Source organism: Poecilia formosa, unplaced genomic scaffold (assembly GCF_000485575.1).
Source record: "Poecilia formosa unplaced genomic scaffold, Poecilia_formosa-5.1.2 Scaffold240, whole genome shotgun sequence".
Classification (NCBI taxonomy): Eukaryota; Metazoa; Chordata; class Actinopteri; order Cyprinodontiformes; family Poeciliidae; genus Poecilia; species Poecilia formosa.
The window spans coordinates 518,437-585,622 of NW_006800179.1; the positions used below are offsets into that span (position 1 = coordinate 518,437).

General features: G+C 38.6%; 9 protein-coding genes across 30 annotated transcripts in view; all 9 read right to left on the minus strand.

The window, feature by feature from the left end:
- Positions 1-789: 789 nt before the first annotated feature.
- Positions 790-31,937, minus strand: LOC103150023 (zinc finger protein 62 homolog). 3 transcript variants are annotated; one of them, XM_016680352.1, is made up of 4 exons: positions 9,476-9,728; positions 6,472-7,175; positions 3,110-3,221; positions 790-2,186 (listed from the first exon to the last, which is right to left on the minus strand). In XM_016680352.1, the coding sequence occupies exons 2-4, from the start codon at positions 7,158-7,160 to the stop codon at positions 1,083-1,085; spliced, it is 1,905 nt and encodes a 634-aa protein (XP_016535838.1). In that variant the 5' UTR covers positions 7,161-7,175; positions 9,476-9,728; the 3' UTR covers positions 790-1,082. The 3 variants fall into 3 exon arrangements, with proteins under 3 accessions (XP_016535838.1, XP_016535839.1, XP_016535840.1); XM_016680353.1 differs by lacking the exon at positions 6,472-7,175 and having other exon boundaries at positions 9,476-9,720; XM_016680354.1 differs by lacking the exons at positions 3,110-3,221; positions 6,472-7,175; positions 9,476-9,728 and adding an exon at positions 31,609-31,937.
- LOC103149987 (zinc finger protein OZF-like) lies at positions 11,937-25,224 on the minus strand. Of its 4 annotated transcripts, none has more exons than XM_016680367.1 (3): positions 13,751-13,830; positions 13,536-13,639; positions 11,937-13,175 (listed from the first exon to the last, which is right to left on the minus strand). In XM_016680367.1, exon 3 carries the CDS (start codon positions 13,083-13,085, stop codon positions 12,273-12,275), a length of 813 nt encoding a protein of 270 aa, XP_016535853.1. In that variant the 5' UTR covers positions 13,086-13,175; positions 13,536-13,639; positions 13,751-13,830; the 3' UTR covers positions 11,937-12,272. The 4 variants fall into 4 exon arrangements, with proteins under 4 accessions (XP_016535853.1, XP_016535855.1, XP_016535854.1 ...); XM_016680369.1 differs by having other exon boundaries at positions 11,937-13,004; positions 13,041-13,175; positions 13,536-13,807; XM_016680368.1 differs by lacking the exons at positions 13,536-13,639; positions 13,751-13,830 and adding an exon at positions 24,951-25,213.
- LOC103149988 (zinc finger protein 883-like) lies at positions 15,025-19,687 on the minus strand. 2 transcript variants are annotated; one of them, XM_016680360.1, is made up of 3 exons: positions 19,584-19,685; positions 19,324-19,447; positions 15,025-18,030 (listed from the first exon to the last, which is right to left on the minus strand). In XM_016680360.1, exon 3 carries the CDS (start codon positions 17,967-17,969, stop codon positions 16,227-16,229), a length of 1,743 nt encoding a protein of 580 aa, XP_016535846.1. In that variant the 5' UTR covers positions 17,970-18,030; positions 19,324-19,447; positions 19,584-19,685; the 3' UTR covers positions 15,025-16,226. The 2 variants fall into 2 exon arrangements, with proteins under 2 accessions (XP_016535846.1, XP_007569460.1); XM_007569398.2 differs by having other exon boundaries at positions 19,324-19,687.
- LOC103149984 (zinc finger protein OZF-like) lies at positions 26,801-42,204 on the minus strand. 5 transcript variants are annotated; one of them, XM_016680349.1, is made up of 8 exons: positions 41,410-42,204; positions 40,985-41,136; positions 40,551-40,618; positions 39,654-39,918; positions 38,481-38,673; positions 36,473-37,361; positions 32,905-33,064; positions 29,012-29,096 (listed from the first exon to the last, which is right to left on the minus strand). In XM_016680349.1, exons 1-7 carry the CDS (start codon positions 41,614-41,616, stop codon positions 33,042-33,044), a joined length of 1,797 nt encoding a protein of 598 aa, XP_016535835.1. In that variant the 5' UTR covers positions 41,617-42,204; the 3' UTR covers positions 29,012-29,096; positions 32,905-33,041. The 5 variants fall into 5 exon arrangements, with proteins under 5 accessions (XP_016535837.1, XP_016535835.1, XP_007569453.2 ...); XM_007569391.2 differs by lacking the exons at positions 29,012-29,096; positions 32,905-33,064 and having other exon boundaries at positions 35,934-37,361; positions 41,410-41,820; positions 41,910-42,002; XM_007569393.2 differs by lacking the exons at positions 29,012-29,096; positions 32,905-33,064 and having other exon boundaries at positions 35,934-37,361; positions 41,410-41,757; positions 41,910-42,001.
- A 2,942-nt stretch (positions 42,205-45,146) lies between these two features.
- LOC103149983 (zinc finger protein 391-like) lies at positions 45,147-50,132 on the minus strand. Its single transcript, XM_007569389.2, has 2 exons — positions 49,863-50,132; positions 45,147-48,112 (listed from the first exon to the last, which is right to left on the minus strand). Exon 2 carries the CDS (start codon positions 48,095-48,097, stop codon positions 46,658-46,660), a length of 1,440 nt encoding a protein of 479 aa, XP_007569451.1. The 5' UTR covers positions 48,098-48,112; positions 49,863-50,132; the 3' UTR covers positions 45,147-46,657.
- Positions 50,133-50,570: 438 nt separating this feature from the next.
- Positions 50,571-56,753, minus strand: LOC103149981 (zinc finger protein OZF-like). 8 transcript variants are annotated; one of them, XM_016680373.1, is made up of 5 exons: positions 56,660-56,753; positions 55,728-55,908; positions 55,353-55,416; positions 53,734-55,241; positions 50,571-52,806 (listed from the first exon to the last, which is right to left on the minus strand). In XM_016680373.1, the coding sequence occupies exon 5, from the start codon at positions 52,789-52,791 to the stop codon at positions 51,475-51,477; it is 1,317 nt and encodes a 438-aa protein (XP_016535859.1). In that variant the 5' UTR covers positions 52,792-52,806; positions 53,734-55,241; positions 55,353-55,416; positions 55,728-55,908; positions 56,660-56,753; the 3' UTR covers positions 50,571-51,474. The 8 variants fall into 8 exon arrangements, with proteins under 8 accessions (XP_016535859.1, XP_016535860.1, XP_016535865.1 ...); XM_016680374.1 differs by having other exon boundaries at positions 55,728-56,388; XM_016680379.1 differs by lacking the exon at positions 56,660-56,753 and adding an exon at positions 55,585-55,655 and having other exon boundaries at positions 55,728-56,651.
- Positions 56,754-57,434: 681 nt separating this feature from the next.
- Positions 57,435-61,380, minus strand: LOC103149991 (zinc finger protein 391-like). Its single transcript, XM_007569400.2, has 2 exons — positions 61,108-61,380; positions 57,435-59,357 (listed from the first exon to the last, which is right to left on the minus strand). Exon 2 carries the CDS (start codon positions 59,340-59,342, stop codon positions 57,903-57,905), a length of 1,440 nt encoding a protein of 479 aa, XP_007569462.1. The 5' UTR covers positions 59,343-59,357; positions 61,108-61,380; the 3' UTR covers positions 57,435-57,902.
- Positions 61,381-61,815: 435 nt separating this feature from the next.
- On the minus strand, positions 61,816-66,906 carry LOC107838319 (zinc finger protein OZF-like). 5 transcript variants are annotated; one of them, XM_016680386.1, is made up of 4 exons: positions 66,830-66,906; positions 66,598-66,661; positions 65,054-66,486; positions 61,816-64,051 (listed from the first exon to the last, which is right to left on the minus strand). In XM_016680386.1, exon 4 carries the CDS (start codon positions 64,034-64,036, stop codon positions 62,720-62,722), a length of 1,317 nt encoding a protein of 438 aa, XP_016535872.1. In that variant the 5' UTR covers positions 64,037-64,051; positions 65,054-66,486; positions 66,598-66,661; positions 66,830-66,906; the 3' UTR covers positions 61,816-62,719. The 5 variants fall into 5 exon arrangements, with proteins under 5 accessions (XP_016535872.1, XP_016535868.1, XP_016535870.1 ...); XM_016680382.1 differs by having other exon boundaries at positions 64,979-66,486; XM_016680384.1 differs by having other exon boundaries at positions 64,979-66,508.
- Positions 66,907-67,031: 125 nt separating this feature from the next.
- Positions 67,032-67,186, minus strand: part of LOC103150026 (THAP domain-containing protein 10-like) — a 3,460-nt gene continuing 3,305 nt past the window's right edge. The window contains exon 3 of the mRNA XM_016680396.1: positions 67,032-67,153. Coding sequence (XP_016535882.1) covers positions 67,129-67,153 — 25 coding nt within the window. The 3' untranslated portion in view covers positions 67,032-67,128. The remainder of the gene's footprint in view (positions 67,154-67,186) is intronic.

The following is a 67,186-nucleotide window of genomic DNA, read 5'->3' on the forward strand; positions in this document are numbered from 1 at the left end:
TGTACCGTCAATGTGGCCCGTTGAGGGGGGCCAATATGCTGAAGTGGCCCTCGGTGAAATTGAGTTTGACACCCCTGATCTAAAGCAAAACTAAACAGGTGGGATTTTAGTCTTTAAAGGATTTCAGTGTTTCAGCTGTTTTCCAGTTTTTTCTCAAAGCTTGTTCCAGATTTGAGAAGCTGAATGCTGCTTCTCCATGTTTGGTTCTGGGGATGCAGAGCAGAACCAGAACCTGAGAGGTCTGGAAGGCTGATACAACACCGGGGCCTGTAGAACTGGGTGATGTCTCCATCTTCCTGGTTTTAGTCAGAACGCCAGCAGCAGCGTTCTGGATCAGCTGCAGCTGGTTGATTTGTTGGTCAGACCTGTGAAGACCTGCTGCAGTAATCAATGCAACTGAAGATAAACGCATTAATGAGTTTCTCTAGATCGTGCTGAGACATCAGTTCTTTAATCCTGGAGATGTTCTTCAGGTGATAGAAGGTCGACTTTGTAACCGTCTTTATGTGGCTCTGAAGGTTCTGGTCAGAGTTCAGCCTGATCTCTAGTTTTCAGCTGTAATCACCGGAGCGGTGTGCCGACTCTACATCGCTCCTCTTTGGTTCAAAGGTAACTTCAGTTTTATTTCTGTTCAGCTGCATAAAGTTATGACTTTCGTTCTAAGTATCTTTTCAGTTTTCTTTCTATTTCACTTTTTACTTAAAATATAAATTCCAATACAAAGGTCACGGCCTACTCACATAAAACTTATTTTCTATAAAATGCTGAATTTAAAACATAATGAACAGATTTTTTTCCTCAATGTGTTTATTTCTGGCTGCAATACATCATTTTATACTTCCTGTTATCAATTTGTTACCTGTTGGCTTCATATGAATGTGTATTTGAAGACAAAACTTTAAAATAAAAAAAATAAAAACATCTAATCAGAAATTACAAAACCCCAATTCAGAACCTCTGTGATGCTCAGATTGCTCATTTATCAGCCAATTCAGTTGCATGAAGGTGTTTTCAGCCATGTGTGACAGAGACAAGCTCCACTGCTGACATCTCTAAAACGATTAATCGCTCAAACCAAGAATTTATTTGAAATGTTTACCACACACTTCACAAGGAAGTGGTTTCTCACCAGTATGAGTCCTTATATGTAAAGCTGAAGAGTTCCAGGTGAAACTTTTTCCACAAGTCTGACTTGAGAAAGGCTTCTCTCCTCTGCGTTTTTGAAGGTGATGAGGCAAACGGTCACATGCTTTAAACACTTTGCCACACACTTCACAAGGATGCAGCTTCTCTTGTGTGTTTTCCACTTTACTAGCTTGGTCGCTAGACGTTTTCCCAAGTAGTTTATAGGTTTTGGGAGTTTCACTTGTGCAGATTCTTTTGTTTTTATTTGACTGACCTCTGCGTCTAAAAGCTTTACCACACACTTCACAAGGATGCAGCTTCTCACCCGTGTGGATTTTTGTGTTGTCAGGCAGGTGCTGACGCATTCTGAAGAGTTTACCACATATTTCACAAGAAGCCATATCCGTTTTCTGTCTTTTTAGTTCTGAACTGTTCACATCGACCCCGTTACTTTTGGTGTCCTGATGTCTCTTCTCTGGCCTCAGACTTGGATCTCCTCTTCCTGAGTCTTCCTGGTTGCTTCCCTGCTGATGTTGGTTCTCTGGTTCTGGGCGGTTTGCAGGAAGGAGCTGGGTCTTGTGTAGTTCTGGATCTCTGCTGTTATTTTGCTCATCAGTAGAAGTCACCGTGATGCTGTCAGTATCCAGCTTCATGTGAAGATGAAGCTGAACTTCATTTTGATCACTGCACGGATCCACCTGTTCTTTAATCAGCACAGGTTCTGGTTCTTCCTTCGTCTCCGTCACCTGCGGCAGTCCTGGTATGTTGTAGAGTATTTCCTCATGAGTGGGCGTCACAACGGAGGTGTTGGTTTTCTGCATCACTAACATCTGACCCTCTTCCTGAAAAACCCACAGTTCAATATGCTCTTCTTTAGTTGGCTCGGGTCCTGGCTCCTCTTTTGTCTCGGCCATCTGCTGCAGTTCTGGTTCCTCCTGTTCCTCTTTTATTCTTATGGCATTTGACATCTTGTGGTCAAGAGTGGAGTTTCTCTCTTCAGTTGTGAGAACTTGATCAGCAGGAACCTTGCCGTTAGCTCCAGACATGATGCAGAGGAAAGCCTGAGACAATCAGGAACAGTAGAACATTAATCCTGTGAATGTTTGGGGTTCATATCTCCTGGAGGCTTACTGGTACTTATACTTTCCAACAGCAGTTGGAAAGTATAAGTACCAACAACAGTTGGAAAGTATAAGGCGCTCATGATGTTTGCCTTTACATCTCTGACCGTTTCTGCTGCTATTCTCATATTTCAGTGAGAATGACGGCATGACGTCATGCGGGTTGTCATGCCTTTCTTGCATGACAACCCTGATCCATAAATTGATTACTCAAACTTTAAGAACTGTTCTAAGCTATAGAAGAGAAGTTATGATATGAAACTTTAAGCTGATATTATCTAATATTGTTACTGCTGTTATGTCAGTATTTACCAATATCAACACTGTAAGAGTTTGTGCTTGAGACTCATTTTGTTTTATTAAATCAGTTTCCATTTTTTTATATTCTTTTGGTAAAACGTTTCTGTGAAGAAGTTTTTTCTGAGTTGAGAAATTAGTCCTTACTCTTTCTTTTGGAAAAGTGACTCCGCCTTTGAAAACTATAGACTGACCGTTAATTATTCATTTTTTATATTTTCAAGACTTTTAGGTTCTCCAGCTTTAAAATGTGATAATATTCATACACCATGTAAATGTAGCAGACCAGATCACACGGGGAGTCCAGCCGTTTGTGACCACGGCAATTATTAGGTTAGTAAAATCTTTCTTCCACAGCAGCTGTAGCTTTCAGGTGTCCTCAATCACAATCACAAGGTTGCTGGCTAACATGTGACGTTAGCTTGACAAGTGAGTTATTGGAAAGCAAGTGATGAGAAAAACAAGATTGGATCATAAAACAACAAAATTAAACTTAAAGAGTTTAGATCAACTGCTTATCTGTTATGTATTTCAGTGCTAGTTCGTTTAGAACCGCATTAACATACCTGGAGGTTCCGAGATGGTTTGTGTTTTCCAGCTGGTATCCAGCAGTCTGAGCTGATGATCGATCTCTGGTAAATATTGTTGGATATTGCTCCAGCAGCAGTTAGTCGTTCTCTGAGGATGAACCGAAGATTTATTGTTCTTGATGACACAGAAATATTCAACTGACACAGAAAACAAACAAACAAAAAAAACAACAACACGTCTTTTAATCTATGATAAGGAGGCCTGGAAGCTAACGCTGCTAGCGCCTTTGTCCCCCGGAAGTCTCAAACGGAAGTTTACCCCAGAAACACTTACGGCCCTTTCAGGTTCCGCCTCTCATCTTTTCTTTTTTTTTCTCCAGATGTTTTAGCTTCTGCCCCACACATGATCTTAGAGTCTGAATAAATTAAGCATGAACTAAAACATGGCTGCCGACTGAAAAATATGCAAACTTTTAAACATGAGTATACTCATACATATACTTTTTATACATATACATATGTTGTTGGATTAAAATATATCTTAAAGAAAGATTTTTATTAATTTTAGAGGCAAGGTAGTTTTGTTTGCAGGCTATGTAGCACGCTTCCAGCAGCAGGACAATTCAATGTTCTTTACATGGTTAGAAGGAAAATAAAACAAATAAGTCACCACCAGGTGGAGGTCAGTGGACAAAGCCAATGATCAAACTGTAGCCTAGGGTGTCCTGGACACCCTCATACTTTAACATGGTGTTCATCATGGACAATCCATGATGAGCACAAAAGTCCCACCACAGAAAACCACTCGGGTTCCTCCCAATCATACCCCTCCAGATCTCACTGTCATTGCCCACGAGCATTGAAGTCCCCCAGCAGAACTAGGGAGTCCACAGTGTGGGCGCTCTCCAGTACTCTGTTGAAGGACACCGAAAAGATGGGTAATCTGAACTGATGTTTGTTGTACAATTACAAACAGACAGAACCCGTCGCCCCACTTGTCGGCAGAGGCAGGCTCCCTTCCTGTTCACCAGGGTGAACCCCAATGTACAGGGACCAAGCATACCATAACAACAAGGATGTCCATTCCCACTCAGTGTTCGTCACCAGGGGCCACTGCAGAGTGAAAGTGTCCAACCGCTCCCAAGGAGCCAGCGCCATACGTCAGGTGAGTCCGACTATTTCTGTCTGGGAACCTCTCAACCTCACACCAGCTCAGGCTCCTTCTCCACCAGAGGCGACAATCCACATCCTTTAGCCACCACCCATCACATGTTGCACCCTGTGCCTTTAGCCCCTCCTACAGGTGGTGAGCCACGGGGGGCATCCACATCCACATTGTGCCCCACCTCCATGCCTGGCTCCAGAGTGGGGGCTGGTGACCCGTATCCAGGTGAGGGAACATTTGGCTCATTGTACTCATCATACCAGGTCTTTTAAAGGTTTAATAGTCCATTTTAAATGATACATTGATATAATACAAAAAAACTAAACCTTTTAAAGAGGACTTTGCAAAAAGTGGATCCTTTACCAATATAAGCAAAATAATTACATAAAACAAAACACAGCAGCAGGAAGAAAATCCAACAGTAAAAGTAAAATAAGATAGGATGAAAAAACTAAAGGGAGAGGGAGATAGTTGTTTATTTGCTGTCTGAAGGGAAACTAGTTGTCCTATACTTTGAAAAACCTTGATTTCAACCATTCAGGAGTTTTCCACAGTTACGAGAGGAGGACCGGTCTACAAACTGGGATCCAGCACCAAGATGTACAGCCTCCATAGCTTTACCATAATTCTGTCATCGCTCCGTTGATTAAAAACAAAAGGTCAACTGACACCGTGTGTTTATGTCCAGACAACTATATGTCACCATTGCCCTTTCAACCATTTCACCAGACATTTGAACTTTTACTGGTGTATAAAAAGAGCGTATTTAAAATTTGGTGGCGGCAATGGCAGGAGCTCATTTTCAAAAAGAAACATTTACTTTCAACTGCGGTCAAACACTTGTTCAGTACGCGGGACTGCTGCAGCTATTTATCTACTCAATGAATTCAACTGGACTTCCTTTGATAGAAATTGTTTTACAACATGGCAGAAACTCAACTTGACTGCACTGGATTATGACAAAGACTAAATAGGAAACAATGCAGATGATGGAATCAATTTGATACGACTCGTTTGGGAATAGATTACTTTATAAATCAGACATGTCTGCTCTGTAAAACACCTCAGAACAACATCTGTAGGGAATTGCTTCATTTAGGCTCCCCGCCCATATGAGTTCTTGTATGAAGAGCCAAACTACTGCGGTGTCTAAAAGACTGATCACCATCGTCACAAGAGTAAGGCGTCTCAATTATGAGTTCCATAGTGATCCATCAAAATCGTTTCACTCATGAAAGATTCATCGCAAATGTCACAAGGACAAAGTTTCTTTCTCATGTGAATTTTATAATGATTTTTCAGAATAGTCTTAGTAATGAAAGATTTATCACAAATTTCACAAGAATAAAGCTTGTCTTCATCGTGAATTCTTCTGTGGCGAGCCAAACTACTGCAGTGTCTGAAAGATTTATTACAAGTGTCACAAGAATAAGGTTTCTCACCCGTGTGAGCAACATAGTGATCTTTCAGATTAGTCTGAGTCTTGAAAAATTTATCACAAGTGTCACACTGATATACCTTCTCATCTGTGAGGGTTTCTGAAAGATCACAGAAATCTTTCAGAATAGTCTCAGTCATGAAAGATTTGTGAATTCTTCTGTGGCGAGCCAAACTACTGCTGTGTCTAAAAGATTTATTACAAGTATCACAAGAATAAGGCTTCTGACCTGTATGAGTGCTATAGTGATCTACCAGATCAGCCTCAGTCAAGAAAGATTGATCACAAGAGTCACAGTGATACATTTTATCTCCTTTGTGAGTTTTATAGTGAACTTTCAGAATAGTTCTGGTCATGAAACGTTTATCACACAACTCGCAAGAATAAAGCTTCTCTCCCCAGTGAATCATTCTGTGACGAGTCAAGCTACCGCTGTATCTAAAAGATTTCTTACAAGTGTCACAAGAATAAGGCCTCTCTCCTCTGTGAATTAATCTGTGACGAGTCAAACTACTGCCATGTCTAAAAGATTTACCACACAAATCACAAGAATAAGGCCTCTCTCCCATGTGAGTTCTTCTGTGACAAATCAAACTACCGTGTTTTCTGAAGGATTTATCACACAACTCACAGAAATAAAACTTCTCTCCCACGTGGGTTCTTTTGTGACGAGTCAAACTACCGATGTATCTAAAAGATTTGTCACACGTGTCACAAGAATAAGGCTTCTCTCCCCTGCGAATTATTCTGTGACGAGTCAAGCTACTGCTGTGTCTAAAAGACTTATGACAAAACTTACAAGAATAAGCCTGCTCATATGAGTGGCTTTCCATGTCCACAGGTAAGTATGGAAGCATTCTGCAATGTTTGCCTCTTAATTTGCGAGCCTTTGGCTCCAGATCCGCATCCCGGCTTTCTGAGTCTTTCTGATTGTTTCCTTGCTGATGTGGGTCCTCAGCTTCGAGGCCATTTGCATAGAGGAGTTGGTTCTTGTTCGGTTCTGCTTCACTGCCGTCTTTTAGTTCATTAGTAGAAGTCACTGTAATGCTGTCAGTCTCCTGCTTCACTACAAGCTGATCTTCATCCTGATTACCGTAGAAATCCTCTTTTTTCTCTTTTATGTTCATCAGTTCTGGATCATTTTTAATCCTGAAAGGTTCTAGTTCTCCTTGATTTGCAGGTCCTAGTTCCTCCTTTATCTCTACTTTTGGTTCATTGTGGACTCTTCCTTCATGAGTTACCAGAGAGGACCTGGTTTCCTGCATGACTAAAAATTGTTCTTCATCTTGAGAGATCCACAGTTCAACATGCTCTTTTTTGATTGGTTGTGTTTGTGGTCCGTCTTGTGCCTCGGTCACCTGCTGTAGGTCTGGTTCTCCCTGTTCCTCCTTTATTTCTGTAGTATTTGGCATTTTGTGGTCAACAATGGAGTTTCTCTCTTCAGTTATGAGACTTTGATCAGCAGGACCAACACACTTAGACATGATGCAGTGGAAAGCCTGGTGGAATCAAAAACAGCAGAACAACTTTAATGTAGTGATCCGAATTTTCAAATTTAGTTTTTTCTTTTTTGAAGTTTTCAGATGCTGGCCAATCAAACGTAGAAGACTCTGGAACAGATAACCTGATACTGGTTTGCTTCAACTGTTGGGGAGTATGAAGTGTTTGTGATGTCTGCTCTTACGTCTTAGGCTGTTTTTTTGTTGTTGTTGCTGTTTTCATATTTTGAGCCCATTAATTGGTGGACGCTCTCAGCTTCACTTGCATCAACTATAAACCATCTTTCAGGAATGATTCTGCTCTGCTAGTGAAATGCTCAGCGCAACAAAGACGCTTGCAGTCCGGGGTCACTGGTGTATTACAAAAAACTACTTTAAACATTAAAAAAAATAAAATAAAAACAAGCAATGCTCAGCCTGGTGGTGTTGGGGCGGTATGGGGGAATAAAGCCTGGTGGCCTGCCAGGCTTATAATACACTGAGGGAAACCCTGGATAAAGATCTACTTTCTCACAGGTTTTGAATACTCAGTTAAAATAAACTTAAATATTATTAGAAATGGTCAGAGGGGACATGGTTATCAGTACATGGTCTAAGGCAGTGGTTCCCAAACATTTTCTGGGCCCCCCCTATGGATTACAAATTACAAATAGCTGTCTGGTTGAACGACGTTTGTGAGAGGGTGGGGGGAGAAGAGGATTCTTAGAGACTCCCTGTCTCTAAGAATGAGCGGGGTGGGGGGGTCGACTTCTTTTGGGGGCAAAATGAATGTACGTAGCTGGACATAGACAACAACATCGGTAGCCTACAAGCTACTTGTTAAGCTTAAGGTGCTGTATTGATGTTAGCTAGTCATCTTTTAGCTAACATTACCTGCATCCAACAGCTTTACTCAACAGTCGGTTAGTTTGGAGGGAAAAACTGTGAAAAGTTCTTTGCGTTTTGCTGGTTTGCTGCCGTGATTCTAACACAAACCTACGTAGCTCCGCCCAGCAGCAGCAGGTCTCCTTCACAGGTGGAAACCCAGCGCGAGCGTCGTAGCGCTCATGTTGCGTTTAAATGCGGGTCGGAAAAACAGGTTACAACATGTTAACAACGGATTAAACAGTTTTAACTGCTGATGAAAGTGACAGAGGACACAAATATGGGAAGTGTGGAAGCCTCTACTGTATCAAATTGACAGAGGAATAACAGAGAGTTGGCCATTCTAAGGTAAAAACCCAGCGCATACAGTGTTCACGTTTTTTTTTTTTTTTTATCCATCCAGACGGTGACCCCCTGCAATGGCACGGCGTCCCCCGTAGGGGCGCGCCCCACAGTTTGGGAACCCCTGGTCTAAGGTATGACTACAGGAGTAGGAAGGACTGTTGATTCTTTGAGTAAAGCCAATTTAGACTAAGATAGCATTAAAGGCTACATCTAGGCTGAGTCTTTCAGTGTCAGCGTGAACATCAAATTCCCCACTATTAGGACCTTATCAGTACTCAAAATTAAATCAGAAAATAAAAATCTGACTTCTGATTTAAAAATTGAGAGTGAGGGCCCAGTGGACAATACAAAACAACAAAAAAGTGGTTTTATTGCTTTGTGATTAGGCTGAGAAAAACAAAAGGCTCAATGTTTAAAAGAACTGCAGCTGTTCATATGCCTGAGATTGACAAATAAATCTGAATGAAAAAAATGTTTGCTTCCTCTCTACCATGCCCAATTCTTCGAGGAATATAAAAACTTTCATAATTAATCGTTGGCAGTTTTCATGATGCAGCCTCGTTTCTGAGAGAAAATTAAATAAATCTGATTATTATAAATCAAGTGTTTGAAAAAAAGAGATTTTGTGTCCAATATACCACATCGTCTTTTTCTGTACGATCAGGGTTGTATTTATTTTTATGGCATTTTCATGATTTGCACTTTTTAGGTTAATCTTTAATCCATTTTATTTTGGCTGGGGACAAGACACTGTCTTCAAATACTCGGCGCTCATCACGGTTTTCCCCTCAGACTTTGGAAACAGCAGTCAAATCTGGACAAAATTATAGGTCAATGTTCAGCCTTCCACTCATCAACAAAGTGATTAAACGCTCCTTGAACACTCAGAGAATTGGGTTTATAATTACAGAATATTTGGGAATTTGTTTTTCAAAAATGATCGTGGAGTTATTTGGATCCACTGTACTCTCCTCTAAACAGATCTAAGCTGAAATATTCTAGGGAAACTTTTAAACCGTTTCTGTTTCGAAAGCTGCTGATCTGTTTTGTATATCGGCGTCAGTTCACACAGAACCGTGCAGTTAGCATACCAGAAGGTTCCGAGATGATTCGGCTTTGCAGCTGGTCTCCAGCAGGTCGACCTCTTCCTCTTGCTGGATGTTTTGTTTTCAATATTTCTGCAGCAGCAGTTTGTTGCTCTCTAATGATGAACCAAATACATTGTTACTGCAGACACTGAATAATTCAATTCAAACATCTGTCTTCTAATCGACGATAAACAAAGGGAAGACTGGAAGCTAAGGCCTTGTTATTTACTTCCGCCGGAAGTGTCACGCGAAATGTACCCCATAAACAGTTTTGGCCCTTGGGGTTCCGCCGCCTGCCATAAACCACATGATTTCAAGATCTGAATGAACTCAGTATTATCTAAAATAACAACTAAAACATGGCTGACATATTTATCTTTGGGATGGATTCTTATAAACTTTAGGAGTATTTCAATATAATTCAACATGTGACCACCGGGGCAGCAAATGTTAAAATATAAGGAAATAAATTACATAAATAGACGTTATTAGGGACTAAACCTTATCTAGCATAATAATAAATCTGTCTTTGTCATTCTCTACAAATTATTTGATTGTATTTTCAATTTAAAAAATAATTCATCCTTCCAGTTAAAATACTTTAACCTCACAATGCTAGTAACTCTCAACTAAACTACTAAACAAATAATGAAATACACACCGAAAACAGTAAACAGCAACAAATGAAAATAGTTCAGTTTAAACACTGAATTTTGAGAAAACAGTTCTTGTTTCCACAATGTGTGAAATTTGGAAATGAGGCCAAATTAGCTTTCAGGTAATTTAGATTAGTTTGCATCAAAACTACAAGTGCTGGTCAAAAAACTAGAGTATAACAAAGAACTTGATTTAAATCAGTAATTCCATTCAAAAACCAACATTTCTATATTATATTCATTCAGTATATATAGACTGATATATTTTAAATATTTCTTTTAGCGTTGATGATTATTACTGACAAGAGGAGAGGAGGTCCAGTCAAAGTTTCCACAGTCAGTGATGGTTTGAGGTTCCATGTCATCTGTTGGTGTTGGTCCACTGTGTTTTCTGAGGTCAAAGGTCAATGCAGCCATTTACCAGGAAGCTTTAGAGCACTTCATGCTTCCTGCTTTATGGAAATGCAGATGTAATTTTCAAACAGGACTTGGCACCCGAACACAGAGCCAAAGCACCAGTATCTGGTTTAAGGACCTAAATTCTATAGAAAATCTCTGAGATTTCTCTGGCAATCTGAAGATTGCCAAAGACAATCTTCCTATTGTCAAGAGGAAGATGTGATGCACCAGACCAAACAATTCATTAGAGCTGAAGGTCACCATCAGAGCAACCTGGGCCCTCACCTGAGCAGAGCCACAGACTGAAGGACTCCATGCCACGCCGCATAGCTGCAGTAATATGGGAAAAAGGAGCCCAACTAAATACTGAGAGCTGAACATGTTCATGCTTCTCAGTTGGCCAACATTTGTAAAAATCCTTTTTTGTTTTGGTCCTAAGTAATATTCTAATTTTCTGAGATAGTGAATTTGGGGTTTTTATTAGTTGTGTTAAAATCATCAACATTAAAAGAAAAAACATTTGAAACATATCAATCTGTGTGTAACAAATAAATGATATACAAGTTTCACTTTTTGAAAGGAATTACTGATTTAAATAATTTTTTCATGATATTCTAATTTTTTGACCAGCGCCTGTATGTTGTAAATTATACACACCAGCACCAAAATATTAGAATAATGAAATAACTAAAGTTTATTTGTATTGAACATTTCAGCAGGAGTTCAAATTCAAAGTGCTTTACATGATAAACACAGAATGCAAACAAATACAACTCAGTGTTTGAGTTGTTTTTCAGTTCTCTGGAAGTTTGTTCCAGATCAGCTTAGAATATAAGATAAGTGCTGCTTCTCCAGGCTTGGTTCTGGGGATGAAGAGCAGACCAGACTCACAAGACCTGAATAGTCTAGTAATTTAATTTATTTAACTTCCACATTCCAGTAGAAGTTCAATCAGAACCGTGATGTTAACATACCTGGGAATTATGTGTCGATGGATTTTCTCTGATTTTCTCTGACTGAAGATATTTGTCACTGCAGACACTAAAATATTCACCTCACACAGCAAAAGTTGTCTACTAAACAAGGGAAATACACTTAGAAGCTAACGCTGCTAATGCTGCTAACGCCTTCATCACTTCTGCCAGAACCAGTCAGAGATTGATAGCAGAACACACTTATCACTTATTACAAAGTTCCACCTTTTGTTTTTCTCCCAGACCCTTTGTATTATGTTTTGGATTCAGTTGTTTTCTGTAGGTTGTATTTTGATTGTTTAATTTCAACCTTTACTGTTATATTTTAGAATGACAGTCCATTGGGAAAATGAGAAATCTCAAATATGAATGTCAGATCGTTCTGAACAAACAAAAAAATTCAAAACGTAATAACACAACCAATATAAACCAATGTTATGTAGCAACTACTTTAATGTGCAGTTTGTACTTCTACAACATAGATGAAAGTTTATTTCTGAATAAATGTAAAAGTTATATAAACACACATACACACCAATTCCATGTAGATGCTAATTAGCAGGGAATGAAGAAGTGGAGGAGTTATCCAAGCATTTTAAGTGCTTTGTAATATAACTATCATTGAAATGGATTGTATAAAAGTCATTTTGAATCTGACCATTTGAAATCAATTGATTTTACTACACATTTCTGTATATAAATATGTCCTGTAAAGCAGCTTGAGATGACATTTGTTATTAACCAACATGATAAAAACTGAATGAAACTGAATTACGGGTTGTTACTTGAGTGAATCCTAAGGTGACGCGCCAAATTGCTGCGTTGCCTAAAAGATTTGTCACACAGTTCACAAGAATAAGGCTTCTCACCAGTGTGAGTTCGAAGGTGACGAGCCAAATCACAAGTCTGCCTGAAGGATTTATCACACCACTGACAAGAATAAGGCTTCTCGCCTGTGTGAGTTCTCATGTGACAAGTCAGATCACTACTTCGGATGAAAGATTTGTCACACAATTTACAATCATACCGCTTCTCACGCGTGTGAGTTCTCAAGTGCATAGATAAGGAGGATTTCCAGTTAAAGCCTTTTCCACATGTCAGACATGAGAAAGGCTTCTCTCCTGGATGAGCTCTCATATGCACAGTCAGCTGTTGACATGAAGATAACAATTTACCACATACGTCGCAAGGCAACATGGTGTTTCTACACCTTTTTAGTTGTGCATTATCTTCCAATTCGACATTTTCTGTGTTATTTCTGTTGTCCTGATGTCTCTTCTCTGGTTCCAGATCTTTATCTCTGCTTGGTTCTGGTTCACTGTCGCCTCTTTGCTCATTAGTGGGAGTCACCGCAAATGTTTCAGGCTCCTGTTTCACTACAAGCTGATGTTCATCCTGATCACTGCAGAGATCTTCATGTTCCACTTTAACTTGCACAAACTCAGGTTCCTCCTGTTCCACTTTAACCTGTACAACTTCCAGTTCTTCATGTTCCACTTTAACCTGTACAACTTCCACTTCTTCATGTTCCACTTTAACCTGTACAGGTTCTGGTTCCTCTTTCATTTCTGCTGTGTTTGGCATCTTTTCTCAACAATAGTTCCTCTTCTATGTTTCAAGTAGATGATCAGCCAGAATCTGCCAAGTAGGAACCGGCATGGTGCTGTGGAAAGCCTGGAGGAATGAAGAACAGTAGGACAAGGTTTACTGTAAAATGTATTTAGGTTTTTCTGGAATAAACTGCACTGCATTTAGTTTCCTTCCACCATAGGCTTTTTGTTTCAGATCCGTCCAAAAGTTTTTGTTTTAGGGAGTAAATTTCTACCTGCTTTTGTCTGATTTGGTTCAAGTCTAAGCTGGAACATAGGGCGAAGAAAATCTATCACAGAAAACTAGTCTGATTACTACAAAAGATTCCGGAAGGAAAGATACATCTGTCCCCCCTCTACGAACAACTACATTAAACTTAGCTGTAAAATGGCTCCCTGGTCTTATTGTGGTGTTGGTTCATTCAGAACTGTACAGTTAACATACCAGATGGTTCCGACATGATTTGCAGTCTGAGATGACCATCGAGCTCTTCCGCTTAAAGGACGAGGTTATTGAATATTTCCTTAACAGCGGCAGATAGCCGCTCTCTATATAGAATAATAGAAGATATTTGTCACTACAGACAGTAAAATATTCAGCTCACACAACAAAAAGCGTCCTGTAAGCGATGATTAGCACAAACAAAGCTAAAAGCTAACCCGCTAGCGCCTTATTGTTTACTTCCGCTGGATGTACCCACGTGCAGATTGTCAGCAGAAACACCATCACTACATGTAAAGTTCCGCCTTGGCTAAAAACTGTCCCCTCACAGCCCTCCCCGATTCAATGTGTTACATATTGGCACTGGTTCAACACTTTAAAAAGTTTTATAATAAAATTGTTACAATGCTGATAAAATCATTCGGCCCTACAAAAATTATACATAACTTGTTAACTAGCCAGGAGAGAAGAAACAACACACAAAAGCAGTCCACTTTACAGATTTATGGCCTTAACATTGACCACCTTTGTCCAGGAAGGAAGAACGTAAAGGCAGAGTAGAACACATTTAATCAAGGGGATATGGAATAATTCTGAAAATATTTTTCAAACTACTTTTCCATTATCCAGATCTGGAAGATAAATAATCTCTAGAGTGTTTCATCCTTTCCTGTTGAAACCTCTCTGAAAATTCCCAGGATGAAATTAGGAAATTAACCCACATTAACTCATCTTCCTGTAATGGGGTTCCATACTTTATTTCCCTGACCATCCAAAATACAGACTTTTCTTACATGTTGCAATTTTTTGAGCTGTCTTTATGTTTGTTTGGTTAAAATTGATTCTATATGTGTACATTACCAATAAAGCCAATGTCCTTACTTGTTATTCCACAGGTGCAGGAAATAGTCCAGTGTTGCACTTAATCAGGCTGATCCAAGACGCTCACCACATCCTGACAGTTATGCTGCTGTGTTCACACACATTAGAAACTGTAGGCTTTCTAACCAAACTATCAACAGGTGAAATGAAAAAGTGTGGCTTTATACTTTAAACACAGGGTGTCATCTGCTGGTGCAAACAAGTGATAGAAGACTGACTTTGTAACTGTCTTTATGTGGCTTTGAAGGTTCAGGTCAGAGTTCATCACCATCCCAGAGTTTGGAACTGATCACTAATTTCAAGCTGTAAAAACTGAAACTGTGCTGACTCTAGATCGTTAACCTGAGCTGCTGGGGGCATGTAGACATAAAATATCCAAATTTATCAATGGGCATTACAGAAGACAAGTGATTAGAACAATTTGGAAATGAGTGTCTTTAAATTATATTAGGAAGATAATTGCATAGTTTTAAATGTAAATACATACATTAAGAATTTGATTCAACTAATAAAAATTGTCTACATTATTCTGACAGTTTTAAAGTTGACAAAAAATAAAAAATAAAAATAACTGGAATAAGAAAGTAAAAACATTTAAAAAAAATCAAAGTTGTTTTCTGTAAAACTCCTTTAATGCTGAGGAAAAAGAAAATAAAAACCAGTCACTGATACTTTGACTCGTATGTTAACGCCTTTAGTAAAGCTTTGTTTTATAAAACACTTAAAAACTCAAGTTTCAAATGGCTTCATATCAAAAACAATCAAAATAATAATATTGTACATCAGTAAGTTTTCTGTCCTGTCCCAACACTTTTTACAAAATAATGCAAATTAGTAGCAAATACCTCAGTTCAACTTTCAACTTTAAAGCACCTGTTGGCTGTCAGTCCCTTGGTGTACAGAAATCCTACTCAGACGATCGAAATGAAATGGATATAATAGATAAACCACATGTTCACACAGTCACCAGACTTTAAACACAAAACTTCAACATGGTCATCAGACTTAAGTAGAAAAAAATGAACATTTTCATAACAATGCATGTGCTGGAACATTGAACATTTTGTTATAAAAAAAACTCGTCCATCAATTGCGAATTTGTTTATAACCCAGTGAATTTGCAGCAAATAGTCTGACTGTAACCGGGAAAGTGAACCTCAGAAGGTGACATCAAGTATTGATTATAAAAGTGATCTGATCTTTGTCCTTCAACCAAGGAATAATTTTTTTTTGCTCAAGTCCAGAGAATTCCTTCAGATTCTGAATTTGTACACCTGTTTTTAATCCATTTAAACCTGAACGTAAATCTTTTACACACAGATAACAAGAACAATCACGTAAATAAATAATTATTTAGTTTGATGGAACTTTTTCCCCAGGTCAACATGAAGACTTTGGACATCTTCTGAAGTGTCAATATCGGCTCTCACTACCGTCATCACAAGATGAAAACGGAGTCATTTTGCCTGAGTTCTGTGCGTTGTGATTGGCTGTTGGTTTGTGTAGAAATAGGCTTGGACAGCAATGTTGATATTTTGCTTCAACCAGTATCTAGTTTTGATATTCACAGGCAACATGAAGACTTTTGAAGGACATTTACCGAATGCGGTGAGGAATTATCCATTTACGTAATTCCTCACTAAATAACTACAAAGACTGCCAAATGGCTAAAAACTCCAAGATGGACTTTGCAACGTCGTTGTCCACAAAGGAGGCTGTCTGCAGGAAGGTGTGTGTGGTCTTCTCTCGATGACCATTTCATAAAAGCAAAACAGTGCATTGATTGTTCAGCTTGAGAAGTATGGGAGAGTCTCAGGTCTTCTCACCGGTATGAGTTCTGAGGTGACGGGTCAGAATGCTGCTCTGTCTGAAAGATTTATCACAGAATTCACAAGAATAAGGCTTCTCCCCTGTGTGACTCCTCAGGTGACGAGCCAAATCGCTGCGTTGCATGAAAAATTTATCACACAAATCACAAGGATATGGTTTCTGACCTGTGTGAGTGCTCATGTGATTGGTCAAATAATAAGAGTGCTGAAAGGACTTACCACATAGTTTGCAAGAATATGGTTTCTCACCTGTGTGGGTTCTGAGGTGACGAGCCATGTTGCTGTTGTCTCGAAAAGTTTTGTGGCACAAGTCGCAACGAAACGGCTTCTCACCTGTATGAGCTCTTGTGTGAACATTCAAGGCAGATTGCCTTGGGAAACTTTTGCCACAAGTCAAACATGAGAAAGGTTTCTCCCCTGTGTGTGTTCTAAGATGACGAACCAAATCACTACTCTGTCTAAAAGATTTAACACAGAATTCACAAGGATGTCTGTCACCCATGTGAGTTCCTATGTGACGTGTCAAATTACCACGGTCTCTAAAAGATTTATCGCACACATCACAAGAATACTGCTTCTTTCCCATGTGAGTTCTAATGTGTCGAGCTAAATTACTCTGGTCTCGAAACGATTTATTACACAGTTCACATGGATACGGCTTCTCGCCTGTGTGCGTTCTCATGTGCATAGTTAAAGCAAATTTCCTGATGAAGCCTTTCCTACATGTCATGCATGAGAAAGGCTTCTCACCTGTGTGAGTTTTAAGGTGACGAGACAAGTCATGTCGTTTTTTGAAAGATTTTTTGCACACTTCACAAGAATATGGTTTCTCATTGGTGTGAGTTCCCATGTGTCTGGCCATCCCAGTCCAGTCACTGAAGGATTTGGCACAGAGTTTACAGTGATATGGCTTTTCCCCTGTGTGTGTTCGCTTATGAATAGTGAAATGTCCACCATACCTGAAGGACTTACCACACACTTCACAAAAAAACGGCTTCTCTCCTGAGTGAATCCTTTCGTGCCGAAGCAAATTACCACTATTTCTAAAAAATTTATTACACATTTTACAAGGATGTGGCTTCTCCCCTGTGTGGATTCTCATGTGCAAACTCAAGTGCTGTTGGGTTGTTAAATATTTACCACAAACTTTACAGCAGGGTAAATCTGTTTTATGTGCTTTTAGTTGTGAGTTGTCCACACTGTCCCTCTGATTTCTGCTGTCCTGTGGTCTCTTCTCTGGACTCAGATCTGTGTCTCTACTTGATCCTGAGTCGTTCTGGTTGCTTTCTTGCTGATGTTGGTTCTCATCTTCAGGTCCGTTTGCAGAGAGGAGCTGGTTCTTGTTTGGTTCTGGTTCATCATTGTCTTTTTGCTCATAAGTAGGAGACACCATAAAGGTTTCAGGATCCTGCTTCACTAAAAGATGATCTTCATCCTGATCACTGCAGAGATGCTTTTGCTCTTCTTTAATCTCTACCGGTTCTGGCTCCTCCTTTGTCTCCATCCTCTGCTCTGGTTCTGGTTCATTGTGGAATATTTTCTCATAAGCAGCAGTCGCCATAGAGATGTTGGTCTCCTGCTTCACTAAAAGCTGCTCTTCATCCTGAATGCCCCACAGTTCAACCTGTTCTTCTTTGATTGGTTGAGGTTCTGGTTCCTCTTTCGGCTCGCCCGTCTGGTGTTGTTTCTGCTCTTTTATTTTCATAGCGTTTACCGTCATGGACATCCGAGTTCTTCCCTTCGGTTATGAGAGCATGAGCAGGAACAGACATGTGGCTGTGGAAGACCTGAAGGAAGAAACAACAGCAGAAGATTTTTCTGAGGCCCAGCAGAGCGAAATGAAAACAGAGACCAGAATTACTGAAGGCGTAACTGAACCGAAACAAGGCCTAGACTGGATCAGGTGGAAAATGGTGATGTCAAATATAGTTTACAGTTTGTTAACATTTGTCCCAATTCCAGTAAGTAATAAAAAAATAAAGAAAAAACAAACAAATGAAAATAGAGACAAGAGGTGGGAATCAGCACCTTCCAACAGCTTAAATGCTATGTATGGGGCGCCCCTGCTCTTCCTGTATCTGTGACCTCTGACCCCTGAACTTCTATCAGCCAATACAAATGTTTAATCTGTTATTAACATGTAGCCATATGTGGCACATTTTGAGCCGTCTTTGTGCTAACAGACTTTTATTTTACATTTAATCATGTTGGCCTTCAAAACGTGAACAAATCTGATTCCTATTCCGAATTCAGAAAAACAAAAATATCCTTATTTTTAAATAACGGGAGTTAAGAGACAGTCAGAGCGAATAGTGTGTTCAGAGTTTCACTAAAATCATTTGACTTTTAATACTTCAGCATCTTTATATTATTTTAGTCATTGAGAACAAAAACAATGGTGTCCACGTTTTTTCCATTTTATGCTGCAATTTAATAATGCAGCATAAAGAGTTAAAAGAATTGTAACAAAAATCATATTTCAATAGTCTTTGTCCTTCAGGAATTTTAGTTTCAAAATGAGTGCTTTATATTTCTAAGTGCTCAAGTTTTCTATGTTTCATATTTATAGAAAGAGGTTGACTTCTGGTGACCCTATTCTGAAAAGTTAAGAGTTTTCTCTCCTTTGTAAAATATAAAAGAGAATTCAGTTTGTATTGAAGTCAGAAAATATAATTTAATTTTATTTACTTAATTTTCAAAAATAAAACGTTTAAATTAGTGTGTTTAAAAATGTTCTTAATTCTGACTAAGAACTGGAACAACAATACTATATTCCAACTTTTCTCTATTCTTGCTCTACAATGTATTATTTCTTATTTATTTGCTTAATGCATGCTCCTCTGCCTGCAACTCCTAAAAATAATAAATCTATATAGATTATCTGCTCTTATTTATTATCTATTGTTAGAGAATGTATCTGCCTTTTTGTTTGTTTCCTTCATTTGCTGGATCTTCTATTTGTCTCGCACGGCTCGTGTAATAATTATCTCCAGGTTTTAGGCACCGAATCTGTTATGATCTGGTTTTCTGCCATTAAATCCCTAAATTCACATTCACAAAGATGCGAGTCGGAATCTTACTTCGTCGAAGCCTGGATCAGCAAACACGTCCAGGAGGTTCCGAGATGGTTCGGGTTTTCCAGCTGGAATCCTGAGCCGATGGTTGATCTCTGTGTTTGAATATTTATCCAGCAGCAGTTGGTCTCTCTCTGATGACAAACCGGAGATTTTTACTACAGACACCGAAATATTCAGCTCACGCAGCAAAAACCGTTTTCCAATTGACGACACACAGAAGGAAGCTAGCTGGAAGCTAACGCGGCTAGCACCTTGCTGCTTACTTCCGCCGGAAGTCTCACACATGGAGCTTTCCTCTTGAAACACACACCACGCTTGAAGTTCTGCTTCAAACTCATCTGTATTCTTAATACCAAAATACTTTTTAGTGTTTTTTTCTTGTTATAGCAAAATATATTTTTATCCAAACTGAATTGAAGAAACTTTAATACTGATTTCAATACCTGAAAAAAATTAAAACTACAGTCATAGCCAACAAAAAATGAAACGCTGAATCAGAAGCTTCCTGTGCTGAACTAGAACACACACCTACTCCACACACACTCATGTCAACACTGAGAAATAACCCAGAAGGTTGAAGGTCACTCTATTAACGCAGCATGTAGACTTTGATTTAACTCTGGTTTTATACTTTGACTCAGTTTGATGCACATTATTATTCTTTACTACAACATTAATCAACAACACAAGACTGGTATTTTTTACTTTACAGAGAAATGTGTTTTATTGATGTTCATTATTCATAATGGCAATGCAATCTGTCAAGAGCAGATTGAAGAAAAATATTTGTTGAGTATAATAATTCCTCGTCTCTTATAAATATTCAACATTTTTTCTTTAACATCTTCCTGAGAAAAATAACTGAAGAACAAAAACCAAACAAACTTTGAAATGTCCCATTTTCTAATTATTAACATTTTATTGAACTTTATGCCCCCACAAAAACACTAAAGTTAGATGGAAAATCCCCCCCAAAAAATGTAATCTATGGAAAACGTTTACAAAACTAACTTGAAAAACAAAGAAAAGACAATTTACCAAACAGTTGTAACATTGTTTTTCCTTCTGGACAAACATCCCACTGTTGTTTTCAAAACAGTTTATTCAGGTTCATCCAGAAAATTCAAATCTCAGACAACTAGAGACCATGTTCCTGATAAGACCTGGCATTTTGGGATAAATAGAAGATTTGTCTGCAAGAAAATCTTCGTTTAAGACGTAAAAGAAAGACTTGTTTAATGAATGAACTGAAATTAAAAAAAATTACGAATATTAAAAATCTCTCTTTTGGAATCAAAAAAGACAATTTTTCGTGTCACATGTAGAGACTGGAAAGAAGAAACGTATAGAAGAAAGTTTGATAGAAATGCTTGAAAGAAGTTGACTTCCTGAGTATAAATGCTTTTATTTTGATGGAACTTCAATGTTCAGTTAATTGGTCTTGAATCTGGGCTGGATAATGACTTTTATCTGGTGGTAACTGATAAAAAGTTTAACTGATGTCCAATCATTCTACTTAAAATCTTGACCTCCCATCATGCACTCTAAATAACTTTACTCCTCCATGTGGTAAATGGAGGGTTCATGTTGAGATTAACCCAGCATGCTGCAAAGTTGTGCTGATATTGATGCTTTCAAAGCAGCAATATTGTTTAATGAAAGGCTCCAAATCCATAAATATTTATGATATAGTCAAATCATAAGTTTTGGAACAACATATGGGAAGTTTTAACTGGAATCATGAAATTGCTGCAGAAGGATAATCATTCTAACTTTCAAGATTTCAACTAATTTTCAGACCAATGCAGACACAAGTTCATGCTTTTACGACAGAACCATTGAAGAGCAATTCCTCACTAGCAACATGTAAGATGGAGCCCAAGCAATCAAGATAGAAAGACCCCAGGCTGCTACTGCATTGAACTATGACCTTCTGCAAAGCAACAGAGCTACAAACTGCACCTCTGCATAGTCTCTGTGTGAAGTCTCATGGGGCAATTCAAACATTTCTTTAGGTGGAAACTTTTTCCACATTAGAAATGATTCTGAACTGAGTTCTCATGGCGATGCAAAGTATGTTTCAGACTGAAACCTTTCCTACACTTTCCACATGAGAAAGGTTTCTCACCTGTATGCGTATTCATGTGGCGATGCAAAGTGTGTTTCCGACTGAAACTTTTTCTACACTTTCCACAAGAGAAAGGTTTCTCACCTGTATGAGTTCTCATGTGGCTCTTCAGATTGCTTTTCTGACTGAAACTTTTCCTACACATTTCACATGAAAAAGGTTTTTCCCCTGTATGAGTTCTCATGTGGTTTTTCAGACTGCATCTCAGATGGAAACTTTTCTTACACATTCTACATGAGAAAGGTGTGAAAAGTTTTTCACCTGTATGAATTTTCATGTGCGTATTCAAATTGCATTTCTGACTGAAACTTTTCATACATATTCCACATGAGAAAGGTTTCTCACCTGTATGAGTTCTCATGTGGCTCTTCAAATTGCCTTTCAGATGGAAACCTTTGCTACACATTGTACAAGAGAACAGCTTCTGAACTGAGTGAGTTCTCTTGTGGCAACTGAAACTATTTTTGCTAAAGAAGCTTTTCCCACAGGTTACACATGAAAAAGGCTTCTCATCTGTGTGAGTTCTCATGTGGGCTTCTAAACTCTGGTTCCATTTGAAACTTGTACTACAAAGTTTACATATTTTACTCCGGTTAATTTCCTTGTCCTTTGTCCCTGTGTTTCCTCTGCCTCTGGTTTTCACAACTCTCTGTTGATGCCGTTCATCTCTGCTGGATCCTGAAGCTTCGAGAGTCTTTCTGTCTTGATGGTGTTCTGCTTTAGGGATGTTCTTAGAGAATTGATTTCCATTGCGTTCAGGTTGTTGGTGTTCTGTTTCATTATCCGTTGCCATCATCAGTGGATTCTGATTTTCATTTTGACTTGTGTCATTGGCCTCCGTCTTTACCTTCTGCAGAAAGTCTGATTCACCCTCCTCTTCTTTCACTTGTTTTGGTTCAAACTCTTTGATTTCATCTTGACTAATGTCTTCAATCTTAATCATCTGCTGAGAATCTGGATGATAATCATCTTCCTTTATTTGCTTCAGTTCCAGTAAAGCTGCTTCCTCTTTGATTCTCACAGATCCACATTCTGTTCCCATTAATGTATCACTTTCCTGCTTCAGTTCATTCTGGTTTTCTACCTGAATGATGCTTTCAGTCTCAATCTTTACCATCTGCTCAGATGCTGATTGATGATCCTCTTTCTTTATTTGTTGCAGTTGTAGTTCTACTGGTTCTTCTTTTACTTCAAGTGATCCTGAATCTATTTCCACTAAGGTTTCTATCCATTGCTTTGGCCCAATGTGATCTTCTTTCTTGACAGTCAGCAGAGGTTCTGATCCACACTCTTCTTCCTTTACTTTTGGAAGCTGAAGGGTCTCTGCTCTCCCTTTAAGCTCTAGAGACATGATGCTTTGGCAAACCTGGAAAACAGAAAAAAGCAACACAAATGTTTCCATTTTAGTTTAAAATTTGCAAAGTGTTTTCCAGTGATGGGGGAGACATGGGCCTCTCACACATTGAGAGGCCAATACTCTGCATGTCCATATTAACAATCATGCTGAGGTTTTTTTAAGCTGAATTATTTAACGACACAGACATGATATGATTAGCTTTTTTTCCACCAGATGAACTGATGGACGTCCAGAGGAACCTGGAGCCAGTGTTCCAGTGTTCCAGGCAGTTCGGTTCCCACAGGAGCCTCACATATAAATCATACTCACAAAAAATGTGCGGCACCATATTTTACGCACGAGTTGAGATGTATAAAAACGAATGTGACGGCAAATTTTACGTAAATATACACAAACTTTTTACTTGCCATGAAAATGTGCAGCAGCCACGTAAACTTTTTTTGTGCATAGTAAACTACCAGGTGCCAAAATTCACCTAAATACACCGAAACCTGATGGCATCCAATGTTATTTAGCAAGAAGCATCCAAACCGATGTTTTTCATGATTTTAATATTTTGTTTTAACGTAAACGATGGAACTGAACCACATTAATCCTCAGACAATAATATAACACACACCAAATAAATAAAATAAAAATAAAAGGATGTGAAAACCTCACTAGAATGTAACTAGTGAATTTCTTCAGTTTTTGTCTCATAAAGATGTAACTGTATCGGTCTGTGCATATGAATGCATGTTATCTGTCGGATCATTTCACTCTCACTGACAAATAAAACCGGGCTGATCAGCAGATTAACTCCAAACAGGTTTGATTATTTTAAGGTGATCAGGTGTGTAGATAATATTGTGGAACATTTTGGCTCTGATGGAGAACATCACCAATGGAAGGACTCAGAGGTAGCGATTGATCAGAGATCTTATTGATCTGCTGGGAAATGTTGATGATGGATTATTAGCTTTTGTTGCCCAGACTGATGACCCTGCAGCTCTGAGCTGAAGGAAGAGCCGTGTGTCTCCGGTGCAGCTGGAGCTGCTGACAGGTCAGTCATCCTTCAGTCCAGCCATGCCAGCTTGTGAATAGAAAGTATCTCCATTCTGTAAATGTACAACTAATACATACAATTCCTCTATTTAGAATAAACTTCCACATTCCTCAATCACCACAAAGGACTCTCTTGACGCTGTCTTTCTTTAAATGCCTTGTTGCTGAAAGGTGCTACACAAATAAAATTTGATTTGATTGAATCCCGGCTCCTGTTCAAACCAGCATTTCCACTTGGATGCTTTGTTTTTCTAATTAGAGTTTTTCCTTTATTTTTTGTGAGGTGACTGTATGTGTTCTGACAGCATCTTTTAATTAAAATACATAATACCAATAGTTATTATTATTATAATTACTTATACTGATACAAGCCAGGACCGTTGCCATGGTTACTGCTGGTGGCAGCCAGCCGGATATTTATACTAATTTACATTAAGATGCATTTATGGGTGGTGACAGGCGGACCACATACGTGCATACACACGGCTTTATACATCTGAATCTCTTTGTGCGCCACACTTTTCTAAATTTGTCCGTACGCCAAGTTTTGGTGTGGAAGCAGCGCACCATTTTAAACATGAGGCCTCCAGGCTGGACAATGGTTAAAATACAGAAGATCAGGTTTACTGGATGGTTAATGAACCTGAGCATGTTGCCTTAATGGACACTTGTCTTAAAAACAATGGTGTAAAATGCAATGAGGTAATGAGGTTGAAAATGTACACCTACTTTTTAAAACAGAACCTAAAACAACAGGAGCATCAATACAAAAAGTTAGATTAAGTTCTGACAGAAACACTAAATGTTACAGGGTAATTTTGATGAGTTTAAATATCTTAGTCGACATAAAATCTTACAAAACCACCAAGTAACTTTCCAATAAGATTTAGGAGCTTGTTTTCAGTTAATTCTGCTATATCTTATAAATTCATTTTGCACTTAAAACATCTTATTTTGAGTAACACTTTTAAAGAAACAACATTTTTCTTATCTAACATAAAACTTTTAACCTGCTTACCTGTTAAAATAGCCACTAAAATCAAGATGTGAATAGGAAGCTAATTTTAGCAACATGTGGAAGCATGGATGAGCAAACACTACCTGGTGGTTCCGAGATGATTTGGGTTTTACTGCTGGAATCCAGTCGTCTGGGCTGATGATCGATGATCGATGATATTTCTCCAGCAGCAGTTGGCCTCTCTCTGATGATGAACTCAAGACATTGTTACTGCAGACACTGAAATATTCAGCTCACACAGCAAGAACCGTCTTTAACCGACGATAAACAAAAGGAAGCCTCGAAGCTAACGCTGCTAGCATCATGTGTTTTACTTCCGCCGGATGTCCCACGTGGAGCTTTACTGTAGAAACAGACACCGTGCTTTCACTTCCGCCTCGAACTAACAATTTTCAGTTTATTCTTGTTTTGACTCAAAATATTTTCTGAGAGCTGAATTTACACAAATGTAATATTGACTTCAACATGTGAATAAATTAACTACAGTTATGCCATACTGTCATTCTTAATGCATAACAATAAGATATGGTTCTGTATCTCTCTTTAACACAAGAAAACATTTAATTATCCTGTTGTAATGGGAAATAGAAATAGAACTATATTCAATAAAAATGCTAAAACTACAGAAAATAAAAAGACTTAAGTTCTCAGGAAATAATTCACTTTTTAAACAATATTGCTAAATATTGTTAAAACACATTTATTTTTTTTACCTTAACAGCCTCTATAATCTGAGATGTCATCATGTCCCAGCTTATTCGTAGTTTTACACAAAATATTTTCACAAGTCCACCACTCTGATTGTAAATACAGGACAACATTTAAGTTGGTTTAAAATAAATATATTTTTCACTAATTTATTTTAGCACTAGTTGAAAAAAGTGTTTCTGATCATATGAGCAGATAAAGAATCATTAGAGGAGTAACAAAGGAAATGGACTAGCTCTGCTCCTCAGAAACAAATGCTGCGATGCAGCTCATCTGATCATGATGGATCATCTAAGACGTCCAGATTTCACTCTGTCCACCTGCAGGGCTGCTTTGAGGACAGACACGGATCCACACCACTGAAACCATTGAAATAATATCAGAATCATGACAGCATATCTAAGCTTCTCTATGAAAAACACAATGAAGTCTGATTTACATCAGAAAACACAGGTAGCTCAGAACACCTAACAAATATAAAACCTAATTAATGTTGCTTTAATTTTATAAAAGGTCAAGTTCTTTGTTCTTTGGAGATGCATGAATCTTCTTCATTTGTGTTTTTCCTTTGTATTTTCCATTTGTATGTTGCTTCAAACAACCCAGGACCTGACAAAATATTTTCTGCCGTCATCATGTGAGTCACCAACTGTTAGGTTATAAAAACGCTGCATATTTGTTGGAATAAGGAAGATGCAAGCTGATTCTTTTCCAGATAATTTATTGAAAGAATATGGACAGTTCATGCTCACACAAAGGCTCAGAAGTTCAAGAGAGAAAACTGTATTAATTCAGCCAGTATCAGTTTTATACAATAAAGGTAAAGGTAATTTTATTTATATAGCACATTTTCAGCAACAAGGCAATACAAAGTGTAATAAATTCAACAAGACCGGAAAGTTGGGCAAGTCCATGAAAAGATATTTAGGTACCCAATCGACACTTTACATCAGGGGAGCCCAAAGTGGGTCCTGGAGGCCCAAAGTGGGTCCTGGAGGCCCAAAGTGGGTCCTGGAGGCCCAAAGTGGGTCCTGGAGGCCCGGCATCCTGCATGTTTCAGTTCTCTCCCTGGTTTAACGCATCTGGATCAAATGACGGCTCATTAGAGGCCGAAGAGGAACATTGACATGCAAGGTTGTTACTACCAGGGAGAGAACAAAACATGCAGGATGCCGGGCCTCCAGGACCCACTTTGGGCCTCCAGGACGGACCTTGGGCCTCCAGGACCCACTTTGGGCCTCCAGGTCCGACCTTGGGCCTCCAGGACCGACCTTGGGCCCCCTGCTTTACATTTTCAATTAATCTTGTCTTCTGAATAGCAAATTTCAGCAATAGTGCATATAAAGGGTTGTCGTGCTTTAAATGGTAAAAACACCATAACCAATTATGAAACAAGCAATGAACTACATTTTGTTAAATGCCATCATCAAAATAAAGCAAATATACATCAAATACATTCATCGATATTTCAGCTGTTCTTAATCAAAGACAACTCTACATAAGTCAGTATTTAGCCTTGATTCAAACAAACTGTTGTTTTTAAAGCTTGGGGGGAAACAAAGCAAGAAGAGCTTAACTGAGTTGAGTTTCATGCCATTTACCTTCAGCCCATTGGACAAACAGCTTCTCTCACTCCTTACTAGTAGAGCACTTCTCCAGAGGTCTCTTCATACCAGACACCACCTGATTGGTACGTTCACACCAAACGCATTACGCACAGCACAAACGCGTCCGACACTTCAAGACGCATGAAACCCGTTTGGTGTGAACGCACCATAACTATAATGGGAGCAACAGAATCCATGTCTGAAATGTTATAATCTGTCAGCGAATGATTCCTATTTTCACCTGTGTGTTCGCATATGACGAACCAAATCACTTTTCTGTATGAAAGATTTATCACACACTTCACAGAGATACGCCTTCTCCCCAGTGTGAGTTTTCATGTGTCGAGGCATACTACTGAACTCACTTAGTAATTTACCACATACTGTACAAGATGACAACTTCACACGCTTGTGAGTTTTTAGATGACGGGTCAAATCACTACGTTGTCTGAAAGATTTATCACATAATTCGCAATTGTATGGTTTATCTCCCGTGTGAACTTTCATGTGCATAGTCAATTTATATTGTTGTTTAAAACCTTTTCCACAAGTAAGACAGGGGAAAGGCATCTCCCCAGTGTGAGATAATGTGTGGTTAGCTAAATCGCTGCGCTTTCTAAAAGACTTACCACACTTTTCACAACAATGTGGTTTCTCATCTGTGTGAGTTTTCATGTGACAAGCCAAATCACTTCTCTGTCGGAAAGATTTATCACACAATTCACAAGAAAAGGGTTTCTCACCTGTGTGTGTTCTCATGTGATACCTCAAGGTAGTTTTCTGGATAAAACCTTTACCACAGTCTAGACACTGGAAAGGTTTCTCACCTGTGTGTGTTCTCATGTGACACAACATGGTGGTTTTTTGGATAAAACCTTTACCACAAACCAGACACTGGAAAGGCTTCTCACCTGTGTGGGTTCTAATGTGGACAGTTAGGTCAGGTTGCCTAGGAAAAGCTTTACCACAAGTCAGACACTGGAAAGGTTTCTCACCTGTGTGATGCGTCATGTGAACTTTTAGGTCAGGTTGCCTGATGAAACCTTTCCCACAAGTCAGACATAAAAATGGCTTCTTGTTTGTGTGAATTCTCATGTGAGATACCAAGTACCTGTACCTACCAAAACTTCTGCCGCATACCTTACATGAGATCAAATTAGTTTTAAAAGCATTTGGTTCTGATTTGTCCACATTGTCCCGGTGGTTTTCAGTGTCCTGAAGTTTCTTCTCTGGCTGCGGATCTTTATCTCCACTTGATCCTGAGTCTTTCTGGTTGCTTTCCTGCTGATGTTGGCAACCTTCAGGGTTGTTTGCAAAGAGGAGTTGGTCCTCGTTGGGTTCTGGTTCACTGTTATCTTGTTGCTTATAGGTAAGAGATACTATACATGTTTCAGGTTCCTGCTTCACTACAAGCTGATTTTCATCCTGTTTACTGTAGAGATCCTCATGTTCCACTTTAATCGGACTGAGTTCTGGTTCCTCTTTAATATGTACAAGTTCTGGTTCTTCTTGTTCTTCTTTAATCTGTACCAGTATTGGTTCTTCCTGTTCTTTAATCTGTATGGATTCTGGTTCTTCTTGTTCTTCTTTAATTAGTACAGGGTCCAGTTCTTCTTTTGTCTCCATCATCTGCTGCAGTTCTGGTCCACTGTGGAATATTTCGTCATCAGCAGGAGTTACAGGAGTCATAGAGTTGTTGCTCTCCTGCTTCATTAAAAGCTGCCCTTCATTTTCAAAGATCCATAGTTCAATCTGTTCTTCTTTGATTGAATAAGGTTCTGGTTCCTCTTTCGCCTCAGTTATCTGCTGTGGTTCTGATTCCTCTTTCATGTCTGGTCAGATTTCCACTCTTCCACCAGGAAGGAATCAGCCAGAACCTTCCAGGTCAGAAACAGACCAGGAGGCATGTACGGCCTGAGGGAAGGAAGAACAGCAGAACTTTAGCATTTTATAGAATGTGACCCAGAAGCCAACAAGCTTAGCTGGAACTACAGATGAAACCCGACATGTTTGGGTGTCATTTATTCATTGTAAAGCTACGCAAGTCTGATGTCATTTACTTTTAATTATTCACAGCTCAGCTATTTGATTTGTGTTTGGTTTGCGTAGAATCAGCACAAAGTATCAAACATTTGAGGAAATGAGACAATTCCTCATTTCCATGAATAATCTGAAAGATCCAAGAGCAAATGGTTGAACAGCAGAGCGTTCAGCCGGGATTTAAAGACAGACGAGGTGTCGGAGCGCCTCACGCTGAGGGGAAGTTTATTCTGAATAGAGGAATCGTGTGCATTCACAAAGCCATGCTCATCACAAACGATATGAGAACATATTGGTCTCAAACTGTTTTTATTTAAAGGAGCAAATTTATAAATAAAAAACAACATTAAATATAATGTGTATTTTTAATGGGACATTATTTCAAATATCTTATGACAGCTGCTGCTTTTTCCTCCTAATATTTTTAAATAAAGTCCAAACTAAGCATCTGATTCCTATTTTCAGTTTTAGTCAATACAAATCATAATCAAAAGTACCTGATAAAACTGACATTTGTTTTTAAAATATTATTCAATTTTACAATGTGTGATAAAGCTGCTGCCTTTCTCATACTTACAGTTAAACTGATGCATTAAACTCAGTGAGGGATTTTCTTTTTCTCAGAAGTTACTTGAACTAATTTTCTCCACTCCTCTGTCTTCTCATCGATCCAAAACCGTGAGATCTGAATCCATCCCAGCCCAAAGATCAGTGCCGGTGTTGTCTTATGTTTTATCTTTACTCAATAAAAAATATGATTTCAAATGTAACTGAGTAACTTTATTCAAAACAAATTCAAGTCAAAGTAAAATTTCAGGTTTTGTAAACAACTTAAGGTACAAAAAAGACAAATTATAATTACAGCAACAGATGTAAATGTAACTAATTACTTGTCGTTGTTCCGACCCGATACCTGCTGCAGAGGATGAGCTGTAGTTTTATGGGTCATGCAAAATAGTTTTCTCATGTCAGTGGCATTATTAGGCCATCATATTAACACACATGTTCATACAGATAAATGGAGAAAAATTAAACAGATATTAACGTTTAGAATAAAACCAGAAGGTAACGTGTTGCTAGGACTCAGTGACAATATATAGCAACATTTCACCAAATGGAAATAAACTCCATAGAATCACATTAGAATATTTTTTCTTCACTGCTCCTTCCAACCTGGTTAAACTGGTGATTTTATTAATTAACATTCTCAGTAAAATGCTCTGAACATTTTATACTCAGAGTTTCTCAAGAAAAGGAACCAACTCCAAGCTCCAAGAACCAACTAAAAGTAACTAAACAAAGTTCATGTCTTAGTTTGACAGGAAGTGTCTGGAATGTTCTGGCCTCATAAGGTTTGATCAGGAACTTAACAGCAACACCGGTTCAACCAGTCTGGGAGACGCAGACGTTTTGCTTCCTTTGAGAGGAAACAAAATGACAGTCAGGCTCCTCAAATGTCTCTTGGCATTAATAAGTTGAATGTCAGTCTTCATCAGACGCAGCTCAGCCACAATGTGTCCACTGAACTGTGCAGGTCACTGTGGACCTGAAATGACTGGACATGCTTAATATCCTATCATGTCCATTTTTATACATGCAGACTTCTATGTAAAATATGACGCCACATATTTTTTGTGCTTTATACATGAGGCTCCTGGTATTTTGTCAAGCTCACAACCTTCCCAGGATTTAAGCTCCTTATAATCAGTCACTACTCGCCGGTTCGTCTTGTTACTCCACGCCACATCTCCTCGTCTCTTCTCCCTCCTCATGTCTCTGGTTTGGATTTATTTTTGTTCCTTGGACTTTGTCTCTTTTTTGCAAGTTTGATTCTTCTTTTTTTTTTTTCATTAAATCTACAAAAGAACGTTTACGTCTCCTGCCTGCTGCATTTGAGTTCAGACTTCAACCACACATCAAGACAATCAATGTTCGAAGTTTGTACTGATTTAGCTGTTGGAAATAGAAGAACAGGTTTTTGTTTGCTTGTTTTTAGAAAGCCTCCTGCAGCTTTTATATGCCTCCCTGCTCCCACACACCTGAGCTTCCTCTTCAGCATTCAGCCATTCACCTCTGCTGATGCCTGGTAAAGACACATCCATCTGATTTAAGAGGAAAGGGGAAGGGAAGTGTTTAAACGGATTTGTTGTGTATGTCAAACACCACCTCCTCACCGGATAAAGTCAAAAATATTTATTTCATTCGGAGGTTTCTGCTTTACAAGCTGCTGAAATTTTCCTTGTTCTAATCAGTTTTCTAATGGTTTTATTGTTCCTGTTCATTGATCGATGTAAACAACACGGACACGTCCTGCATTTTCAGCGGCGTCAACTAGTTCCCTGATCATATTCCAGTGTTAGATCAATCAGAACCACAGTGAACATACCGGGAGGTTCTGAGATGATTTCCAGCTGGTATCCAGCAGTCCGAACTGATTATCGATCTCTTCCTCCTAAAGGACGACGTGGCTGAATGTTTCTCCACCAGCAGCAGCTAGTCGATCTATGATGGATTCTCTCTGATGCTGAACCGAAGATATTGTTACTGCAGACACTGAAATATTCAGCTCACACAGCAAAAACCGTTTTCCAACCGCCGGTAGACAGACGGAAGCCTGGAAGCTAACGCTGCTAGCACCTTGTTGTTTACTTCCGCCCAATGTCCCAGACGGAGAGTTACACTAGAAACAGTTTCCACCCTTTAGGTTCCGCCTCCAGATACAAACACATACAGCTATTTACAACTTCCCAATAATAATTATACAAATAAGATAAAGTTGACAAAAATGAAATTAAATAGTTTTTATGTCACACAAAATCCTTAAAGACATTAAAATGTAATGTTTACGACTTGAAACAAAGGTCACTGCTGCGACCTATAAAACAGAACAAACCTACATAAAGTTGATATTTATTAGCCAAAAACAACAGCAGACTGGAAAAAACGTGATTGAAAAACTGAATTTGACCTCTGAACAGATTCACACAAAGCAGCAACAACTCTCAGCTGTGGTTTCTGGAATAATTTCTCCCTCTTGTCTTTAACTTGCTGCTGCTTTGCTTGCTACATTTAATATAACGAGTTCTTAAAGTTTAGGGATTTCAAGGTCTGGCGTATTCAGGCGTTTACACCACCAGTTGGACTCGGGGCGTCAGGAATGGGTCGAGCTTTTATAACAGAAACAGACACACAGTGGTGCGGTTGGCAGCACAGTTGCCTTGGAACAAGAAGGTCCTGGGTTTGATTCCCGGCCCGGGGTCTTTCTGTAGGGAGTTGGCATGGTGGATTCTCTCTGGGTGCTCCAGATTCCTCGTCCAAAAACATGACTGACCAGTTAATTGGTCTCTAAATTCTCCTTAGTTACACATGACTGTCTGTCCCTGCGATGGACTGGTGACCTGTCCAGGTGACCCCACCTGTTGACTGCTGGAGATGGGAACCAGTGCTCCTGGCAAACCCACCGGGGATAAGGGTGAATGATAATGGATGGAAAATAGGATAAAGAACTGCACCGACCCGCGGTGGGACGAAGGAATAATCTAGAAAGTTTTCAAAGTTTCTCCAGTCAATTATATCAAGCTAAACATTTAGCATAGTTTGTAAAAAAAATATATATTTTCCTCTTTTATCTGTACAGGTTCTGGTTCTTTTTCATCTGTTGAAGTTCTGGTTCTTCCTTTACCTCTATAATCTGCTCTGGTTCTTGTAATTTGTGGAATATTTCACCTGCAGGATCCTCCAGAGAGGCCTTGGTCTCCTTTTCATCCTGAGGCCCACAGCTCAACCTGGTCATCTTTGATTGGTTGAGAGCATTTTGTCTCAGTCATTTCCACTGTGGACACCTGGAAAAACAGAACACAATATTTCAATAACAGATGCATCAGAGTGTATGAAAATGGCTTTTTTAAATGACTGTGGGAAATGATGTACATTTCTTTGTATTAAAGGTTTTAGGTATCAGAGAATTCTGGGTAATGTAGTAGGAATGTTTGCATGGAGCTCCATCATATATTCATTTTGTATTATAGCAGAAAACCATAAGTTTACATACAACATAAAAAGACACGTTTACCTTTGAACCAAAAAGATGCTTGGATGTTTCAGTCTTTAGTGAATCTTTATACATTAATTCCTTCAGGAAATTCTCAGGTTTTGGAGAAGTGACACTAAACTTGAGTTAATTTGGGTTCTGATTATTTTTGTAGTGACAGACAGACAAAGCTGTAAATTATCTGTCAGACCTGCTGGATGGAAGCAACAACCTGAAGTCAACTGATGTTTAGATGTTGATTGACCGTTGACCTTAAGCAGACCGGCAGAAGAAGAGGAAAGGCGGGTCAGAGGAGACATGCTAACCAGGAAGTGGAAGACATTTTCATTCATCCTTAAATCTAGAGCAATAATTCAGAAATACTTTTAATTATTTTACAGTCCAACAGTCTTAACAGGTTTTGTGATAAATAGCTGAAATATTAGGATTCCCCGATGAAACTTTGGCAAATAAGGACCAAATATCTCCAAATTCACAGGAATAATTGTGAGTGATGAACAACCCAAAGCACAAAATGATTGGTAGATGTTACAAAACAAATACCCAAAATCTGATGTGAGCATAAAGTCAAAAAAAAAAAAAAAAAAAAAACGTATTTGTATTTCTTTTAATCTGACGTGAAAATTATGAAATAACTAGTTACTTATTTTGGTAGCATTATTTTTTATTCCAAATTAAATAAATAAATGGTGTTGAGAAATCTGATTGATAAAAAGGATGGAAATGGAGAGAAAAGCCCAGATGTAGAGACAAGTTTCCTGTTTTTACAAGACAGAATGAAATCCCAAACTAATTTTAATAATCTTTAGTGTAGAACAATTCTATCTAGATTGTAGTTGGTGTAGTTTGTAGGCAGTCTGATGCTCAAAAAAGGAAAAATAATCCAGTCAGGTTTTCAGAATTATATGTATTTTATATCTCGAACAAGAACAGATCAAATGTTTTCTGTTAAATGAAGCGGAATGACCCTTTAATACAGAGCCGAATCAGACACCAACTTCAGTCCGAGTTAACCTACCTGCTGGAGGTTCTGGGTTTATTTGGGTTTTCCAGCAGTCTGCGCTGGTAATCCATCTTTTTCTCCTATAAGATGATGACAAATATATTGATACTGCTGACACTAAAATATTTACCTCATGTGATAAAAAAGGTGGCATCCAAATCTGCTAATGCTATAGTTACTTCTGCCGGAAGTATCAAATGAGAGGTTTTAGCGAGTAAACCATCTTAAAGGCGCTGTGCCGCCACCTAGTGGTAAAGGGAGGAAGCTTCCTTTGAAAAAGCAACAATAAATCTAATTTTTCAGGTAGCTTCAGCCATCTGCTTTACATGGGAAAAAGTCATAACATTTTTTTTGTTTTACCTAAAAAAAATAGCAAAAACTTTGACAAACATTTCAATAGTTAATTTCTCCGGTTTGTCTTTTGCAGTCTTTGAGATTATTATATAAAACAACATTTCTAATCCCATTAAGAGCCAGTTGGGTTACAGGTCTGGGCCCCATCACATGCAGTGAAGATGGTGTCTGTTTCTCCCATCTGAAATATAATCATTCATGGAAAGCACCTTCAGTAACAGACTGCTTTATCCTTGGTGCACAAAAGAGCGTCATCACAGATCCTTCCTCCCAGCAGCTGTTAAGTCTCTAACCATCACTGCTCCCAACAAACTCGGCGTTTACATCCCTGCTGTTCTAGAACAGCAGATTCCAGTACGGTAGATCCCTGCTCGGGATTATTTTAATCCGAGTATGCTGCTATTAATAACTGTCCAGTGTTCTATTTACTATGTTGTAAATTTACTCTTATTGTTTCTTACTTTTATATTTTTACCAATTTGGATCCATGTTTGGCTTATTAACATTTTTTGATTAATTATTTATGAAATTATTAAATTAGAATTCTTTAGTTAAATCTGAGCCATCATGAAGAACTTATCAGTATTTCACTTATCAGTGAAGTAATAAATTCAAAACTACAAGCAGAAGAAACTTCATATGAAGAATCATCACTGACACTTATTTCCAATGAAGTCCAAGAATTTATTCACAAAATAGCTTCACTTAGTAACTTTACAGCTGAATTATCTCTAAATAATCTCTAACTACCGACATGCAATCTAGCTACTGATGGAAAAGACAAAAGAAAATTATACACACATTTAATGCTAAAGTTGGGAAATGAGATTAATGAACAGACTATGGCAAATGAAATGGAGAACTGAAAAAATGACTTAAAACAAGAAAACAGAAGAAAAGACAGATCAGCAGAAACACAGTGCAGCTAAACAGCATCACAGATCAGCGTGGCCCCCTGCGGCGACCCCTGACCGCCTGCGGCGACCCCTGACCTCCCTGCGGCGACCCCTGACCGCCTGCGGCGACCCCTGACCTCCCTGCGGCGACCCCTGACCTCCCTGCGGCGACCCCTGACCCCCTTGCGAAGGTGTTTTCTCCATCCAAAGAAGAAGATGGGAACAGTTCCTGTGTGTCTGTTAGAGGCTGAACCCCCCATCTTAGTAAAACGGAAGTCCNCTCCCTGCGGCGACCCCTGACCTCCCTGCGGCGACCCCTGACCTCCCTGCGGCGACCCCTGACCCCCCTGCGAAGGTGTTTTCTCCATCCAAAGAAGAAGATGGGAACAGTTCCTGTGTGTCTGTTAGAGGCTGAACCCCCCATCTTAGTAAAACGGAAGTCCAACAACTCCATGAATTGTTCTACACCCCCATCATCAGGGCAGCCATTCAGCAAAGAAAATCTGACAATCCTGAAAATCAGGTGTTGCCCTAACTTGGTCATTTTGATCAAAGCTACCAACTTTGTTTGTGTCTGGAACTTATTACTAGCCAAACTAAACCCATTGCTGTAAAACGCATGCATTCAAAAGATTTATTACACAGTTTATAGATAAGACTGGATCTTATCTCACTTCTAAGAGTCAAATTACAACTTTATATGATGTTCCACCAACTCAGCTGGTGTGTCTGAAGTCCCTGGGGTGACGAACAGATTCATCAATTTAACAAGCGTCCTGCTTGTGAGTTTTAAGGTGAATAGCCAGGTTTCCACGACGTTTAAAAGATTTATCACATAATTTACAAAAATACAACTTCAGTTTTGTGTGAGTTCTCCAATGAGCAGTTAATGAAGAATTTGTGATGAAACGTTTGCCACAAGTTACACATGAGTAAGGTTTCTCACCTGTGTGAGTTCTCAGGTGAATAGTCAGGGTTCCTCGCTGATTGAAAGATTTATCACACAGTTTACAAGAGAAAGGCTTTTCACCTGTGTGAATTCGAAGGTGGCAAACTAAGCTGGATTTCAGAGTGAAGAATTTATGACACACTTCGCAAGAATAGCGTTTATCGCCGCGGCGCCTTTTCCTGCGATTGTTTTTTCTGGAAGAGCGAGCTGAACATTTTCCACGCTTTGGACATGACAAAGGCTTCCTACCCATGTGAAGAGCCAAAAACTCAGCCTTGCACTGGATTTCTTCAGTGCAAGACAGAAAAAATTCATCATCATCACTGTCACAGGAGGAAGTCGTTTCACCTGTTTCAAGTCTCAGTGGTGAATCGTCCATATTGTCCCAGTGGCTTCTGCTGTCCGCCGGTTCCAGATCTGCAGCTTCCTGGATTCTTCCATGCTGATGCTGGTTCTCAGCCTCAGGTTGGTTTGCAGAGAGGATCTGGTTCTGGTTTGGTTCACAGTCGTCTTTTTGCTCTGTAGTTTGAGTCACAACGAAGGTTTCAGGCTCCAGTTGACCTTTAACCCGATCACCATAGAGATCCACCTGCTCTTCTTTAATCTGAACAGATTCTGGTTCCTCTTTAATCTGAACAGATTCTGGTTCCTCTTTAATCTGAACAGATTCTGGTTCCTCTTTAATCTGAACAGATTCTGGTTCCTCTTTAATCTGTAGAACCTGCTCCGGTCCCTGGTGGAGTATTTCACACGCAGGGCTCTCCAGAGCGGCGCTGGCCTCCTGCTTCACTACGAGCCGCCCTCCATCCTGAACGATCCACAGCTCAACATGCTCTTCTTTGATTGGTTGAGGACTTTTTGTCTCAGCCATTGCCGCTACAGATACCTGGAAAAAGGCAGAACACACAATATTGTAATAACAGCAGCATCAGAATGTATGAATGTGACTTTTTTTGATCATGGAAAGTTAATTTGATTCTTTGTATTAAAGATCGCAGATATCAAGGACTTCTGAACAATCCAGATATGCATCTTATCTGGTATTATGTTATCTGTAAGTATACAGAGTTTGCTAAACACAAGCAGATTGTGAACATGGTTTACTGGAACTCAGTGCCAACCTGTGAAGCTCCAGTGAACTTCATGTCCAATAGAGTTAAGATAACGTTGAAAAATAATAAAGGCCACAAAATCTTGACACTTTGAGCACAATTTGGACATTTTTACTCAATTTTGAAGTTTAACATAATTGGTTGTGTTCAGTTTTTGTTGAGGGGACAGAAAATGTAATCTGCTTTACAAGATATCCTGAGATTAAACTGTCCAGAGTCATAACTGGGCCTGAAATTCACTGCACATGTTGCACATTATATAATCAATCCCTGCAAATTTAGTTTTTATAATTTGGAAAATTCCTTCATACAATAAGAGCGATGTGTGAGCACTTCTAGCAGTTTGTCCTTCTCTTTTTAAATTATGCAGCGGAGATGAAGTGCGACTCGCTAACAGAGCTACAGAGACCTGTCGAGGAAAGATGTTACCATGGAAACAAATTTATAACCTAAATAATTTTCATTCAGCCGCGATGAAAAGAAACTAGATTCAACAAGAAATGTGACATTTAAATTTACTGAAGACACGCAGTGCAGAGAGGAAACATATGGAGGACTAGTCCTGCCAAAACTGATAATGAAAATAGAAATAAATAAATGGTTTCATAAAGTTATTAATGTGACAATTATTTCTAAACTAAGTTGATTATACAGAGTGACAGTTATATTTGTCCAACAATTTTAATGTCATTTTCCATTTCAAATAGAGTTAATCTGGAAAGAGATGAAAACTAGAGGAGGGAGAATTAGAAGTGAGGTATGAGGACACTCACAGCATGTTGGGGTCCAGGTCGGGGGCCCGGCTCCCGGGGTCCAGGTCGGGGGCCCGGGTCCCGGGGTCCAGGCCGGGGGCCCGGCTCCCGGGGTCCAGGCGCTCCCAGTGACAGAGCGACCTTGTGGAGATGAGCTGGCAAACTGAAGACTGAAGGAACGGCCCCGGCTCGGAGCCGGACGGTCTGACCCGTCCTGTCGAAGTCCGCTGGCCTGAAATGCTCACTGCACAGCGTCGCCGACACGCTGGCAGAGAAGTCTTCGCTTCTAGCAGCCACTTCCCACTGCTTCCTGCGCACGCTCTCCTTTGGAAACCTACAAGAGTCAAAGTTCAAAAAGCAAATAAAAAGTTTGATTCACGTCGGTGTAGTTCAGCAGGAAACATTTCTTGGTTGTTTTGGATCTGGAGCTTAGAAAATTTAGACTAGCTAATAAACCTATTCTAAAAAAAAATAAAGTTAATGCATTGATCTACTTTACTACCAATACTGTGATCTAGAAATGTGCAAAGTTCAAAATGTACAGAGAGAAAAATCACTGGATTTGTCACATTAACACAAGTCATAATAATTACAGAATAAAGTTGTCAGAATACCAGAATAATGGTTTCACAAATAAAATACTTGATCTTTAAACACATTAGCATCAAATTATTATCAGCAGAAAGACTTTGAACCAACCAGTTGTGTTTATGTCTGAGTCTATTTAGGAGGAAGAACCTCATGGACTCCAGTTGGTCACATCAGATGTTAAAACCTCCATCATTAAAATGATTGATCATTTTACAACGTTCCTCTCGTAATATTATCTTTATTCTGCCGTTATTATGACTTTATCCTTATAATTTGGAATAATCTCTTAATCCAGACCCAATAATCCAAGCTGTGGTAAAATAAATCTGATCAGATTTACAACCTCCTTTTTGCAGAGACTAAAAATATTTAAAAAATAACAAAGAGGAAATAAATGGCACACTTGTTATTTTAATAAAGCATTTTGTATATTTGTGATTTAACTGTTCAGGTTTCAGTTACAACAGAATTTTTTCTTGTATTGCATTCATAAATGAGTACTCTAGAGTTTTATTATAAGAGTTTTATTATATTAGCGTGTTCTTTTAGGAAATGGTTCAGCTGTTGGAGAGTAGCAAACCAAAATGTATGTTATTTAGCCTCCAGACATTGAATAAATCTTAATTTCATCTAAATTGACATGCAGTAAAGTTGGAGGAACATAAAATACATCCGAGTTGATTTTTAAATGCATCAGAAAGTTCTAACTAAACTACCACTGACATTTGTTCCAGCTGCTCTGCAGAGTGTCCCCATGTGTCGGCTGTCACTATGACACTGTCAGCTGCTACGATGCTTCCTGCTGAATGTTGTTTTTGTGTCCTTCCATGAAGATTCCTCCGGAGCTTCATGTTTTCCCGCTGAAGAAGTTTGTTTTTCAGCACCAGTTCAGAAATCTTCTTGGCATAAATCTCTTGATCTGCTTTCAGCCGTCGTTTCAAAGCCTCGTTTTCAGCCATCAGTTCCAGCTTTCCCCATGCAGAAAACCCTGAAAAGAAAAAATATGCACAGCATCAAAATGAGTTTTAAAACAACAAATAAGAAAAATGCAAAACAGACAACATCTTTGCAGTTGACAGAAAAGCTACTGGATTACAAAGAATCATTCAAACGTGTTGCCATGACAAAAGTGACCAAAACTTATGTCACAAATGGCACAGAGAAAAAACTGCTTCAGATTTTGGTGGAGTAATGATGCGTATGGCTGCTGTTAACAAAAAAACTGACAGCAGGAAAAATCCTAAGCATTTTTACAGCAGTAGCAACAATAAAACGAAATATGTGTGAACATCAATGGAAACGATGCTGATGACGTGTTACTGAGTCGGCGCTTTGTTTCACTGCAGCTTCTGCTGATGGGAAAATATGTGAACAAGGAAATGTTTTGGAAATAAAATGTCCATTTTCTACTAGGAATATGAAACCAAGTGAAGCAATTCAGAATGTGAGATTTCTTTTTGGAAGTGATGTGAAAATAGTGTTCCTAAAAGAAATCATCAGTGGTGCTAGTCCTTCACTCTGTGACTTTGGGACATAAACTAGATATTTTTGACAGCATGGATGCCATACTGTCAAAAATATCTTCTGTGTATCACAATTTATAAGTGCAAAAATACAAACTTGGTGAAGAAGTCTTAACAGCAGCATCAGAGCGGCGGCCTGGGTTCTTCTCACTCTGGAGGGTTTCACTGCAGAGATTTAAATTACTAAATTATCAAGTTATTAAGTTTCTTGTACATTTTCTGATTCTAATGGCTTGTTCAGGTTACTTACTGCACATTTAGAGATAAAGTAAGTAACTTTTATTAAAACTATTTTTAGCATATGTTGAATCTGTCGCCATGTTGTGACAATATGAGACAAAATCCATGAAACAAAAACTGGAGCTCTGATTGGTTGTTTTGGTCAGGATGCATTTCTTCAGACGATGGAGAAGATCCATCTTCTCATAGATTATCTGTCTCATACGCCGTCACAACACTGTCACAGTTTCAACAAATATGTTAAAAAAATTGTCAAAAAAGTTTAAAAAATTAAACGAGGTGTTCATGTACCCTAAGTGGCTAAGTGTGTCTTCTTGTTTTGATGCTGGGGATCCGTGGCGCCGGTCCCGGGGACGCCTGACTGGTTTGGAGGTTTTTGAGGCTTTGGGATCAAAAGAAACCGGATCTGGAAATCTGTCTGTTGGCTTGCCTTCAGGAAAATGCTGAAAAAACAAACAGCAGAATAAAAAGTGCTGACATGTAAATACAACAGTTACTGCAGTACATGCTTCCATGATTCTATAGAGCTACCCAGGGCAAAAATTCAGTCAAATTCAGTGTACTAATGGCTAATTTTGCAACTTATGTAAAGTTTGTAACAATGAGTTCTGGGTCAACTGATCATAAACAAAGAGTAGGCTTACTATTCACAACATATACCTTCAAACTCTCTATCAAACATGCATTATTGCCATTATGAGATTAACTGCAGTTACCTTCGTACAGACGAACATGTGGTAGTTTCCATTGATCATTGTTTCATTCAGGCGGTTATGAGGTCGGCCGCAGGCTTTTATCCATCGTTTACATTTTTCCAGACTCCGTTTGGGTTTGGGAAACGGAATAAAGTGTATCCCGCCCTCTAAGCGCTCCGGGTACCGGGTGTCGGAGTTACACGTTCCCCACTGACAACGTTTAACCATGATTCCCTGTTATTTTGCACCAAATTTCCGCGTTCGCAATGAGAAACCCCGCCAATTATGTCGGAGGTAAAGATGGCTTCCGTTCCTCCAGGTAAGGGGCGTTTCACTGGATTCAAATTGCGACCGCGGATTGGTCAGCTGCTGCGTTGTCGTCACGTCAGTTGAGAGTGAGGGTTGTGACCATGTTTGAGCAGAACAGTCAGACTCGTTTGTTTAACAAAGACACGTTAGTGAACAGTTAGGTTGATGCAAAAGTTTAAGTAACACGACAAGAAGCATGTTTCCATTCTTACCTGTGAAAGGTAATGCCGCTGGCTCTGGTTTGAGCGGTACAGCGGTTACAACAACTCAAGGCAGAACATGAATGAGGCATCTTCTTCTACTCTACTCAGAGCTACATCCAAAATGGCGGCAACTGTGACGTAATCATAAGTGCTTAAAATAAGGGCTCCGTGGAGCAAGTATCAAATAGATTCTATAATATATAGATTATATAAAGAATAGATAATCAGTACTACTGAGAGCCTGCTGTAGAGGTAACGCTGTTAGCGCGTTGTTGTTTACTTCCGCCGGAAATGCTCTTCTTCTTTTCTATTATAGTCGATAGGAAGCAACTTCCAGGTGAATACCGCCACCATTCTAATTTTTAATTTTATATAATGAAGATAAATAAATAGTGCTTTCCTCAATGTGTAAATATCCTCTATGTGTTCTAATTTCAACTGTAATGTTTTTCTATTTTGTTAATAAATATTCAGTGAATAGATTTGTGATCATTCCTTGAGGAGTTTTCTGCTCGAATTCATTCCTTCGTGAGAAACGGACATGTTTGACTAATTATTCTAAGGAGATTGGAATGGTGCCCTGATTCAAATAAACTAACTTTATCAACAATTTAATGAATAATAAATTAATAATTTTAAATTAAAATTTTTATTCCCACATTTATATCAGTTGAGATTGAAGTGACCTGAACCAGCTTCTGTCTGTTTCATGTTTATTCTTTACCAAAAGGTTACTACACACCTCTGTGACTTAGCCTGACCCCAACTTGCTAAGCATTAAGTTATATGAGCAAAATGTAATTCAAAATTAATCTATGAATATTTTTGCAGCCGAGTTATTAAACCAGTATCTTATATATACCACATTTTTCAAAGTTAAATTTCAGCGTTTTAATTTCTTAACATGAGAATTGAATGATTCATTTGCATCAAACAAAATCCAAAGATATTTAAATTGACCAATGTGATCTTCTTTTCTGAAATGAACATGTCTAAGTCAGGTGTGTTTTCTGATCTTTTACTAAAATACACGAAAACTGTTTTAGAAACAATGACAAGCAGAAAGTGGTTATTTGCGTCATTTGTTCAGTAAGAGTAGAGGCAATGCGAATTTTGTCCAACAGGTGTCACTGTAACTCCAACTATAGAGACTTCAGATTGTTTTCTTAATTATGAATGGATAATATTTCAGTAAAACTACGGAGGAAGCCTCTTCAGTGAGAAAAATTAATGACTACTTATCTACATCTATTTCTTAATATTGTATCAGTCTCAGTAAATAAATTAGATGTGATTAACTGATAAAATTACTGTTTCAAACATCTGTCTCAGGGGAAGGTAATTCAAATTTCACAGTTCATTAAAGAAAAAAGAGGAACAGATTGACAAACTAAATTTATTCCCAGAATCACAATTTATAATACTTCAACTGAAAAGTTAAATATTATAACTAAACATGAATATTTATTATTAACGTAAATAAAAAAAATAAATAAGCATGAAACAGTGACCCCGTCTCCATTAATATCCCTGCTGTAACTTTATTACATAAAATCATGAGAGTGAATAAAAACTTCTGCTTTAAACTAATGGTGAGATTTCAACGAGGCAGAATGTGTATTTGTTAAACTGTATCAGAGGAAAAGTTTTCACATTTATTCACCAGATTAAAACCAAACACCAGCAAGAGAAAATTACATGAACTTACAGAAAACAGTTTCTGTAAACAGAGAAAAAGCCATGGAGACTGGAACATTGAGATTATCATTACAGAATTAACAACATTCATATAATAAGATACAAAAGGGAAGAAAAACAAAACAAGAATTAAAAAAAAGTCATAACTATGAATCTAATTCAATAAAAAAATAAAAATATTGGGACTAACACTGCCCAGTGTCCTGATGCTGAACATAGCAACCAGAGTCCAGAGCCTTCAGCATCTCAGGCTTTAGTGTCTTTTGTTCGTCCATCAGATTTTTCCAGCTCAACCTCTTCACTCGTTTGGGTTTAGCAGTTCTGTTCAGTGGTTTCCCCTCAAATCAAATTCAATACCACGCGGTGAAAGGTTAACAGTTCTGCTACTCTCTTCACCCAGAGTGTCCAAGTTGCAATGCCACAAGTCTGATGATGCACTTAGAAATTCATCACCCCCCTTAAACCTGGCAGGCTGGTGCCAAGTGCACCTATGAACCGTATTATCCTTGAAAATTGAGTTTATTAAAGACATCCCTTGTCTTACGTAGAGGTCCAACAACAAAACACCAACTGGGATCAGAACAGGGAGGCCATTTTTCCAAATCACACCCCAGCAGGTCACACCATTAGGCCTGTCACGATAACAAATTTTGCTGAGCGATTAATTGTCTAAAAAGTTATTGCGATAAACGATAATATTGACTAATAATGCATGCGATTTCCTGCCATAGATAGATGCACTTTATTTTCAAAAGAACACATAACACTGGAACTAATAAACTAAATAAACAAAACAACCAAAAATAAAATAGATTCTCTGTCTCCATTAACAGAAAACATACTTAAATAAAAACTAAACAACATAAAACCAAAGTGGAAATAAATACTGGATTCAACCAAAAGAGTGCAGATTATAAAGTCTGTATACTGTATTGCCCTTCAGTAATCACTAGATTTAAATATAGAAGATGGGCACATCCGACTCTCTAATGCAATAGTTCATTCTACACGATTTTCTGCCCCTATTTTCCCCTTATAACAATCTTAGATCGTTGGCTGATCTAAGATTGTCGCTGGTGATTTCGTAACCGATCATCCTACAATGTGTGGTGAGTTACGGTAGATCGTCGTGGCCGCTTCAATCTAAATCGGGGTTTTTCCCGACTGGGAGCTTAACGCTGAATGTGACAGGTAACCAATCAAAAAGCGCGGATTCTCCTCCTGCTTTCTGAGGGGAAATTACGGAGGGGAATCTCAAACAGCTGACACGGGGCAACCCGAAGTCCAGCGGACATCGGAGATGATATGTGGAAACAACATTAATGTTTATTCAACATTTCGTGCAAAGAATATAGAAATGACAAGGGGAGGAGTTGAAGCCAAATTGCTACCGCAGCTGATGAACCCGGTAGGTTTTCAGCTGTTCTTCATTAACGTGACATAAATAAGTTATAGTGATTTTCATTCAGTCAGAACTTTACGCTGACTCTAGCCACATGCATCACAGGGAGATTCTAGTAAAGCATTGATTAATGCCTGGTTTTAAAATTAGTTAACTGGACTTGTAGCCGTTATTTTGTGCCCATGTGGCTGGAAACCACACGGCACGACGAACCTGATCGAACGTTATACTCAGGATTTCTGTCTGCTAATGTGTCTCTCAGGTTTAGAAAATGGGCCGACAGTCGGCAGACAACTCATGTGAGCTGGACATTAGACTGAGGAAATGAGAAAGGGAGGGTAAGTGGAGAGACCGGAGCTGAGCCTGTTTTCATTCAGTGTCATCAACAGAAAGGGAAAAAAGGCAGGAAGAGACGATAAAGCCAATAATTAAAATGAGGTCGATAGGTTTAATTTATCATGCAATTAATTGATATATCGTTTATCGCAACAGGCCTTCACACCATCATTGTCTATGTGGGCAATAAAGTCCCCTAGTGCCTCAGATGAGGACGTCATCCAGAGACTCCAAAACGGCTCTGAACTGTTTAATCCATAAGCACAGACAACAGTCAGAACCTTCCTTCAAGAAAAACTGACTGCGTAAATAGCAAGAAAAGTGAAGTCTTTTCTTCCTAACCAGGGAATAATCGAGTCTTGTGAGTATTTCTACTCCTCCTGACGCCTCTCTGACCAACTGCTATGAAGTTATTATAAAGTAATTCTTCAGACAGCCAATTTTTAACCCTGACTGAGTTCTCTTTTTTCTTTCAGAGATTTGCAACTAAAGATAACTCAGTCTTACAATACATAATGTGATGGTTCAAATTATTACCTTAAAAGGTTTAAGTCACCTTTAACACCTACACAGACTCTCCCTCTTATATATCATGTGCAACAGCTGCACACAAATTCGAGTACTGACCGTAGAATCAACTGACAGCTGAGTGCTGGCGACACCTGCTGGTTTTACTGGGAAACTGTTATTGATGTGAAAATTATTGCACAAAACAGAGATTCATGATCACTCTTAAATTCATCCAAATATATAAAACTATGTAGTTGGCTATGATAAAATGAGCAACAAATACCACTAACAACAATGGCATTATTGACATAATTATTATAAGATATTACTGTAAGAGCACAAATGTGGAGAAAATGGTTATTAGGGGCTTACAGTGGAAAGTTCTTGGATTCGATCAGTGTCGCAAAGTTTTCTGGATTTAAGTCCATGTTTCAGTTTGAAATGTATTCAAGCACTTGTACAAGAGGCTTGATTATTCAAAATTATTCTTTTCTTGACCAATAGATGGTTCTGTGACTCAAAATATAGAAGTTGGACTGTTTGCAAAATAAGTGAAGCCTGTTTTTATAAAGGACAGCGCCCCCTAGGGAAAGCAGCCCCAGGAACCCCTTCTTCTTTGGTAATGAAACACATTTTGTTGTGCTTCTGTACAATAACAATACAAGTATTCTGATTCTGATCTGATTCTAATTTTAAGTAACATGGTATTTTTACCAGTTTAGCAAAATATCTTAAGATATAAATACTGTGTTAAGTTAATCTGTATTTGACAGAGAGGAATTCGTCACATAATTCATGACAAGATTGCGTCTTATCTGTGAGTTCTCATGTGTCGATTGAGAACATTTCTCCATCTGAAAGATTTCTCACACAATTCGCAGGAATACGGCTTTTCACCCGTGTGAGTCCTCATGTGACAAGTCAAATCGTTATTCTCTCGAAAAGATTTCTCACACATGTCACAGGAGTACGGTTTCTCACCCGTGTGAGTTCTCATGTGGACTGTCAAGGTACTTTGCTTGTTGAAAGCTTTTCCACAAGTCAGACATGAGAAAGGCTTCTCACCTGTGTGAGTCGTTATGTGATAAGCCAACTGACTACTGCCACTGTAGGATTTACCACAAACTCTACAGGAATAAGGTTTCTCACCTGTATGCGTTCTCATGTGTCGTACCAAATTACTACGATCTCGATAGGCTTTTTCACACAACTCACAGGGATACGGCTTCTCACCTGTGTGAGTTCTCATGTGTGCGGTCAGGGCAGGTTGCCTGGGGAAACCTTTCCCACAGGTCCCACAGGAGAAAGGCTTCTCACCTGTGTGCGTTCGCATGTGACAAATCAAATTACTGCTGTTAATGAAAGATTTATCACATAGTTTGCAAGCAAAAGGCTTCTCTCCTGTATGAGTCCTCATGTGCACGGTTAGAATTTGTCGAGTGGTGAAACATTTGCCACATACATCACATAAAGGTAATTTCTTTTTATGTCTTTTTAGCTTAGTGTTGTCCACATTGTCACCTTGTTTTCTGTATTTTTTGTGTCTTTTCTCCTTCAGCTTTCTCTTATCATTTGATCCGGAGCTTTGATGATTGATTACTTGCTGCTGTTGGTGTTCGGCTTCAGGGGGTGCAGAAGATGGTAGATGATTCTTAATTGTTTCACTGGAATCTTTTTGATCTACAGGAGGAGTCTGAGTACAGCGACTAGCATCCCTTTTCACCAAAACTTCCCCTACATCCTGAAAGATGCAGAGTTCAATTTGTTCATCTTTTACTTGCCAAGCTTCTGGCTCCTCTTTCACCTCAATGATCTGTTTTGGCTCCTCAGGTTCAGTATTTCCAAGTTCTTTTTTTTGGTGGAAGTTTTTCTCATATGGAGGAGTCAACTTTAAGGTGTCACTCTCCTGCTTCACTACAAAATGTCCATCCAGATCCTTGGAGATTTGCTTCTGTTCCTCTTTAATCTGGACCACCTTCACCTCCGATACATTGTGGAATATTTGCTCATTATCAGAACTCACTATAGAGGTGTTGGTCTCCTGCTTCACTAAAAGCAGCTTTTCGTGCTGTTTTTCATTAATAGATTGAGGTTCTGGCTCCTCTTTCATTTTATTGATCTGCTGTAGTTCTGGTTCCTCATGTTCCTCGTTTAAATCTACAGTGTTTGATATCTTTTGATCAAGAGTAGAGTTTCTTTCTTCATTTATGAGAAAGTGATTTGCAACCACCTTCCACGTAGTAACAGACATGATGCTGTAGAAGATCTGAAAGAACAGCACAACAGCATTAACAGTTTTGTAAAAAAAAAAAATAAATAAATAAATAAAAAAATAAATAAATTAATAGATACTGGGAAAAAACAAAATGTAGATAATATTTTAATTAATATTTTCTACTGTTTATAAATTGAGAAAATATGGAACAGTGGAGACCTGGCTACTAAAATAACTCCAAGAACTCATTAAAGATTCATCCAGGAGGACACAGGAGAAGCCAGGCTAAATTTAAAGCTCTGCAGGCTCATTTGCTAAAAGAACATTTTGCTAATAAAGTAAAAATACTTCAGATGTGTTGCAATACTGACTGCTACAGGAGATCCTTCCTGCCCACAGCATCACCATCAACAACACCTCTTTTGAGATACTTGGATGATAAGTTATGATATTTAATTTCCCTTAATGATAATGTATTCTTAAATTTAATTTAATTGAAACTACATGAAACCACGTAGACACCAAAACTGTCAGTACTTCAATGAAGATGTTTGTGACAAATAGAATAAATAAAAATGTATAAAGGTGTTAATCATTATGGAAACGTGCACAGGCTTTTATTTTTGCGAGGTTTTTTATGTGATGAATGTTTTGGCATTCAGCTCAACTCAAAATCATTTTCAAAAAATAGATTTTCTTTTATGTTAAAAATGAAATTTCCAGCTTTGCAAATAATGTTTGAGTTCTTTATAAAGAAAATGAGAAACACTGTTTAAACATTTTTTTTTTAACAAACATTGGTTTTACAAAACCAATGTTAGATTTGTGAAACAGAATAACAGTAAGTGTTCATTTCTAATTATTAATTTGGTCATTTTTTTTCCACTCAGACCACAATTACATACGTTTGGGTTAATAAATACAACTATAATTCTGGAATCTTCTAGAAGATTCTGAAAGAGTACATCACATCATTGGCAGGAATTATTCAGCAGAACATCTGCCTTTGCAAAACAAAAACTAGATTTGGAAGCAGCCTAGTCAAAGCCCAGATTTAAATCTGATTGGGAAGCATGTTTTAATGCTCACAAACTATCCAATGTGGAAGAATAAAATAGTTTCGGCGCAGTTGGTAGAGCTGTTGCCTTGCAGCAAGAAGGTTCTGGGTTCTGCATGGAGTTTGCATGTTCTCCCTGTGCATGGTGGGTTCTCTCCAGGTACTCCGGTTTCCTCCCAGAGTCCAAAAACATGACTGTCAGGTTAATTGGTCTCTCTAAATTCTCCCTAGGTGTGTGTGTGTGTGTGTGTGTGTGTGTGTGTCTCTGTGTTCCCCTGCGACAGACTGGCGATCTGTCCGGGGTGTACCCCGCCTCTCGCCCAGAACATTAGCTGGAGAGGAACCAGCACCTCCTGACCCCATTAGGGACAAGAGTGTAGGAAATGGATGGATAAACAAATGTGGGCCTGAATGCCTCACGTGTGATGGACATGACTCATTTATCAATTATCAATAACATTATTTGTAGGTGTTTGGATTATACAAGTATGGTATTCTGTAATACTTTACCTTCAGATAACGTAAAATCAACATACTAAGCCAAAAACAAAACTATTGCCAATATTTAAACAAGGTAAATTAAATGTTTTATAAATTTACCTTGTATATCAAGGTTCCGTCGACCTAAACAGGACGGGTTGCCCTATCAGCCAACCAAATAATAATCCGCGGTATCAACTAGTTCCTTAAACGTATTCTCTGTATTCCAGTGTCAGTTCATTCAGAACCATAAAGTGTACATACCTGGAGGTTCCGAGATGAGTTGGGTTTTCCAGCTGGTATCCAGCAGTCTGAGCTGATGGTCGATCTCTTCCTCCTAAAAGTCGATGTTGTTGAATGTTTCTGCAGCAGCAGCTCTCCGATGAAGAACTGAAGACATTGTTACTGCAGACACTGAAACATTAAGCTCACACAGCAGAAACCTCTTTCTAGCCGACGGTAAACAGGAGGAACCCTGGTAGCTAATGTTACTAGCCTTCTGTTGTTTACTTCCGCTGAATGTCCCACGCGAAGATGTACACCTGAAACAAGAGCGCACCAAAAGTTCCGCCCCCAGCACGAAACTGAACCTGGCTTCCGATTTAATTTTTATTTTTTATTACAAAATGTTTAGTGGCTTAGATGTTCTAAGTTTCAAAATCTTAAATATTTAGTTTTATTGCTACACTTGTAGCAAACAGAGAAGCAATGCTTCTCTGTTTGTTTCCTGAAATGACTTTTTGTAGAGCGCCTTGTGAGATATTCCCTGTGAATTACCACTATACAAAATACTCTGAATTGAATTACTTGGTTTTGCTACTTTTTTACTACTTGTGGTCTGTTTTATGTAAACTTGTGCACACTCAGCACTTATCAAAGTAACTGGTACGGATTGTGAGATAGGGGTTATCTGTGTGTTAATTTTTAAACACAAGCTGGGGAAAAGACAAAAAAAAAACAACAAAATACCAATTAAAAGAATGAATGTAAATAGTTTAATCATCCAAACATAACATATTTTAATCATCTGAAGCAGGATACCTCTAATACTCAGGAAGAACAAATCAATAATAAGAACCCTTATTTTAACACTTCATGTTGTATCAACACATCTGGCTGTAAGCTTTGTTGAAATAACATTTTTAAAAGTTATTTTACATGACATGCAGGTTACAAAATAATCCCCAGATATAAAATACAGCAATCAGTAAGAAAATGATGGGGAAACCCAAGCAAAATAAAAACATGAATATGCCTGTTAAAAAGGTGTATTCTGATGAGATTTATACAAATTTCTATCATAACATCCATTGGAAGCCCATTTGGCCAATCAGACATCACCAGTAGAGGCAGTGGCATCCTGCCTGCTGGCTTGGTGATTCAGGGGCGTAACAGAGGAGGGTTGACTTCAACCCCCGTTCCTTTTTTCACAAACACAACGAGGGGAAGGGGCCTAAATCCTGCCATTTAGTCTTTTTCTGAAGATGGTGACAACCTTGCCTTCAATAAACAAACATCCAAAAAACTGCACAACTGTTGAAACACTGACATTCTGTACATTGAGGCTAAAACTCCATTTGTTTGTCTTTGATCAACACCAAATCTATTTGTGTTTTGTTTCAAATGTTAAACTCATGGAAAACCTGAAATTTTCCATGCATAAACAGTTATTACACTGCTTGTAAATGTATTAATATATTTGAGGATTATTATGTGTGATGATTTTGATGATGGGATTTGACAAAATGTAGTTTGCTGCATGTTTCTAAATTATTTAATGTGTTATGTTTTAATCATGCAAATCAATTTGAACTGCCTTGTTGCTGAAATGTGCTATACCAATAAACCTGACTAGTTTGTGAATCAGAGAGCAGCTCTACTGTCGCAGAACTTCCTGGTTGGCATTTTTACATTTGTGTTTAGTCAAACTAAATTTGACAGTGAAGGATTCACCACATGCTTCACAAGAATAAGGCTTCTCACCTGTATGAATCCTCATGTGCACCGTCAGATTATTCTGCTTGGTAAAACCTTTTCCACAGGTCTGACATGAGAATGGCTTCTCTCCCGTGTGAGTTCTAATATGACGAGCCAGATCGCTGCTCTGTCTGAAAGATTTGTCACACAAGTCACAAGAATATGGTTTCTCCCCTGTGTGGGTTCGGAGGTGGCGGGCCAGATCGCTGCTTTGAATAAAAGATTTATCACACAGGTCACATGGAAAAGGCTTCTCACCTGTGTGGGTCCTCATGTGATAACTCAGGGTAGTTTTCTGGATAAAACCTTTACCACAGACCAGACAGGTGAAGGGCTTCTCACCGGTGTGGGTTCTCATGTGGACTGTCAGGTCAGACTGAGCAGTGAAACCTTTTCCACAAGTCAGGCATGGGAAAGGCTTTTCAGGTGTGTGAGTTCTCATGTGCTTGATCAAATGACTGCTGTCAGTCAAAGATTTACCGCACACTTCACAGGAGTAGGGCTTCTCACCAGTGTGTGTTCTCAGGTGAATGGTGAGATGACTGTTGTCGTTAAAGGATTTACCACAAAACTGACAGGAATATGGTGTCTCACCTGTGTGAGTTCTGATGTGACGGGCCAAATCATTGCTCCTCCTGAAAGATTTATCACACAGCTCACAAGGGTATGGCTTCTCACCTGTGTGAGTTCTCATGTGGACGGTCAAGTTGTACTGCTTGTTAAAACCTCTTCCACAAGTCAGGCAGGAGAAAGGTTTCTCATCTGCTTGAGGTATCATGTGATTAGCCAACTCAGTATGCTGCATGAAAGAATTACCACAAAACTCAAAAACATTTGGCTGTTCTATGTCTTGATTACCGCAGGACTCCTCCTGCTCCTCTTTAATCTCTACAGGCTCTGGTTCCTCCTTCGTCTCCATCATCTGCTGCTGCTCTGGTCCGTCTTGAAATGCTTCCCTATAAGCAGGATTCTCCATGGAGGTGGAGGTTTCAGCCTCTTGCTTCACCAAAACCTGGCCTTCATCTTGAAAGATGCACAACTCAATCTGTTCTTCTTTAATCACTCGAGGTTCTGGGTCTTCTGTCTCAGTCGTCTGGGGTTCCGGTTCATCTTTTATTTCCACACCGTTTGGTAAATCATGGTCAAGAGGAGAGCTTGACCTTTGTTTGCTAATGAGAATGTGATCAGCATCAATCTCCCAAGTAATAACCGACATGATGCTGTGGAAGACCTGAGGAAGTCAAAAACAGGAGATTAGTAACTATTTAATAAACAACATTTATGTCTTTTTTTTTTTTTTTTACAAAAGAGGAAGACAATGTTGGATGAAAAAGAACTAATCCAACCAGCACTTCCTAATAGTGCACTAAGCTGCAGAAACAACAAAACAAAATGGCAGGATGAGAAAAACGCAAGAGATATGATCAAATAAACTCTACAATTCTGTAACATAACTTAATACACAATTAAGCTTTTCCAATTGTGAAATTGTAATTCACAATTATGCTTTCATTTTGGATTATGTTCCTAAATTTGTTGAACTAAAATGTGACGTGTGAAAAATATTTCATAATTTAACTGTAGAGGTAGACCTAGGACATAATCCTACCAACTCACACACCCCACACTTTAAAAACTTTGCAGTGCAACTGCAAGAGTGTTTGGACTCTATTTTTTGTCATGATTAACTTTAGAAAATGTTATTAACAAGCTGATTCCGCACTGACATCTTAGTTATGAAAACCATTTGTGAAAAATAGCTGATTAATTTTGTATCCTGAGGACAGCATGCCACTCCCAAAATGGCGGACCTAAAGACGTTACGTTCTGGCGGGGCAAAGAAGCCTCCAGATGTGGAGTTTTGAGCTTCATCTGAAGTCGATCTCCAGTCACAACAATATACGAGTTTATTTGTAATAGCAGTAGATCTCAATTAAAAAAAAGCTAAAAATTAATTGGAAACGTTTAGTTCGGCTGCTTCTGTATTAAAAGTTGTTGAACTGCCTGTTTTCTCCCCGCTTACTCTCGTATGTAAAATATAAAAGGGTGATTAACAACAACTTGATTAATTAACTGACTCATCTTTCTACCTCAGCTAGATTTAGATCATATTCTTTCCATTCCCGTTAGTTCATTCAGAACCGTGCAGTTAACATACCTGCAGGTTGAGATAATTTTGGTTTTCCAGCTGGTATCAGCAACACGGCTGACGTTGAAATCAAGATGTAATTACCTCAGATACTGAAATATTCAGTTCACACAGCAGAAACCGTCTCACAAACGACGATAAACTGAAGGAAGCCTGAAAGCTAACGCTGCTAGCGCCCTGTTGTTTACTTCCGCCGGATGTCTCACACGAAGATTTACACCAGAAACAGGGTTTGTGCTTAAGGTTCCGTCTTCAAACGTAAACGTTTGTTTTTCTACTGAAGGTTTTCATTTAATTTTGCCTGGGTTTTTTCTGCTTATTTTGATTTCCAATACAGAGGACACTTGGCTCAGTCCTGAAACACTTCAGTCATACTGCTTATGTCAAGGAGACTTTTGATTTTAAAACATTTAAAGTGTACCTTCTTTATTTGGTTAGAAAGAATAAACTTAAAATAAGCTTTCTCAAGTCAACAAGTACAAAAATTATTTAAATTCAGATTAAATAATTTTTTTTACAGTTAATATTAATTGAAGGCAACTCAACCAATTGTCTTTAGCCTTGATTTAAAGGAACTCCTTGTTTCACCTGTTTTGAAGGGTTTTAAAAATGTATTTCAAACAGAAGCATAAAAACTGAATGTTGCTTCTCTCCATGTTTTGCTCGATTCTGGGGATGCAGAGTGGACCAGAACCAGAAAACCCGTGTGTTCTAGAGTGTTGATGGAACAGAGAAGAATCAACAGAATAACGGTTTGGATTCATTAATGCTCTTCAAACACGAACAAGATGCATCATGTGCAAATAGCTTACAAACGTTAGAATAATTTTAGTATCATGTTATAATACTCAATATATCTTATAAAAGATAAGGAACATGGACAAAAATACTTTCCTCCTTCAATTTTTCAGCATTAAATGCCACATAAACCTTTTAAAGTATAATTAACAGGAATACAAACTGTTGGAAATCCTAAAGCAACTTGTGCAAAACGAAAGGAACCGAGGCAAACCAAAACAAAGTTACTTTTTTATGTAGACATACTTAGACGTTTGGCCATTTTAGCATCATTTAGAAAAGTTCTTTTGTAAAGAACTTAGTTTTTTCACACATCAAAAACGGCAATAAGCTGCTTTGTTTGACTCCAACTGGAGCCTAATTGCAGTGCAAAAACAGACTACATACAAAGTGTAGCCCTCACCCAGCAAAGACAGCGGCAAGAGGTTCAAAACAGATGAGTAATTCAAGCCCTGACTCGCGCTGGACCCGCTCTTTCTGGTATGCATAAAAAAGTTCCAGGTGTTAGCATTTGTATTGTCAATGAGTGTTTGTATCACAGACGCGCTGAAAAACAAATGAAACAGAGACAGTGGGGTCCAGGATGTTTCCTGGTTTAAGGTGGGGCCTGGTTTTCTTGTTGGTGTGAAACTGAAGTGGTGTTGATGATCCTCCTCATCTTTGCCATGCCAAACTGTTGCACCCTCACCAGCAGCCTTTTTGGATTTTCTTCTTCTCTCCTGTTGGGGTTCCTTATTAGAGCTCAATTAAATATGAATGCTTGTTAAAGAACCAAGACTACTTTCAAACATAAGTAATTTTCCAAAAGTAAATAGATTACGATTACGTACCCCTCAGGATCGTGTGAGGCAGAGATCAAGACTCTTCTCGGTGGCTCGTAGTCTCTGTCATCACCTTTGTCGTCATTAAGCATAAAAGAATAATATTTATTGTCAAAATAACATTAAATCATGCCATTATTCCCCAAATGAGGAGGAGTATGGCCTGTATGTCTGTTATTTTATTTGACTCGGAACAAGACTTAAAACAATGTTAAGGGTCCCACTCAGTGCTCAGTCGTACTGTGTGCACTCCATGAGCCGCTGTCCACGGACGACAGACTTCATATTCAAGCGTACTGATTGCCTAAAATTCTCTAAAATAAATAAATAAATAAATTTATTGAGAGAAACCATGAAGCGCCGTGTGAAAAACGCTCATCTTACCTCTCAGGTTAAAGCCCTTCAAACTCCAAATCTTCACTATGAGCTGGAAAAACGAGTTCATCTTCAGACGAGGAATCCTGGACACACACTTCTGTCCCAGAGTCTTCACGGATCATCTGAAATGCTTCCTCCACACTATTAAACTTTTTGTTGGATTCAGTTGAGATCAAAAACAAACAGCCTAAGAGGTGAAACAAACAGAGCACAAGTGTGAACCTGGTGAATTATGGCACAGAGCCGGAAAAACTCAGGTTCTGATTGGTCGAATTTTAGAAATGTATCCCTTTTTATTGTTAGAGTAACTAGAATAAAACTGAATTCAATACATTCATGGCAATGGAACCAATCTCAAACTGAAAACTTTGTAACTGGGTCAGAAACATGGAAATTGTCAGAGGATTTGCTAACAAAGCTAAGAGATATAACTGTTCTGCAAATACAGCTTTATTCTGGTTGATTTAGGTTTTAGGTGAAAAGATGCAAATGTTTATAGATTATTTTAAACATAAATGATACTTCCGGTCCTTTGTTGCTGGTTGAATACAAGGTTCACATGAAGCCTCAACACTCAAGTCAGGTTTTTTAATCGATGGGAAAGAAGTGGTGCAATGGAAACAAGGCAGATCCCTCAATCAAAACAGTTGGAGGAAAGTTTTAAAACCTGTAGGAAGGAATCACAGTTTACCACTGAGGAGGAAAATGACTGGAAAGATTTACCACGCAGTTTACAAAGATACGGCTTCTTGCTTGTGTGAATTTTTATGTGATGATCCAAATGAGTCATTTCATTAAAGCATTTACCAGGCAAGCTACAGCAAAAAGGCCTCTCACCAGAATGAGTTAAGTGGTCGGTCAAATTCCTGGGCAAGCGGTAGCATTTACCACATATTTCACAAGGGTGGGACTGGTTCTATGAGTTTTGAAATCTCTACCTTGTTAATGGGCGAGCTGATGTCCCCTGGTTTCGGCCTCCCGTTTGCTCCGGAGGCTTTCGGCCTCCCGTTTGCTCCGGAGGCTTTCGGCCCCCCGTTTNGTGGGCAATAAAGTCCCCTAGTGCCTCAGATGAGGACGTCATCCAGAGACTCCAAAACGGCTCTGAACTGTTTAATCCATAAGCACAGACAACAGTCAGAACCTTCCTTCAAGAAAAACTGACTGCGTAAATAGCAAGAAAAGTGAAGTCTTTTCTTCCTAACCAGGGAATAATCGAGTCTTGTGAGTATTTCTACTCCTCCTGACGCCTCTCTGACCAACTGCTATGAAGTTATTATAAAGTAATTCTTCAGACAGCCAATTTTTAACCCTGACTGAGTTCTCTTTTTTCTTTCAGAGATTTGCAACTAAAGATAACTCAGTCTTACAATACATAATGTGATGGTTCAAATTATTACCTTAAAAGGTTTAAGTCACCTTTAACACCTACACAGACTCTCCCTCTTATATATCATGTGCAACAGCTGCACACAAATTCGAGTACTGACCGTAGAATCAACTGACAGCTGAGTGCTGGCGACACCTGCTGGTTTTACTGGGAAACTGTTATTGATGTGAAAATTAGTGCACAAAACAGAGATCCATGATCACTCTTAAATTCATCCAAATATATAAAACTATGTAGTTGGCTATGATAAAATGAGCAACAAATACCACTAACAACAATGGCATTATTGACATAATTATTATAAGATATTACTGTAAGAGCACAAATGTGGAGAAAATGGTTATTAGGGGCTTACAGTGGAAAGTTCTTGGATTTGTTCGGTGTCGCATAGTTTTCTGGATTTAAGTCCATGTTTCAGTTTGAAATGTATTCAAGCACTTGTACAAGAGGCTTGATTATTCAAAATTATTCTTTTCTTGACCAATAGATGGTTCTGTGACTCAAAATATAGAAGTTGGACTGTTTGCAAAATAAGTGAAGCCTGTTTTTATAAAGGACAGCGCCCCCTAGGGAAAGCAGCCCCAGGAACCCCTTCTTCTTTGGTAATGAAACACATTTTGTTGTGCTTCTGTACAATAACAATACAAGTATTCTGATTCTGATCTGATTCTAATTTTAAGTAACATGGTATTTTTACCAGTTTAGCAAAATATCTTAAGATATAAATACTGTGTTAAGTCAATGTGTATTTGACAGAGAGGAATTCGTCACATAATTCATGACAAGATTGCGTCTTATCTGTGAGTTCTCATGTGTCGATTGAGAACATTTCTCCATCTGAAAGATTTCTCACACAATTCGCAGGAATACGGCTTTTCACCCGTGTGAGTCCTCATGTGACAAGTCAAATCGTTATTCTCTCGAAAAGATTTCTCACACATGTCACAGGAGTACGGTTTCTCACCCGTGTGAGTTCTCATGTGGACTGTCAAGGTACTTTGCTTGTTGAAAGCTTTTCCACAAGTCAGACATGAGAAAGGCTTCTCACCTGTGTGAGTCGTTATGTGATAAGCCAACTGACTACTGCCACTGTAGGATTTACCACAAACTCTACAGGAATAAGGTTTCTCACCTGTATGCGTTCTCATGTGTCGTACCAAATTACTACGATCTCGATAGGCTTTTTCACACAACTCACAGGGATACGGCTTCTCACCTGTGTGAGTTCTCATGTGTGCGGTCAGGGCAGGTTGCCTGGGGAAACCTTTCCCACAGGTCCCACAGGAGAAAGGCTTCTCACCTGTGTGCGTTCGCATGTGACAAATCAAATTACTGCTGTTAATGAAAGATTTATCACATAGTTTGCAAGCAAAAGGCTTCTCTCCTGTATGAGTCCTCATGTGCACGGTTAGAATTTGTCGAGTGGTGAAACATTTGCCACATACATCACATAAAGGTAATTTCTTTTTATGTCTTTTTAGCTTAGTGTTGTCCACATTGTCACCTTGTTTTCTGTATTTTTTGTGTCTTTTCTCCTTCAGCTTTCTCTTATCATTTGATCCGGAGCTTTGATGATTGATTACTTGCTGCTGTTGGTGTTCGGCTTCAGGGGGTGCAGAAGATGGTAGATGATTCTTAATTGTTTCACTGGAATCTTTTTGATCTACAGGAGGAGTCTGAGTACAGCGACTAGCATCCCTTTTCACCAAAACTTCCCCTACATCCTGAAAGATGCAGAGTTCAATTTGTTCATCTTTTACTTGCCAAGCTTCTGGCTCCTCTTTCACCTCAATGATCTGTTTTGGCTCCTCAGGTTCAGTATTTCCAAGTTCTTTTTTTTGGTGGAAGTTTTTCTCATATGGAGGAGTCAACTTTAAGGTGTCACTCTCCTGCTTCACTACAAAATGTCCATCCAGATCCTTGGAGATTTGCTTCTGTTCCTCTTTAATCTGGACCACCTTCACCTCCGATACATTGTGGAATATTTGCTCATTATCAGAACTCACTATAGAGGTGTTGGTCTCCTGCTTCACTAAAAGCAGCTTTTCGTGCTGTTTTTCATTAATAGATTGAGGTTCTGGCTCCTCTTTCATTTTATTGATCTGCTGTAGTTCTGGTTCCTCATGTTCCTCGTTTAAATCTACAGTGTTTGATATCTTTTGATCAAGAGTAGAGTTTCTTTCTTCATTTATGAGAAAGTGATTTGCAACCACCTTCCACGTAGTAACAGACATGATGCTGTAGAAGATCTGAAAGAACAGCACAACAGCATTAACAGTTTTGTAAAAAAAAAAAATAAATAAATAAATAAAAAAATAAATAAATTAATAGATACTGGGAAAAAACAAAATGTAGATAATATTTTAATTAATATTTTCTACTGTTTATAAATTGAGAAAATATGGAACAGTGGAGACCTGGCTACTAAAATAACTCCAAGAACTCATTAAAGATTCATCCAGGAGGACACAGGAGAAGCCAGGCTAAATTTAAAGCTCTGCAGGCTCATTTGCTAAAAGAACATTTTGCTAATAAAGTAAAAATACTTCAGATGTGTTGCAATACTGACTGCTACAGGAGATCCTTCCTGCCCACAGCATCACCATCAACAACACCTCTTTTGAGATACTTGGATGATAAGTTATGATATTTAATTTCCCTTAATGATAATGTATTCTTAAATTTAATTTAATTGAAACTACATGAAACCACGTAGACACCAAAACTGTCAGTACTTCAATGAAGATGTTTGTGACAAATAGAATAAATAAAAATGTATAAAGGTGTTAATCATTATGGAAACGTGCACAAGCTTTTATTTTTGCGAGGTTTTTTATGTGATGAATGTTTTGGTGTTCAGCTCAACTCAAAATCATTTTCAAAAAATAGATTTTCTTTTATGTTAAAAATGAAATTTCCAGCTTTGCAAATAATGTTTGAGTTCTTTATAAAGAAAATGAGAAACACTGTTTAAACATTTTTTTTTTAACAAACATTGGTTTTACAAAACCAATGTTAGATTTGTGAAACAGAATAACAGTAAGTGTTCATTTCTAATTATTAATTTGGTCATTTTTTTTCCACTCAGACCACAATTACATACGTTTGGGTTAATAAATACAACTATAATTCTGGAATCTTCTAGAAGATTCTGAAAGAGTACATCACATCATTGGCAGGAATTATTCAGCAGAACATCTGCCTTTGCAAAACAAAAACTAGATTTGGAAGCAGCCTAGTCAAAGCCCAGATTTAAATCTGATTGGGAAGCATGTTTTAATGCTCACAAACTATCCAATGTGGAAGAATAAAATAGTTTCGGCGCAGTTGGTAGAGCTGTTGCCTTGCAGCAAGAAGGTTCTGGGTTCTGCATGGAGTTTGCATGTTCTCCCTGTGCATGGTGGGTTCTCTCCAGGTACTCCGGTTTCCTCCCAGAGTCCAAAAACATGACTGTCAGGTTAATTGGTCTCTCTAAATTCTCCCTAGGTGTGTGTGTGTGTGTGTGTGTGTGTGTGTGTCTCTGTGTTCCCCTGCGACAGACTGGCGATCTGTCCGGGGTGTACCCCGCCTCTCGCCCAGAACATTAGCTGGAGAGGAACCAGCACCTCCTGACCCCATTAGGGACAAGAGTGTAGGAAATGGATGGATAAACAAATGTGGGCCTGAATGCCTCACGTGTGATGGACATGACTCATTTATCAATTATCAATAACATTATTTGTAGGTGTTTGGATTATACAAGTATGGTATTCTGTAATACTTTACCTTCAGATAACGTAAAATCAACATACTAAGCCAAAAACAAAACTATTGCCAATATTTAAACAAGGTAAATTAAATGTTTTATAAATTTACCTTGTATATCAAGGTTCCGTCGACCTAAACAGGACGGGTTGCCCTATCAGCCAACCAAATAATAATCCGCGGTATCAACTAGTTCCTTAAACGTATTCTCTGTATTCCAGTGTCAGTTCATTCAGAACCATAAAGTGTACATACCTGGAGGTTCCGAGATGAGTTGGGTTTTCCAGCTGGTATCCAGCAGTCTGAGCTGATGGTCGATCTCTTCCTCCTAAAAGTCGATGTTGTTGAATGTTTCTGCAGCAGCAGCTCTCCGATGAAGAACTGAAGACATTGTTACTGCAGACACTGAAACATTAAGCTCACACAGCAGAAACCTCTTTCTAGCCGACGGTAAACAGGAGGAACCCTGGTAGCTAATGTTACTAGCCTTCTGTTGTTTACTTCCGCTGAATGTCCCACGCGAAGATGTACACCTGAAACAAGAGCGCACCAAAAGTTCCGCCCCCAGCACGAAACTGAACCTGGCTTCCGATTTAATTTTTATTTTTTATTACAAAATGTTTAGTGGCTTAGATGTTCTAAGTTTCAAAATCTTAAATATTTAGTTTTATTGCTACACTTGTAGCAAACAGAGAAGCAATGCTTCTCTGTTTGTTTCCTGAAATGACTTTTTGTAGAGCGCCTTGTGAGATATTCCCTGTGAATTACCACTATACAAAATACTCTGAATTGAATTACTTGGTTTTGCTACTTTTTTACTACTTGTGGTCTGTTTTATGTAAACTTGTGCACACTCAGCACTTATCAAAGTAACTGGTACGGATTGTGAGATAGGGGTTATCTGTGTGTTAATTTTTAAACACAAGCTGGGGAAAAGACAAAAAAAAAACAACAAAATACCAATTAAAAGAATGAATGTAAATAGTTTAATCATCCAAACATAACATATTTTAATCATCTGAAGCAGGATACCTCTAATACTCAGGAAGAACAAATCAATAATAAGAACCCTTATTTTAACACTTCATGTTGTATCAACACATCTGGCTGTAAGCTTTGTTGAAATAACATTTTTAAAAGTTATTTTACATGACATGCAGGTTACAAAATAATCCCCAGATATAAAATACAGCAATCAGTAAGAAAATGATGGGGAAACCCAAGCAAAATAAAAACATGAATATGCCTGTTAAAAAGGTGTATTCTGATGAGATTTATACAAATTTCTATCATAACATCCATTGGAAGCCCATTTGGCCAATCAGACATCACCAGTAGAGGCAGTGGCATCCTGCCTGCTGGCTTGGTGATTCAGGGGCGTAACAGAGGAGGGTTGACTTCAACCCCCGTTCCTTTTTTCACAAACACAACGAGGGGAAGGGGCCTAAATCCTGCCATTTAGTCTTTTTCTGAAGATGGTGACAACCTTGCCTTCAATAAACAAACATCCAAAAAACTGCACAACTGTTGAAACACTGACATTCTGTACATTGAGGCTAAAACTCCATTTGTTTGTCTTTGATCAACACCAAATCTATTTGTGTTTTGTTTCAAATGTTAAACTCATGGAAAACCTGAAATTTTCCATGCATAAACAGTTATTACACTGCTTGTAAATGTATTAATATATTTGAGGATTATTATGTGTGATGATTTTGATGATGGGATTTGACAAAATGTAGTTTGCTGCATGTTTCTAAATTATTTAATGTGTTATGTTTTAATCATGCAAATCAATTTGAACTGCCTTGTTGCTGAAATGTGCTATACCAATAAACCTGACTAGTTTGTGAATCAGAGAGCAGCTCTACTGTCGCAGAACTTCCTGGTTGGCATTTTTACATTTGTGTTTAGTCAAACTAAATTTGACAGTGAAGGATTCACCACATGCTTCACAAGAATAAGGCTTCTCACCTGTATGAATCCTCATGTGCACCGTCAGATTATTCTGCTTGGTAAAACCTTTTCCACAGGTCTGACATGAGAATGGCTTCTCTCCCGTGTGAGTTCTAATATGACGAGCCAGATCGCTGCTCTGTCTGAAAGATTTGTCACACAAGTCACAAGAATATGGTTTCTCCCCTGTGTGGGTTCGGAGGTGGCGGGCCAGATCGCTGCTTTGAATAAAAGATTTATCACACAGGTCACATGGAAAAGGCTTCTCACCTGTGTGGGTCCTCATGTGATAACTCAGGGTAGTTTTCTGGATAAAACCTTTACCACAGACCAGACAGGTGAAGGGCTTCTCACCGGTGTGGGTTCTCATGTGGACTGTCAGGTCAGACTGAGCAGTGAAACCTTTTCCACAAGTCAGGCATGGGAAAGGCTTTTCAGGTGTGTGAGTTCTCATGTGCTTGATCAAATGACTGCTGTCAGTCAAAGATTTACCGCACACTTCACAGGAGTAGGGCTTCTCACCAGTGTGTGTTCTCAGGTGAATGGTGAGATGACTGTTGTCGTTAAAGGATTTACCACAAAACTGACAGGAATATGGTGTCTCACCTGTGTGAGTTCTGATGTGACGGGCCAAATCATTGCTCCTCCTGAAAGATTTATCACACAGCTCACAAGGGTATGGCTTCTCACCTGTGTGAGTTCTCATGTGGACGGTCAAGTTGTACTGCTTGTTAAAACCTCTTCCACAAGTCAGGCAGGAGAAAGGTTTCTCATCTGCTTGAGGTATCATGTGATTAGCCAACTCAGTATGCTGCATGAAAGAATTACCACAAAACTCAAAAACATTTGGCTGTTCTATGTCTTGATTACCGCAGGACTCCTCCTGCTCCTCTTTAATCTCTACAGGCTCTGGTTCCTCCTTCGTCTCCATCATCTGCTGCTGCTCTGGTCCGTCTTGAAATGCTTCCCTATAAGCAGGATTCTCCATGGAGGTGGAGGTTTCAGCCTCTTGCTTCACCAAAACCTGGCCTTCATCTTGAAAGATGCACAACTCAATCTGTTCTTCTTTAATCACTCGAGGTTCTGGGTCTTCTGTCTCAGTCGTCTGGGGTTCCGGTTCATCTTTTATTTCCACACCGTTTGGTAAATCATGGTCAAGAGGAGAGCTTGACCTTTGTTTGCTAATGAGAATGTGATCAGCATCAATCTCCCAAGTAATAACCGACATGATGCTGTGGAAGACCTGAGGAAGTCAAAAACAGGAGATTAGTAACTATTTAATAAACAACATTTATGTCTTTTTTTTTTTTTTTTACAAAAGAGGAAGACAATGTTGGATGAAAAAGAACTAATCCAACCAGCACTTCCTAATAGTGCACTAAGCTGCAGAAACAACAAAACAAAATGGCAGGATGAGAAAAACGCAAGAGATATGATCAAATAAACTCTACAATTCTGTAACATAACTTAATACACAATTAAGCTTTTCCAATTGTGAAATTGTAATTCACAATTATGCTTTCATTTTGGATTATGTTCCTAAATTTGTTGAACTAAAATGTGACGTGTGAAAAATATTTCATAATTTAACTGTAGAGGTAGACCTAGGACATAATCCTACCAACTCACACACCCCACACTTTAAAAACTTTGCAGTGCAACTGCAAGAGTGTTTGGACTCTATTTTTTGTCATGATTAACTTTAGAAAATGTTATTAACAAGCTGATTCCGCACTGACATCTTAGTTATGAAAACCATTTGTGAAAAATAGCTGATTAATTTTGTATCCTGAGGACAGCATGCCACTCCCAAAATGGCGGACCTAAAGACGTTACGTTCTGGCGGGGCAAAGAAGCCTCCAGATGTGGAGTTTTGAGCTTCATCTGAAGTCGATCTCCAGTCACAACAATATACGAGTTTATTTGTAATAGCAGTAGATCTCAATTAAAAAAAAGCTAAAAATTAATTGGAAACGTTTAGTTCGGCTGCTTCTGTATTAAAAGTTGTTGAACTGCCTGTTTTCTCCCCGCTTACTCTCGTATGTAAAATATAAAAGGGTGATTAACAACAACTTGATTAATTAACTGACTCATCTTTCTACCTCAGCTAGATTTAGATCATATTCTTTCCATTCCCGTTAGTTCATTCAGAACCGTGCAGTTAACATACCTGCAGGTTGAGATAATTTTGGTTTTCCAGCTGGTATCAGCAACACGGCTGACGTTGAAATCAAGATGTAATTACCTCAGATACTGAAATATTCAGTTCACACAGCAGAAACCGTCTCACAAACGACGATAAACTGAAGGAAGCCTGAAAGCTAACGCTGCTAGCGCCCTGTTGTTTACTTCCGCCGGATGTCTCACACGAAGATTTACACCAGAAACAGGGTTTGTGCTTAAGGTTCCGTCTTCAAACGTAAACGTTTGTTTTTCTACTGAAGGTTTTCATTTAATTTTGCCTGGGTTTTTTCTGCTTATTTTGATTTCCAATACAGAGGACACTTGGCTCAGTCCTGAAACACTTCAGTCATACTGCTTATGTCAAGGAGACTTTTGATTTTAAAACATTTAAAGTGTACCTTCTTTATTTGGTTAGAAAGAATAAACTTAAAATAAGCTTTCTCAAGTCAACAAGTACAAAAATTATTTAAATTCAGATTAAATAATTTTTTTTACAGTTAATATTAATTGAAGGCAACTCAACCAATTGTCTTTAGCCTTGATTTAAAGGAACTCCTTGTTTCACCTGTTTTGAAGGGTTTTAAAAATGTATTTCAAACAGAAGCATAAAAACTGAATGTTGCTTCTCTCCATGTTTTGCTCGATTCTGGGGATGCAGAGTGGACCAGAACCAGAAAACCCGTGTGTTCTAGAGTGTTGATGGAACAGAGAAGAATCAACAGAATAACGGTTTGGATTCATTAATGCTCTTCAAACACGAACAAGATGCATCATGTGCAAATAGCTTACAAACGTTAGAATAATTTTAGTATCATGTTATAATACTCAATATATCTTATAAAAGATAAGGAACATGGACAAAAATACTTTCCTCCTTCAATTTTTCAGCATTAAATGCCACATAAACCTTTTAAAGTATAATTAACAGGAATACAAACTGTTGGAAATCCTAAAGCAACTTGTGCAAAACGAAAGGAACCGAGGCAAACCAAAACAAAGTTACTTTTTTATGTAGACATACTTAGACGTTTGGCCATTTTAGCATCATTTAGAAAAGTTCTTTTGTAAAGAACTTAGTTTTTTCACACATCAAAAACGGCAATAAGCTGCTTTGTTTGACTCCAACTGGAGCCTAATTGCAGTGCAAAAACAGACTACATACAAAGTGTAGCCCTCACCCAGCAAAGACAGCGGCAAGAGGTTCAAAACAGATGAGTAATTCAAGCCCTGACTCGCGCTGGACCCGCTCTTTCTGGTATGCATAAAAAAGTTCCAGGTGTTAGCATTTGTATTGTCAATGAGTGTTTGTATCACAGACGCGCTGAAAAACAAATGAAACAGAGACAGTGGGGTCCAGGATGTTTCCTGGTTTAAGGTGGGGCCTGGTTTTCTTGTTGGTGTGAAACTGAAGTGGTGTTGATGATCCTCCTCATCTTTGCCATGCCAAACTGTTGCACCCTCACCAGCAGCCTTTTTGGATTTTCTTCTTCTCTCCTGTTGGGGTTCCTTATTAGAGCTCAATTAAATATGAATGCTTGTTAAAGAACCAAGACTACTTTCAAACATAAGTAATTTTCCAAAAGTAAATAGATTACGATTACGTACCCCTCAGGATCGTGTGAGGCAGAGATCAAGACTCTTCTCGGTGGCTCGTAGTCTCTGTCATCACCTTTGTCGTCATTAAGCATAAAAGAATAATATTTATTGTCAAAATAACATTAAATCATGCCATTATTCCCCAAATGAGGAGGAGTATGGCCTGTATGTCTGTTATTTTATTTGACTCGGAACAAGACTTAAAACAATGTTAAGGGTCCCACTCAGTGCTCAGTCGTACTGTGTGCACTCCATGAGCCGCTGTCCACGGACGACAGACTTCATATTCAAGCGTACTGATTGCCTAAAATTCTCTAAAATAAATAAATAAATAAATTTATTGAGAGAAACCATGAAGCGCCGTGTGAAAAACGCTCATCTTACCTCTCAGGTTAAAGCCCTTCAAACTCCAAATCTTCACTATGAGCTGGAAAAACGAGTTCATCTTCAGACGAGGAATCCTGGACACACACTTCTGCCCCAGAGTCTTCACGGATCATCTGAAATGCTTCCTCCACACTATTAAACTTTTTGTTGGATTCAGTTGAGATCAAAAACAAACAGCCTAAGAGGTGAAACAAACAGAGCACAAGTGTGA

Bases quoted from the DNA above. Each gene is read 5' to 3' on its own strand.
- LOC103150023 (XM_016680352.1), bottom strand. From the start codon at position 7,160: ATGTCTAAGTGTGTTGGTCCTGCTGATCAAAGTCTCATAACTGAAGAG. The intron at 3,222-6,471 runs GTTTTGTCATAA...GTTCATCCTCAG, and splicing joins GAGCAGGCTTATTCTTGTAA to AGAACGACTAACTGCTGCTG. The intron at 2,187-3,109 runs GTATGTTAATGC...TGATTGTCTCAG, and splicing joins AACCATCTCGGAACCTCCAG to GCTTTCCTCTGCATCATGTC.
- LOC103149988 (XM_007569398.2), bottom strand. From the start codon at position 17,969: ATGTCCATGACGGTAAACGCTATGAAAATAAAAGAGCAGAAACAACAC.
- LOC103149987 (XM_007569397.2), bottom strand. From the start codon at position 22,799: ATGTCTCTAGAGCTTAAAGGGAGAGCAGAGACCCTTCAGCTTCCAAAA.
- LOC103149984 (XM_016680348.1), bottom strand. From the start codon at position 41,616: ATGGTTAAACGTTGTCAGTGGGGAACGTGTAACTCCGACACCCGGTAC. The intron at 38,674-39,653 runs GTCAGTGGTAGT...TGACTCTTGTAG, and splicing joins GCAGAGCAGCTGGAACAAAT to GTTTCCAAAGGAGAGCGTGC. The intron at 37,362-38,480 runs GTCGCTCTGTCA...GCCTTTTTCCAG, and splicing joins TGCCAGCTCATCTCCACAAG to GTATCTGTAGCGGCAATGGC.
- LOC103149983 (XM_007569389.2), bottom strand. From the start codon at position 48,097: ATGTCTGTTACTACGTGGAAGGTGGTTGCAAATCACTTTCTCATAAAT.
- LOC103149981 (XM_016680373.1), bottom strand. From the start codon at position 52,791: ATGTCGGTTATTACTTGGGAGATTGATGCTGATCACATTCTCATTAGC.
- LOC103149991 (XM_007569400.2), bottom strand. From the start codon at position 59,342: ATGTCTGTTACTACGTGGAAGGTGGTTGCAAATCACTTTCTCATAAAT.
- LOC107838319 (XM_016680386.1), bottom strand. From the start codon at position 64,036: ATGTCGGTTATTACTTGGGAGATTGATGCTGATCACATTCTCATTAGC.